This window comes from Punica granatum, chromosome 8 (genome assembly GCF_007655135.1).
Source record: "Punica granatum isolate Tunisia-2019 chromosome 8, ASM765513v2, whole genome shotgun sequence".
In the NCBI taxonomy this organism is placed as follows: domain Eukaryota; kingdom Viridiplantae; phylum Streptophyta; class Magnoliopsida; order Myrtales; family Lythraceae; genus Punica; species Punica granatum.
The window spans coordinates 21,098,618-21,170,706 of record NC_045134.1 but is presented as its reverse complement, the minus strand read 5'-3'; the positions used below and the strand labels follow the sequence as shown (position 1 = coordinate 21,170,706).

The 72,089-nt window shown below is 35.4% G+C and overlaps 3 protein-coding genes and 1 pseudogene across 4 annotated transcripts; 3 read left to right on the top strand and 1 right to left on the bottom strand.

Moving 5' to 3' along the window:
• Positions 1 to 5,679: 5,679 nt before the first annotated feature.
• Positions 5,680 to 9,434, top strand: LOC116187466 (S-type anion channel SLAH4-like). 2 transcript variants are annotated; one of them, XM_031516166.1, is made up of 3 exons: positions 5,680 to 6,073; positions 6,176 to 6,756; positions 8,967 to 9,434. In XM_031516166.1, exons 1-3 carry the CDS (start codon positions 5,824 to 5,826, stop codon positions 9,237 to 9,239), a joined length of 1,104 nt encoding a protein of 367 aa, XP_031372026.1. In that variant the 5' UTR covers positions 5,680 to 5,823; the 3' UTR covers positions 9,240 to 9,434. The 2 variants fall into 2 exon arrangements, with proteins under 2 accessions (XP_031372026.1, XP_031372024.1); XM_031516164.1 differs by having other exon boundaries at positions 5,680 to 6,756.
• Positions 9,435 to 21,306: 11,872 nt separating this feature from the next.
• LOC116188918 lies at positions 21,307 to 24,627 on the top strand (annotated as a pseudogene).
• A 16,238-nt stretch (positions 24,628 to 40,865) lies between these two features.
• Positions 40,866 to 44,652, bottom strand: LOC116189558 (protein tas-like). The gene is made up of 12 exons (XM_031519269.1): positions 44,462 to 44,652; positions 44,267 to 44,366; positions 44,023 to 44,131; positions 43,676 to 43,764; positions 43,432 to 43,488; positions 43,194 to 43,302; positions 42,994 to 43,095; positions 42,842 to 42,906; positions 42,355 to 42,458; positions 42,181 to 42,245; positions 41,901 to 41,955; positions 40,866 to 41,242 (listed from the first exon to the last, which is right to left on the bottom strand). Exons 1-12 carry the CDS (start codon positions 44,517 to 44,519, stop codon positions 41,082 to 41,084), a joined length of 1,074 nt encoding a protein of 357 aa, XP_031375129.1. The 5' UTR covers positions 44,520 to 44,652; the 3' UTR covers positions 40,866 to 41,081.
• A 23,317-nt stretch (positions 44,653 to 67,969) lies between these two features.
• On the top strand, positions 67,970 to 70,448 carry LOC116188586 (gibberellin receptor GID1B-like). Its single transcript, XM_031518035.1, has 2 exons — positions 67,970 to 68,598; positions 68,955 to 70,448. The coding sequence occupies exons 1-2, from the start codon at positions 68,560 to 68,562 to the stop codon at positions 69,969 to 69,971; spliced, it is 1,056 nt and encodes a 351-aa protein (XP_031373895.1). The 5' UTR covers positions 67,970 to 68,559; the 3' UTR covers positions 69,972 to 70,448.
• Positions 70,449 to 72,089: the final 1,641 nt, after the last annotated feature.

Genomic DNA, 72,089 nt, shown 5'->3' with positions numbered 1-72,089 from the left:
CATCACCTACATCAAAAGGAAGCAAATCAGCAACATTAAAAGTAGCACTTACATTGTACTCACCAGGTAAGTCTAGTTTGTAAGCGTTGTCATTGATGCGCTTCAGGACTTGAAAAGGACCATCTCTTCTTGGAAGCAATTTCGAACGTCTTTGCGCCGGAAATCTCCCTTTCCTCATATGCAACCAAACCCAATCTCCGGGTTCAAAAATCAGCTTATGACGGCCCTTGTTGGCGTGTTTTGTATACTGCTCTGTTCTTCGCTCAATGTTGAGTCTTGTTTTCTCATGAATCTGCTTGACAAATTCAGCTTTCCTTTTGCCATCTAAATTAACATGCTCAGTCAAAGGTAAAGGAGATAAATCCAATGGAGTTAATTGATTAAATCCATAAACAACTTCAAATGATGAAAATTTAGTAGCAGAATGAACAGATCTGTTATAAGCAAACTCAACATGTGGTAAACACTCTTCCCATGTTTTGATGTTCTTTTTTATGATTGCCCTAAACAAAGTGGACAAAGTTCTATTTACTACTTCCGTTTGTCCATCAATTTGTGAGTGACAAGTAGTAGAAAACAACAACTTAGTACCTAACTTACACCACAAAGTCTCCCAAAAATAGCTCAAGAACTTAGCATCTCTATCTAAAGCAATTGTTCTAGGCATGCCATATAACCTCACAATCTCCCTAAAAAACAAATAAGCAACATGCGAAACATCATCCGTTTTGTGACATGGAATAAAGTGTGTCATCTTAGAAAATCTATCCACAACCACAAAAATTGAATCTCTCCCACGTTTAGTCCTAGGTAATCCTAACACAAAGTCCATTGAAATATCAATCCAAGGCTCACTAGGAATTGGCAAAGGAGTATACAAACCGTATTTTGTTTTAAATATAGTTTTCCATTCATCTCCTTCTTTCATTCTAATCTGATGATAACCACTCTTTAAATCAATTTTAGAAAATACACAAGAACCATGTAGCTCATCTAACATATCATCTAAGCGAGGAATAGGATGACGATACTTTACCGTTATGTTGTTGATTGCTCGGCAATTAATGCGCATTCTCCACGTCTCATCCTTCTTAGGTACAAGTATTATTGGAACAGCGCATGGGCTCAAGCTCTCCCTCATATACCCTTTCTCTAACAACTCACTTATCTGCCGTTGAAACTCCTTTGTCTCCTTAGGATTGCTCCTATAGGCTGGTCAGTTTGGAATTGTCGCACCGGGAACAAAATCAATTTGATGTTCAATCCCTCGGATTGGAGGTAACCCATGTGGTGTTTCATCGGAAAAGACAGCCTCATACTCCTGCAAAAGAGAAACAACAGAACTAAGCAGAGTGAGATCAAATTCGTTAGTATTGAAAAATGTCTCTTTGTACAAAAGTACAATCATCGATTGATTTGAAAACATTGCTTGCCTAATTTCTCCTATTTTTGCATAAAAATTCTTTTGTTTTCTCTCTGATTTTCTCTCAATAGTCGAATTTTGATTTTCTTTTTCTCTCTCATTTTTCTCGACCTCTCTCTGATTTTCACTCGTTTTCCTATGTTCACTCTCTTTCTTTTGATCACTCTCTTTTTGCAATCTCACTTGATCCTCATATACTTGCTGCGGAGTCAATGGTACAAGAGTAATTGATCGTTGATTAAGTACAAAGGAGTATTTGTTCGTAAAGCCATCATGCTTCATACGCCTATCAAATTGCCATGGACGTCCTAGCAACAAATGTCCTGCTTGCATCGGTACTACATCACACAGCACTTAATCTTCGTATTTATTTATTCGAAATGCAACTAACACCTGCTTGTCCACCCTTATCTCACCACTATCATTTAACCATAGCAATTTGTATGGCTTGGGGTGCTTCAGCATGGGTAGTCCCAATTTTTCCACCATTGTTATGCTTGCGACATTAGTACAACTACCACCATCAATAATCACACTACATACCTTGTCTTTGATGTAGCACCTAGTGTGAAAGATGTTCTCCCGCTGTATTTCTTCAACTCCTTTTATTTGCAAGCTCAATGCTCTCCTTGCCACCAATGTTAATGCATCTGGAGCTAAATATTCCTCCTCGGGAACGTCCTCCAATGGAGGCATGTCATCGGGATCACTCTTTCTTTGGAACGATGAGAATTTCATCTTAATACTACCCAAGTAATTGTCTTTCCGATTCCTATCTTCTCTAAATCGCCCTCCATGTTTCCTATTACTAATAACTGAATCTCGATCATCTTCATCAAAACCAGCCCCATAAATCTCTTCATCTTCAACCCTCACTTCCCACGGTTGAACTCTTTCCCTCCTACGTGCATTAGGAGCGTTTCGTGGCTGCTCCACACCTTTATTCTCCATTAGATCTATCCGTTCATGAACCTGCTCAAACTCCAACCTCATCACACGCCTCATCTCACTCATCATGGCCTCTATAAGTATTTTTGAATCAGTCAATTCCGTAGCACCTTTGGGAATACTCTTAGAACTGTTGTGAGACATGATTGCTGCAAAATAAAGTTAGAAAGAAAGGACCTCACAATTCTCTCCCTTACGTGTTTAAACTCAAGAATGTGAATCACTCGACACTCGTGTTTTCACTCAAACAAACGTGGCTTTTAACCCTCTAATGTTCTCACCACTCCTGCATTTTTCCACTTAATAATTCTCTTTCAGATTTCTTTAAACTAAACGAACAATTCTCCAAAATTTCCAGCAGCAATTCACCAAGAACTTACTAAGGAAAATTAATGGTCGAAGGAAATTTAAGGAAGAAAGGAAACAAGAGAGAAGGTAACTACTATGAAGGATTAAATGAACCAGAATGATATATGAATTATGGGATCAGAATCAATGCAAATTACAAAGAACGAGAAATAACAACTTTAGAATGGTCTGATGTAAAGAATTTGGATCAAATTGACAATGATGTCTTATTTCTTTTCTTTCGATCCTTTTTTTTCAGCTCTGTATTTTTTTTGGCCGATTTTTTTTCAGCTCTTTTTTTTTTCAGCTCTGTATTTTTTTTGGCCAATTTTTTTTTCAGCTCTTTTTTTTTCTTGCTGCTAACAATCCACAAAGAACAAACTCGATGAAGCGAAACTCAGCAAATTGAAACAAAAAAGGATAGGATAAACCCGATTTGGAGCCCGATGCTCTGATACCAAATGATGCGATTCCCGCCAAGAATGACGAGACCTGACAACTAAAGGAACCCAAGATCGTTCCACTATCAGATTTGATTGACGAACCCTCAACCCGTTGTTTACAACATAAACAAAAACCTTGGTATAACTGACCTCAACCCGTTGTTTAATGCGAAACAAAAACCTCGGTATATAGGAAGACGCCACAAACGGTGATGGAAAGCCGTTTGATAAGTCGATGAAGACGCCACAAACGGTGGTGGAAAGTCGTTTGATAAGTCGATGATGAACGCCACGGAAACTTCCGATAAGTTCGAATTAGTTCTTCAAGAACCAAAGAGAATACTCTCATAATTTTCTGAATGTTCATTCTTATTAAAAATTGACTAAGATGAATTTATATAGACATATACTAATCATAATCTGGCCATATCTCCTCTAAAGATAAGGAAAATAAAACCTAAAATATCAATAGAGATATGACATAATCTATAAAGATATGAAATCTAAATATCCCTAGAATATCTCAATGAGATTTAAACTTTAAACAAATCTGATGATATCTTCTCTTGATCATCAAATATTCTAGAAGCTTCCTTAAACACTTGTTGAATTTAGTCTTATTCGGAATCTTCTATAACTTGAATAATGTTGATGGATCTTTGTGGATCACGTGATTCATGTCCAATGGGCCTCCACGAATTTGCTTGAGCCTAAACCTCTTGAATCAGGCCGTTGAGTTCATCTTTAAACTTCTTTGCTCGTGCTCGCGTAATCGGTCCAATTGGAACTTGAACTGGATCCCTTGAAGTCGTGCTACGATTTGCATCAGATACTGTTCTCCCTTGTATGGTGCCAAATATCCTAGAATACTGAGAAATCCTACATCGATTTTGAGAAACCCATAGAACCGGCTAGTTTTTAGGTGAACCATTGAACCCAAACAAACCGGACCAGTTCTATGGTTTTTCTTTTTTAGAAAAAATGAAATGAGCGGATGGTGACTTGATCACGCATCCCTCAACTGCAATCCTAATGCCATAAAACATTTATGCTAAACTTGATCCTTATTTGTTGTTGTTCATATTTTAACTTTTGTAGGGAGATATACAATTGACCAACCACTTACGGAGGAGAGAAAGGGACTTGGTGAACTTTTTTTATTAGATAAGAATATTTTTATTGTGTATTTTTTATTCATCGTATTTTTTAATAATTATGTATCATTTAATTTTTAATTAAACGTGCAGTCCTGACATATCGAATCCCCGGTTGGACCCGTAAATCCGTAAAATTCATACCTTGGCCGGTTCAGTGTCCGGTCCGATTTTAATAACACGGATTATTACCCTTATTAAAACATGTTTTGTACCACCGCGTAAAGGTAATTAGGTTTTCTTCATATGCAAATAATTTGTTTGGCTATTCTAAATGTCCATTAATATTCGTGATTAATTATCTTTCTTTTTATATCCTTAATATTCATGAGAAAAGTTGATTCATTTATTTGAGATAACACACAAATATAAAAATTAACTTTTTCGAATACATATTTGAAATAAAATGGTATTATTCATCATTTTTAAATTTGAAAATACTTATTTAATATTACAAATATAGTTTACTAAAAGTAAACTATATAATCTATGTTGAATAGTAAGCCAGAAACATTTGTTGTGTTATTAGTGATTGAATATATAAGTTAGCCGCAAAAACTAAATTTTTACCTACATATTACCATGTAAAATTGGTACTCTCATTTAGAAGAAGAGGTTTTGTGCCACACGAATAGATAATTACGCTCCGTTTGGTTTCGGAGTCGCGGTTTAAAATTTTAACTTTAACTTTAATTTTAACTCAATACACTATAGAACAAAACATATTTTTTCAAAGTCAAACTGGTGAGCCTCATATATTATTCAATATACAATCTCATACACTACCCAATACACTACACAACAAAACTGATGGGGTCCACAGGTCCTACATTTTTTTTTCTTTTTCGACAATTAAAATCAAAGTTACAAATTCAAAACTTTAACTCTGAAATCAAACGCACTGTAAATGTTGCAAGATTATAGTAGTATATTTTTGAAATATATATATATATATATATATTTAAAAGAGAAGGAGATCGAAAAATCACGTGTTCTTGGAAATTCTCAGTTTTCTCTCTCAAATTCAAAGCACGTACCCTTGAAGTCGTGCTACGTTTTTCCACATATATCTTTGTGTTCTTTCTTTACTCTTATTGGTCTAAATTCCTCGAATCGATACGTTTTCCCAACAAGTTATTTTTATTTTTTTCAAATTCTATTTTTAATGCTTTTTACCTTTTTACCCTTATTTTTTTCTTTCTCTTCCAAGTCAATCCATTCAATAAGCATATTGAAAGAAATAGCATAGTTGAAACACAATACGTGCGGGTTAGTATGTTATGCACGGCTAAAGTTTCAAATATATATATATATATATTAAGATAAATAACTTATAAAAAATATATATACACATTTACATTACTTACATAACCGAATCAAATTAAATGAAAAAACGAACATCGCTATTTGTCTCATCCGGGCTCTTCCCTATCTATGTATGCGAACCTGGTAATATGCTAAGCTATAACAAATAACGCCATAGGACAAAACTTTTGAGATATCTTCCATGGAATCTCTGCAAATCCCACATCAACCTCCCATGGCCATGAGACAAGTACCAGTAGATGCTTCTCAACCGGCTTCTAGGGTTCAACCGCACCACCACCGCAACCGTGCAAACCATCAGCAAACCGCTAGCCCGATAAGGCAATTCAAGCCTTCCATCCTGACAAGACTCCACGCCGGCTACTTTCGTATCAGCCTCTCCCTCGCAAGCCAGGCTTTGCTCCTGAAGATGCTCACCCAACCCGCAGCCGGTAATTCATCCTCAAACCCTCCACCTCTTGGTCACTTTCTCCGCTCGGATGGGCCCTTCCGTTCCATCTCCTTGCTCTTTTTCTGGCTTCTTGCTCTGGTAGCACAGGTGCTGCTCTCGGCTCTCTACGCTCTCCGATGCTGCTTCCACTTCCAACTGGTCAGGGCCGAGTTCTTCCACCATGTTGGTGTCAACTACCTCTTCGCCCCGTGGATCTCATGGCTTGTGCTTCTCCTGTCCTCCCCAACCGCCATATCAGAGATTAAAGCACCATACCTGGCACTATGGTGGGCCTTTGCCATCCCGGTGGTCTTGCTCGACGTGAAGATCTATGGCCAGTGGTTCACCACCGAGAAGCGGTTCTTGTCGATGGTGGCAAACCCCACCAGCCTGATCTCGGTGATCGGGAACCTGGTGGGCTCCAGGGCAGCCTCTAGAGTGGGATGGAAGGAGAGTGCAGTTTGCCTGTTCTCTCTCGGGATGGCACATTACCTGGTGCTCTTCGTCACACTCTACCAGCGGCTGTCCGGGGGAGACCGACTCCCCGCAATGCTGCGGCCCGTGTTCTTCCTCTTCTTTGCCGCACCGAGCATGGCGAGCCTTGCCTGGAACTCCATCTCGGGCACTTTCGATACTGGGTCGAAGATGCTTTTCTTCCTCTCCCTATTCCTCTTCGCATCTCTGGTAAGTATGACTTCCTTCTAATGCGTCCCGTGTTAGAATTAATTAAAGTCAATCACGACTCTGGTATAGAGGATAAATATAATGTAAAACGTACTATAATAATTCAAACCAACAGCAGCCCACCCCCCCCACCCACCAAAAAAAAAAAAAAAGGTACTATAGTTATAAACAAGTGGGGCATATGGAAAAATTAAAACCAATGTCTCCAATACTTAGTTCATTCATCAAATAATAATAATAATAATAATAGATTATAGAAGTTAATTTAATTAAGCATAGAAAAATCTGGCAATGTACTCCAGCTAGCCAGCTATACACACACACACATGTATATATATTATATCAAATCTAACGACAAGCCAGTCCAGTTCGTCTTTTCTTCTCGTTGAAAGGAACAGCTACACTCTTTTCTTGCTCGGAAAGGTCAAGGCCTTCTATTTTAATCGTTGTTTTTTGGAAGGCTAAAGCGAAATCTCGTCCCATTTATTGAATTTTTTAAATCCTGTATGAGCTTATGTCGCTATAAAAGTTATAACGTATGATAAACTCGTCTCAATTTACTAAGTTAGTGTCAATATCATCACGTTGCATCGATTTGATCTCGTGGTCCCTTAGAGCCTGGAGCAGAAATTCTTACGTACCTTTGCTGGTATGAAGGGGAAAAAAATGGTTTCAGAGGCTCATAATAATAATTTTGATACTTAGATTCCTTTTTTATGATTTATGTAATTTAGTATTACATATGAAATATGAGAACTATAAAGAAAGTATCGGGTAGATGTCACTTACTTATATATTAGTTATAACTCTCGTTCTAAATAAGGTGCAATATTATTAAATTTATATATTTCAATTACACCATAGTATATGGGCATAGAGAGGATAAAATAAGAAAAAATATAAGAGATACAAGAAGTCCTAATTATGAGAAAATATTATATGTAACCGTTTTAATATTATGAGAAAATATTATATGTAACTGTTTTAATTGCAATTCTGCAACAAGTGCTGCTGTACTGAACCGCTTTTGTTTATATGGTAAATAACTTTTTTTCGGTAATTAATATGGTAATTGCAATATATACTATCCTAATGAGTTACCGTGACCAAATAGTTGCTTAAAATCAATTATTATTTATACATTTTCATCAAATAATTTTGCCGCTAAAGTCTGCACGATTTAAATGACTGAGAGATGATATGTTATCTATGATAATTTAAAAATATGAATCTCAAATATATATCTCTTTTTATCTTTCCCTTTCCTTTTACCTTGATGATGCATGTAGACGTATATATTTTAATTTAGTTTCTTTCAATATAACTAAATTTTTTTTTATGTGAACTCTGGTATCCAAAAACTCAATTAAGTGTCGACTAATCCAGTTGAGCTGGGTCGGCCCATTAAGGGATAAAGTTATTCAAACGTGGATTTTCTACATTCACAAAGACTCGAACCCGAAACCTTGCTTAAGCGAAATAAGTATCGAACCGCTTGAATCAACTCATGTTGGTTAACTAATAAACATTTTATTTTACATATAATGTAAACTTTAAACTTTTTCTTTTTTTTTTCATAATACTGCGTTATCATTGAGAATCTTGATTAATTTTAATTATAGTTTCACCCTAATTATTTCTGTTACGTACGTCTTCTTTTTCTTTTTCTTTTTTTACTGTGGGCTCCCAAGTTTTTGTCAACTCCTACAGTTTACAAGAAAATGATTGCCCTTTCAAAGATTACCACATCCGACATGCATTACGATTCGTTGATTTTTTTTTTCTTTAATTTGTCTGAGGTTTCCGTTGAATGTGAAAAAGATGTTTTACGAACCAGTATGGGATTCGGCAATTTGAGGATGAAAAGGAAAACAAAAGAAATATTGCTTGTCATGCATTATAATATACGAATATGTTTCTGCTAGCTACCACCTATATATATATTAAACCAGACAGATAACGAAATAGATGTCTAGGTCCGGCAGTATCTGATTCCTAACCAAGTTAATGTTTGTCGTATATAGCATGACTCGAAAATGCGTTAGAATGACTCCTATATTATATATCAGAAAAAGAGTTCAATGTGACGACACATATATTTTAAGAATTACAATCAATTCTTATTAATGAAATTCCCTTACGTATATTATTTCCTCTTCTTTTAGTTATCTTTGTTTTTTCTTTTCTCATTTGTTGTGGTGTCTTAACAGGCTTGCAGGCCAGCACTATTCAAGAAATCAATGAGGAAGTTCAATGTGGCATGGTGGGCGTACTCGTTCCCCCTCACCTTTCTTGCCCTGGCCTCGGCCGAGTACGCGCAGGAGGTTAAAGGAACCATGGCGTCCGTGCTGATGCTTGTGCTGTCGGCCCTGTCCTTCCTCGTCTTCCTCGGGTTGATGCTTCTCACCGTCCTCAATACACATAGGATTCTTCGGGAAGATGATCCAATTCTACGCTTCGATAAAGATAGATCTAGGAATTAATAACTTAGAAAGAGAGGGCATCATATATACATATATACATATATATAGTATGGTGTATGGATTATATATATAGCTAATGAGTCGTCAATGACGTAAGTATGTTCTCGCAGTTTCTAGATGTTTCTTCTATCTATTTTAATAAAATACAGGGCAATGTATATTGCCTTGGCCAATGGCTAGTAAGCAGATACGAAATTCAACACTTAATATCATCTAGCTAAGTGGTGAATATTAATATCATCTGCAAGTATTACACAAATTTTTTGGCTGTATTGCTCATGATTTTCTAGCTTAAAGTAGGGTCTATTTTAATCATTTAACAAATCGGTCCAGCGGGTGTAGGAACCCTCGCTTGGTAATTTGAAGTTTTTTCATATTTGATTCTCGAGTGGTGAAATTACCTATACTTCATATTAAAATTTTTTATTTCCTCATACTATACTTATCGATTTCCCTTGTAATCAGGAGAAAAAAAAATCCACCCAAGCTGGGCTAGCGCGTTCAAAATAAAATATTTCGCATTCTTTTTAGGTGAACAAGGGGTCTGAGGCCAAATTAAGCTAAATTACACAATAAAGAGCAAGCAAGCCCCAATAGTATCTCCTGCTAGAAGGTCATGAATGCCTTCAAGTGGTGAATCCCTCGATGCAGCTCCAACGACTTCCGGACAAGCCAATCTGTACAAGGATTGTCCTCTCAATTGCAGTTTATTTAGGCGCTTCTGATCTGGCCATTATGGTACATGATATACCACACCATGCTCTTATAAAATGTCACACGACATAGACAAATCTAATATTCCCAAAACTATGAGTATCCACTCAATCAATATTGTTTATAGGACCGATATAGCAACTGGATCTTGCTAAGGATCGGCAATTGAGAATAAAGGAGAATATAGAAGAGAATTGAGTGAGGCCTATATGATTTAGTGTAATGATACAAATTATGAATCATAATAAAAAAATTTTATATACAATACTTATCATTTAAACTTCCTATCAGTAACAGAATCTTGAAAGTACCAAAAGGGGCAAACTTACTTTCTAGGATGCCTTGGACATATTACGGGCAACAAAAAAAAACTGAAAAAAAAAAGAAAAGAAAAGAAAGGCCTTGGAGACATTGGGGAAAATGTACTCCACCAATTTTGCAACTTGATTTTGAGAGAAAAAGATGTTCGCAAGTTGAGTTGAGATTTGTAGGAAAGTCGTAGGTAAAAGAAGTCATAATCAAATGCTTCAGCAAAATGACAATAATCTCCATTTCTTGGTGACTTCATTGCCATTATTTGTTTATTCATTAATTATATTTAAGATGAGACGGAGTATTCATTACGTGCTCGCCTAAATAAATTCGAAAACTTTTAAGTTGCTTTTCAGCATGGTTCAATTACCCTAATTGACTTTTACAGTTGGTTGATTATTTCAATACCTCAAAAGCGTTCAAAGGAATTATGCATGAGCTAAGATGCAGTTGCCAAATCTCATTGTCTACGAACTTAATTAAATGCAAATATTCTAAATTTATTAAAAATATCTTGTAGTCTGAACAAGTCAACGCCCAATTGAAAAGTAGCCTCAACTAATAAGTTAGGAATACCTTTATAATAATTATAGATATCCAAGCATGCATAACTCAAATCTAGCATGAGGGATGAATGCTTACTCAAATAAAACAATTATCTTGCGGGGTCAAAAAAAGAAATTCAAAAAATTATAGTTTGTTTGGTTCAGAGTTGAGTTGAGTTGAATTTTAATTTTAATTAATTGGTAATGATTGTGATGTTGAATTATGAGAAAAAAAATGTGAAAAAATAATGAATAGTTGATCGAATTTATTATTAAAAATCGAATTGAATGGTTAAAAAATTTAAAGAAAAATAGAAAAGTAATAATTATATTATTGACTTTTGTTGTGTAGTGAGTAGAGTTAAAGTTAGAGTTAAAATCTTAAAATCAGATTATGAAATCAAACGGGCTGTAAGGTTTTTTATTTAAATAAAAGATTTTATTTCAATTAGGATAAATGATGACATATTGAACATTTAGTTCATGATTTAGCACACATCTTTCATTATTTTATTTTATTTTAAATGCATTTTTTTTTCTTGTTTGACTATTTTAAAATAACGCCCTTTAATATTTATGACTAATTCTCTTTCCTTTTATTAAGGATAAAATACAAATATAAAAATTGATTTTTCTGATACGCGTTTAAAAATTTAAAATAATGTTACTATTCTTTTTTTAATTGAAAAACACTTTAACATTACTTATATAGTTCAATAAAAACAAAAGAATTATTTATAATAGGAAAAATTCATCGTATTATTATCATTGAAAATAAGTTACGCAAAAAATTAAAAAAAACTTAATTTTTACCCAAAATAATGCCATGACACATCAAAATTCTTATTCAAAACAACTTTTTCAATCAAAAGGGATGTAGCATAGTGACACATGCCATAGCCTGGTAATAAAGATGTTCTGAATTCCATACTCAGTGGGACTACCTGTACCTCTTTATTAGTTATTAGGATTTCTATTTTATTATACTACACCTAAGGACCTCTATTGTGATCGAAAAACAGCTTTTTTCACCACCACAACAAAGATAATTTGATTTTGTCATATGTATATATAAGAAATGGTCGATAAATTGCAACAAGTTGTACATTTTTTGGCAATAATTTAGTACAAAACTTTCATAATTTAATTATCAAAATTTTATATTTCATAGAAAATAAAAATAAAAATGAATCAGTGATGAAGTGCAAGACCTTCCACTAGTTTTTTTTTTTTGGTGTTCACCCTGGTATTTGGAAATCGAATGGGCGCTTGACTAATCCAATCGAGCTAGGTCGGCTCATTAAGAGATAAAACCTATCGGCATTGATTTTCTCCATTCATAAGACTCGAACCCGAGATTTTGTTCAAAGAAAATAAGTGTTGAACCGTTTGAATGAACTTGCGTCGGATCCACTAGTTTATTTTAAATAAGTGGATATATTTCTAATAGCAGAATATATGTTAAGATATTTTATTTTATTTTATTTTATTTTATTGTGTGTAGAGATGTTTTGAGTTTTTTATTTTATTTTTGGTAAAACACGGCAGAGATGCTATAAGTTTTAGTTTATACTTAGTCTTTTACTACATGTGCGTTGCACGTGTTCTTTTTTTTTCTCAATTAGTGTGCAATTGTATATCTATTTAATTGTTTGTATATAGACATATTTATTATAAATATATATACACAAACTCGATTATACATTTTTTTAAATATAAAAGTCATGACATATTTATTCAAATATTTAATTTTTATTTTACATTATTACAATTTTATATATTATAATGATTCTAATCTTATAATAGAAATTACGCTAATATTTTATCCTATTAAAAGATTATTTTAATAATTTTTTTATGATGGATCATTTATTACTACAAGAGTCAATTTTACTTATATATAATTGAAAAAAAAAAGCATATAACAGGACACGGACAAAAATGCAAAATACAGAGGGCGGCGGAGGATGTGGCAGCGAGGTGGTTGAGAATTGCAAGTTTGATGAAGAGTTGAGGGTATATTGGTACTTTGAGTTTCTATTACGTATGCGTAATTCCAATTACATATTTTGTAGTAGAGTATGGGAATCAGTCATCTATTATAAATACATAATCGCGATTACAGATACCGACCAAAAGTAAACTAATCGATATTATGTATGTATTGCATTCTTAATGTGATCGCAATTGCAGCAAATTAAACACTAACACTAACCGCGGAATCTTCTTTCTATTTTCTTGCCTTACCTATTCGAGAAAATATTTTGTGAGTAATATATAGTCAAGTGACTGTATAAAATTCTATCTCTGAAAGACAAAGAATTATCAAGTGTGACCCTTGTCATTCGAAGGTAAAATTTTACACAGTTACTTGATTGTACATTACTCACCCAATATTTTCTCATCATCTCTTAGCTAGCCACTGTGCCACTTGCAAAGTGGCAAGATCAAATGTGGGGAGGCAATTGCTTTCACACCCAATTACACTACTCTCTACAAATATTGCCAAATAACTAATCCCTCATTTTTCTTTCTTTCGGGCCATGTAAATGTAAGTTACTATATGATTTATAGCAATTTTCTTTTTTCCACTGCAGTCAAGTCATCAACTGTTCTTCCATCAGAATAGATCAGTTTGCACTTTTGGTTTAATTTCTAATTTATCGACCAGTTCGCGCTATTTAGCACAATCCTGTGGTTGATTTACTTTTTCCGTTCGAGAGTGGGTTTGTGAAATCTCCTATCCATATTTTTTCAACATGCAGGAAAGTGGCTCAAGCATTATATCCATCTTTCTCCGATGCTATTTCGTGTTTCACGTGTTCAATTTCCCTGTTGATTATAAGTTTTCTCTTGTCTCTTTCCAGTAACAAAATAGAAAACCTGCGCTTCATAGCAGGATAACAACTTTAATTAGATATTATTTGAATCAATTATATACTGTTCAATATATGAATAAACTCATTTGTTTATTTAATATTAGAAAGTAATGTTATCGTTACACTTTACATGATTATATATTCATTTTTGTATTGACGAGTATTATGATTATTATTATTATTTAAGATCTATGTTCGATATTGATTTATTAAGACCATTACTATTAAGACATTTCCTATTATACCCATTTATTAGGGTGGATTCAACTTTATATTATGTATTTTTTTATTTGCACTAATTATTATTATTTAATTTCTATATCATATATTAATTTATTAAGACATTTACTATTAGATATATTTATTTCTTTTTAGAATAATAATAATTATTTAATTTATGTGATGCATGTTAATTTTATTAACACATTTACTATTGGATATATTTATCTCTTTATAATAATAGTTATTATTATTTTGATTTAAAATTTTATGTTGAGTATTAATTTCTAAAAGACATTTACTATTCTACCCCTATTTACTAGAGCAATACAACTCATTATATATATATATATATATATATATATATAGATTTTGTTTTAGTTATTTTTTAGATTACAAGGGAGGCCCGTGTGTTTAGTATAATAATATAGAAATCATAATAATTAATAGGGTAAAATGTACTAATCTCCCTTGAAGTTTGAAACACTTAACCATATTTGTTGAGAAAATATGTACTTAACTGCATTTGACTTAATTGACCACATTATTTTTTTTGGAAGAATACTAATTAGGGTCATAACTCTTAATTTTTCGTTTTTAGTCCATACATTTGTTTTTTCACTGAATAAGGTTAACATTATATAAAATGTTCATGTACGGTCTTTATCATTTTATTTCTTATTTTTTATTTAACAAGTAAAAATTAAAAATAAATAACAAATAATAAAAATAGTTGAAAGCTTTGATCAGAGAGGACAAATAAAGAGAGAGAAGGGGGTGGCATGTTGCCAGGCACTAAGGATGAAAGTGGAAAGCCGAAAACGGAGACCCATTTCGATCCAAAAAACCGAATATTGCATTTCACTTTCGAACGGTTTCACACTTTAATTCGGTTCTCGAGTTTTTGGAAAAAATAATAATAAAAAAGCTGATAGGGACCCGACTCTACTCACATTTAAATTCCAACATCAATTTACGGTTTCCAAATATCTAAATTTATTTTACGTGAATTTGAATTTGTATTTGAAGTTGGTTTTTGTTATGACGAGTATAACGTTCAGGGTTATTTGAGTTTGTTTTATTTAATGACCCCCACCCCATGAAACATTTTTGGAGGCATTTCTCTTCCCTCTTTAAAAAGAAAAAATCCATAAGTTATGAACCCAATAGATATTTTCTCTAAAAATAATAGCTTTGTCAAATTGGTTAAATGGGGCTAAGTGTCTTTTTCAACAAATGAGGGTTAGGTGTCATTTGCCCAAATCTCAAAGGAGGTTACTGCATTGCATCGTAACTAATAAAGAAGTACGAATATTCCTACTAAGTACCAGAATTTGAACTTCTTGGTTACTAGGCAGTGTGCACACCCTCATTTGGTTGTTTGAGTATTTTAATTGTCCTTTAATATTCATGACTAATTATCTTTCCTTTTATATCCTTAATACTAGTTTATTAAACTTGTGCATTGTATGGATTTTATAAAAAGTTTATTATAAAAGTTTAAATATGAAAACAATAATTAGTTTGAATTTATAATTTATATTAGCATGTAAAAAGTTATGTATAAATTCAAATTTGTAATAGAATAATATATATTAAATATATGGGGTAATTGCAACGGTGGTCCAAAAGTTTCATGAATGTTACAGGTTAGTCCAAAATGTTTTTTTTTGTAACTTGTTGGTCTATTAAGTTTCAAAACCGTTTCAATGTAGTATAATTTGTCATCTCGCACTTGACGTCGTCAGCTATTGCTGACGTGGTAGATATTATATGTCATGCAAAATCAATCATAGTGCGCCACATCATTTAAGATGATATAAAATCTGAAAAAAGTCCAATAAAAATACAGAAAAATAGTAAAAATATAGAAAAATAATAAAAAAATTATTTAAAAAATTTTAAAATTAAAATAAATTGAATGAAATAGAAAAAAAATAAAAAAATCTCCCTCTCTCTCTCTTCTGAAAAAAGGATAAAAATTAAAAAATTTAAAAAATAAAAGAAAACCCTAAGATCGAGTATGAGGAGGAAGGAGAAGGGAAGCAGCGATGCCATCGCTCCGACTCCGACTCCGGCGGATTCCTTGGAAGCTCGTCGACTCCCTCTCAGCTCCTTCTCCTATCTTTTTTCCACTTTTTAATTGTCGACTCCCTCCCCTTATTTGGTTTGGTTTTGTTTTGTTTTGTTTCAACTGCAGAAAGAAAGGAAGGCAGGAAAAGTTCGTTCCTTTTTACGATTTAAGGATTAAAAATTCAATCTTTAGTTTAAGACAGAACAGAAACAAGGAATTGGGAGAGGAGAGAGGAGAGAATCGAGATGAAGGAGTTATGGACGTCAGTGGCATCGGTGCTGGCCTTCTGTCAATCCTTGCTCCAACTGGTCTTCCCACTGGAGCTCCGATTCTCCGTCCTCAAGTTCCTCAACCACCTCTTCCACTGCTTCTCCGCCTGCTGCTACTCCCTCTGAGCTCCTTCTCCCTTCTCCTTCCTTCTTCCCCTTCTCCTTCCTCCCCATACTCCATCTTAGGGTTTTCTTTTCTTTTCTTTTCTTTTTTAATTTTTTTAAATTTTTATCCTTTTTTCAGAAGAGAAACAGGGAGATTTTTTATTTTGTATTTCATTCAATTTATTTAATTTTAAAAATTTTAATAATAATTTTTTATTATTTTTCTATATTTTTACTATTTTTCTGTATTTTTATTATTTTCTGTATTTTTATTAGACTTCTTCAGATTTTATAGCATCTTAAATGATGTGGCGCACTATGATTGATTTCACGTGACACATAATATCTGCCATGTCAAGCAATAGCTGACAGCGTCAAGCGCGAAATGACAAATTGTACTACATTGAAACAGTTTTGAAACTTAATAGACCAACAAGTTACAAAAAAAAACATTTTGGACCAACCCGTAACATTCATGAAACTTTTGGACCACCGTTGCAATTAACCCTAAATATATATCAAAAGTTCTTAAGTAAGGAATTCATGTAATATCTAAATCATTGCAATTATCAAATTAATTTCTAAGTAAAATTAAATTAAACCATGAATACTTTTAGGGATTAATAACCAAAAAAATCACTAACTTTTCACATTTTAACGATTTTAGCCTGAACATTATTCTTTTACACAAAAAATCACAAATTGTCGATTCGATAACAATGTTAGCACGGTGTCAATATCTCCATTAATTTTAACCAGAATTGCTGACATGTACTTGACGTTGTCACGTGGCTCACGGTGATTGACCGAATGGAACATAAATGTTTTTTAAAAATAAAATTTATTCTAAAAAACAAAAAAGAAAAAGAAAGGGCCCAAACCCAGTTATTGAGGAAGGGGGAGGTGGGCGGTAGTGGGGCCCTCGACGCCGGCCACCAACCCCCAAATTGGGGTCGTTGGTGACCTCTAATGGGGGGTCGATGGCCGGCGTCGAGGCCCCCTTCGTCGGCCACCTCCCCCCTTCCTACCCTAGTTTTTTTTTTTTCATTTTTCATTTTTCTTTTATTTTTAGAATAATATTTATTTAAAATATATTTGGGACTCACTCAGTAATCACCAAGAGCCACGTGACACCATCAAGTATACATCGGCAATTCCCATTAAAATTAATGGAGATATTGACGTGTTGACATTATTATCAAATGGAAAATTTGTGATTTTTTTTGCAAAAGAAAAAATTCGTGCTAAAATTGTTAAAATGTGAAATTTTTGAAATTTTTTTTTTGGTTATTAACTCTACTTTTAGATAATATTTTTAGCATAGTTTTTAAAACTGCACTGGGCTGGGGAAGAGATGGGTAAAGTGGGTAGGAAAGCAAAAGGACAGTAGACCTTTCACTTTCGGATTCAGTCCACTATTTTTTTTATTATTTTTTTTAAATTTCAAAATTTGCTTCCATATAAACTTTAATGCAAATTATATAATACAATTATTTTATATTATATATCATATAAAAATTTTATTAAATGCCTCATTTTCCTATTTTATTATACTCAATATAATTTTTATAAATTGTTTAATTAATTTTTAAAACCCAAATGAACCCATTGAATCCCGATTGAACCCGTAAACCCAAACGCTAACCAATTCGATGTCCGGTCCGGTTCGGTTTTAAAAACTATGATCTTTAGTTTTATTTTATGAAAGAATAAGAACCTTTAACGTTTGGATTCAAAGAAATTTGATTTTAACTTTAACTTTAACTTTAACTCAACACACTACACAACAGAAACACACGTTTCCCAAGTCAAATTTATAATCACATCTCATTTGTCCTTTTCCACAATCAAAATCAAAATCAAAATCAAAGTAACTTTAACTCTGAATCCAAACAGCCCTAGATATCAAGAGTTTTAAACTTCATTATTTGCTTGTGTGCCTTATTATACGAAGTTGATATTCGATATATTAAATTTTATAAATTGGAATACATTTACATAAAATGACCCAATCACTTGGATGAGAGTTTTACTTAATTTAGCTTTTATAAGATTAGCTCTAATGCTTAAATATTTTTAACTAATTTTAAGTTATATAAGTATAAACGATTTTTTATTTTCTTAAAATGATTAATGTGTTTTTTTGTTAATCATATGATAATAAGTGATTGAAATACTTTTTATACAGTTTTAATATTTTCTTTATAATATATATAGTATATTAACCTGAGAATTAATAAGGATTTTACCACTTTATCCTTATATTATTTTCATAATTTTTTCTACCTCTATTTAATGCATTGGTTACAACTTTAATATATATGGATTCATGAAAACAATTGATGATTCATTTATTAGGAATAAAACACAGATATAAAAGTAAATTATTCTAATACATTTTATAATAAAATGTTATCATTAATTATTTTTCTTGTTTGCAAACACTTATTTAATATCACATATATAATTTAATTAAATACAACATATTATCTGTATCAATTAGTAGGTCATGGACAGGTTTGGTGTTATTATTGATTGAAAATAAGTTAGGTGAAAAAACCTAATTTTTACCTAAATTGTGCCACGATATGTTAATGTTCTTTTTCAAAAACATGTTTTATACCGCCACAAAGAAATGTTGTTGTGCAGCCGGAGATTCAAAATAGTCGAAAGTGGTATCCATTCTTTGAGGTAGTTGTTATACAAATTAGTAAAATTACATTCGACTTCTTTATATTATAATTTCATAATTTTGAATTACTCCTCAGAATTGCATCGGAGTTATAGACGAAACCCATGTGGCTGCTTGTGTCCCTAAGGAAAAGAGAGTCGCTTATCGCGATCGGAATACTGAGATTACACAAAATGTACTCGCTGCTTGTTCACACAATATGATATTTACATATGTCATAACGAGTTGGGAGGGTTCGACACATGACTCGAGAATTTTTTCTTGAGGCTACAACGCTGGAGTTATTTCCCGATCTTGTAGGTGGTTAGTACAGACTAATCAATTTCGGCATATCCTAACAAGTTTTAAAATTATTACGTAATTAGTTCTTCTTCTTTTTTTGCATAAAAATTTTATGTAGTCGGTGCAGGATTTCTCAGTATTCCCGGATATATGGCACTATACATGGAGGAAAGGTATCACCGAAATGATTTCGGTCTCAAAAATCCTCCAACAACAAAGAATGAGCTATTCAATCACCGGCACTCATCCGTTCATAATGTTATTGAATGACGTTTTGGGGTTTTAAAGAAGAGCTTTGCAATATTGATTGATGCCAAATTTTCGCATATGGAAGCAAGGACGAATTGCCCTTGTTTGCTTTGTCTTGCATAATTTTATTCGACTTAATTTTTACCACGATAGATTGTTTGAAGAGTACGGAGATGCTTCGGTAGAGCATTATGAAGGACAAAATCCTCCTCAACAACTAGGAATACGAATAAAAGTTTATATGAACAATGCTTAAATGAATGAAGTACGAGACCGTATTGCAAATCGGTTATGGCGAGCCAAAACAAGACATTGGTGAGCTGGACTTTGTATTCGTATTATGTATTTCTATTTGTATTTGGAATTTGTATTAGAAATTTATATTAAAGCACATGCAAATTAATGTACACATCCATTCCTCTAATTAACCTTGAGCTAACCGATATTTCATTTTTTTTTAATCGAACGTGCCCTTAAATTAATGGAACGGGTGCAATCCTTGCCCGAATAATGAATGAACGTGGGGTGAAGTAAAAGAAAATGAAATGGCAAACACAATTTCAGTAGTCAAAACGTGGGACAAAACGGGACCACCACTTTGACTCCAAAATAATAAAGAGAAGGTGCAAAGAGAGTTATTTGTCTTTGGTTGCAGTGGGAATAGAGTGTAATTTTTTGAATTTCACTCTAATGCTTAGTGAAATTCATATATGGCTAATCCGAGCAGTGTAAATTTCCTACCAAGGCTGTAGAATTTTTTTTTTTCTATATGGTTTGCTTTTGACCAATCCATAAAGTGAATTAATCAAGTTGCGTATAACTGTTGTGGAAAACAGCCTTTTTTTTCGATGAGTTATTATCTTCTTCGGGGAATGTGGAAAACAGCTTTTAAAATATGCATCAGTTGGGAAGTATCACGACAGAATTAGCTGAAAGACTTAATTCCATTAATCGCCTAAAGAGATACACATAAATATGTATTAGGTGGAAGTATCAAGCTTTTGCATGGTATAAGATATTGAGGATATTAATCTCACATGAAGGAATATTTGTTGGTTTATATGAGATTTGAGTACAGTCATTTATTAACTTGAATTTTTAAGTGGAAATTGGCCTGAATCCGTATAAGCTCAATGGAAATTCAAGATCAAGTTACTCTTATGAGCGCTCATATGGGTTCACACCACACCAAGTCTAATGTTTCTTTGTCGAGGGCAGCTAAAAGTGCGCCCGTGTTGGCCCGAGCGAGGCTTGTTTGTTTGGTTTAAGTCCAAGTGTGGAACTTGTGGTTAGTGTGTGTCCCCCCTTATTCGAGCATGGAAGATACATGCCTGGCTCGTAGCTAGTTCTTGAAGGCGGGTCTTCAAGTTCACATGGCACATAAAGGTGAAGAGTCAAAGTCACACGTTACCACGTGAGGGAGGGTATTGAGAATAAGAATTTCACACGGAAAAATTAAAAAGAATCTAATAGGTTTATAAGATATTTGGTACCACGGTCTATCAGTTTGAGATTTTGAGTTGGAAATGGGTCCAATCACTTATAAGTCCTCTGAAAATTTTACAGGGAGTCTTTAAAAAGAAGAAGAAGTTTATGTGAATGTATCGGTTGCAAATAATTTTAGGAATGAATAGCCATAGATGTGGTTGAAAATCTTCCATCCCCATCGTGAAAACCACTTTTGTCAAGGGAAAGTTTGAGTTAACAATTGTCTGTGGTTGCAGAACGAAGATGGGGGTTGGGGATTTCACATAGAGGGATAGTACTATGTTTGGTACAACTCTGAGTTACATATGCATGCGCATCCTTGGAGAAGGGCCTGATGGGGGCCAAGACAATGCTTGTGCTAGAGCACGTAAGTGGATCCTTGACCACGGCGGGGCCACCTACATTCCCTCATGGGGCAAGATTTGGCTATCTGTATGTTATTTTTCCACTCATTTCAATAATTGAAGCGCTAAAAAGTTAAATAAGAGCTAATAGTAAAGAAGAAGAAAGACCAACTAAGGGATGATGGTTAGATAAGTTTAACAAATTAAGTTGTAAATTAAATGCCTATAAATAAAAACTTCAAAATAAGTAGATTGAAGACAAATCATTTTCCTAATGCCACGTTATTCATTGGTTTGTTTTTTGTCTACATCTAATTGTGATGGAGATATTGGGAGTTTTTGATTGGTCATTGATATACTTTCTTGAACTTCAAAAACATTTTCTTTGTCCTAATCCGAAAACTTGCAGCGAAAATATGGTGCTATTGTCGGCTGGCTTACCATCCCATATCTTACTTGTATGGGAAGAAGTTTGTGGGACCAATCACATCTCTTGTTCAAGAGCTAAGGGAAGAGCTTCACACTCAAATCTTATGAAGCCATCAATTGGCGAAAAGCCCGCCATCTTTGTGCCAAGGTGAGTTTTCTACATTATCAACTTCCAATACCTACCATAGGACTGAGAAGAAAAAACAATTGATTTGAGATGGCTTTTTACAGGAAGATCTCTATTATCCCCATCCTTTAATTCAAGACCTGCTTTGGGACAGTTTATACATATTCGCTGAGCCATTCCTTAATTGTTGGCCCTTAAACAAGTTGAGAGACAAGGCACTTCAAGTTACCATGAAGCATATTCATTATGAAGATGAGAACAGTCAATATCTTGACATCGGATGTGTCGAGAAGGTGAAGGAATAGTTTTGTGAGAAACAAACCCTTCATGAGCAATGCCAAAGAACTTGGCTGAAATTCTTATTAGTTTAAATTGTTTCAAACAGGTACTCTGCATGCTTGCTTGTTGGGTGGATGACCCAGATGGGGATTATTTCAAGAAGCATCTTGCAAGGATCCCAGATTATCTTTGGATTGCTGAAGATGGAATGAAAATGCTTGTCCGTGATTCCCAAAATGGATTCAATTTGAACTATTGGAATTTATATGTCAATCTTGATTGTTTTCTTTCTCATATGATATATCTGTAGAGTATTGGAAGCCAACTGTGGGACACAGCCTTTGCGATCCAAGCATTGCTTGCTAGCGGTCTTACATATGAGATGGGACCCGTACTCGCGAGAGGACATGATTTCATAAAAAAGTCTCAAGTAATTTGCTTGGTTCCTCCGTTGCGAAACACAACTCTGCCACTCTCATCTTGTTCATTTAAAGGCTCCATGCTAACAACTGAATTGATGTTGCTATCATTTTGAATATTTAAGGTCAAGGATAATCCTTTTGGGGACTTCAGAAGCATGTACCGCCATATTTCTAAAGGCTCATGGACTTTTGCTGATCGAGATCACGGCTGGCAAGTCTCAGATTGCACAGCTGAAGGTTTAAAGGTAACCGTTATTTCCTTTTCTTTTTAACCTTTTTAAATAGGATCCATTTCATCTAATATACTTTCATGTGCAGTGTTGCCTGCTTTTGTCGCTATTGCCCCCAGAAATTGTTGGGGAAAAGATGGAACCTGAGCGACTCTATGATGCTATCAACATCATTTTGAATCTACAGGTTTGAATGAGACCCACATGGAATGCTATCTCATGAACTTTAATGTTAATAGAATTTTGCTAAGTTCAATAAAATTGGTTGTTGAATCCACAAACTCGAGTCCACCACTTGTTACAGAGTAAAAATGGCGGGGTGACAGGTTGGGAACCTGCAGGGTCTAAGAACTGGTTAGAAGTAAGTATCCTACACAATTGATGAAAGAGTATACATATTGACTTCTTAATCTTAGTCATAATGCTTTCGCCACTCTACATTTTTCTTCCTTCTAAAGTAAGTTTTTTCTCCTACTAGTAGCTTTTCAATCCAACTGAAGTATCCGCTGACATTATAATTGAGTACGAAGGTGTAGAGTGCACTTCAGCAACACTCCAAGCTTTAGTGCTGTTCAAGAAGTTTTACCTGGAACATAGGACGAAAGAGATTGATGATTTCATGTCAAATGCTACAAAATATCTCGAGAGCATACAGTTACCTGATGGTTCATGGTTTGTGTAACTTATTCTCCAAACTCTCTCTCTCTCTCCCCTATGAAATATTCATAGCAGATATTCAACTTATCTCAAAGGCCTAGCATAATTGTAGTACGTTCTGTAGGTATGGGAACTGGGGAGTTTGTTTCACATATGGTACATGGTTTGCTTTAGGAGGACTAGCAGCTGCAGGCAAAACCTACGACAATTGTGTAGCTATTCGTAAAGCTGTGGAGTTTCTGCTTGAAAACCAGTTGGAAGATGGCGGGTGGGGAGAGAGCTACCTTAGTTGCCCCAAAAAGGTAATCTTTATGCGAGTTCAAGATTCTTGTGGCGACTTTATCCAGCTTATTGACATTGACTATTTAAATATGAGCTCTCTGCAACTAAATTATGTCCCAGGAGTATGTACCTTTGGAAGGAAATACATCAAATTTGGTACAAACTGCGTGGGCTTTGATGGGTCTGATTTACTCTGAACAGGTCAGCTTCTAACGTTTTCTTCTTCATATGATACATAATTGATTGTGTTTTGTACGCAAGCTTTTTTTTTTTTGGGTGAATTGTGTGTAAGCTTTTGACACTTTGGAATTCCCCTTCACCAAGCTGCGAAGCTGCTAATAAACTCTCAGTTGCATGATGGTGATTATCCCCAGCAGGTTTGTACATAATCCAATGCAAATCTTTCGGCATTTTCTAATGGACAACATTTATGGTTAGTAAAAATCGTTCAAAATTTCCAGAAAATTATTATTCTTTTTTTCGGTGGAAAAAAATTATTATTGTTTGAGAGGCCCTTCTGAGCACTTGCCAAACAAAATGTGTTGTATTTGCAAAGATTTCCCCGTGATAAAGCAAAAAAGAAAAAAAAAACATAACGATGTGTATGATATTACCATTTTCACATGGTTGTACATTATTGTTAAAACCAATAATTCCGTTGCAGGAACTTTTGGGAGTGTTCATGAGGAACTGTATGCAACACTGTGCAGCTTACAGGAACATATTCCCATTGTGGGCCCTTGCTGAATATCGAAAAAGGATAACATTACCAAGCAACAATCAAATTTAAACACAAATGATAATGTGCATAACATATTATGTGAGGCATTGCCATCAAATTAGTGAAAGTTTCTAATATTATATGTGCTCGAGAAATTGATATGTATAATTTGGAAACGCAATTGTAGCTCGACTATGTCTCTTGGACAAAAAATGGTATTAATAAAATAAGCTCGTCAAATTTCATATCTTTATGCCAGTTAAATGCTTAATATGTGGATAATTAATAAGTAGAACGAATGATTTAGTCTAGAAGCTGGCCCACATTAATTGTTGATTTGTTCGAATTTCCTACAAGAATTAGAGCCGAAATATTAGCTGGTTATTTTCATAATTTGGTGTGAAATATGAAGAGTTAATTTGCATAAGGGTAGAAATGAGGAGTGGGGAGTTGCGGGCTCAACTAAGAAAGGGCAAAATGAACCAATTAAGCTCAGGAATGGAAGTTCCATTTCTATAGATAGCCGAAGAAAAATTAAAGGTCAACGGGTGCACAATAAAGACAACTTATTGAAGAAAATAAATCAAGATTGAATGAGTCATTCATCTAATGTCATCTTTTCTCCATTGCAAATGAGACCCATCAGCTTGGAAGGGAATACATGAGGGAAGGTACATAGGATCATGGGGAGTCCTAGGGTGAGAATCAAATAAAGAATTTATCAGTCCCAATTCTAGGGCAATACTGACTAGACCAAGCCGCTTCTTAGCTTATGGTCATACTAAATTTACCTATAAATAGTGACCTGGGTTCACGCTCTGAATACAAGCAAATACTCTGAAGTGTTCTAAACCAATTTCATAACTTACAGGGCTTGTTGAATTTTCTTGTTCATAAATTGTACACTCACGGTATGTCTTCCAAACTCTAATAGAACTATTGGGAAATTAATTACAGAATAACTTTTTGAGATGCCCGATGGGGCAAAACAATGCAATCTTGAATAAAATGTCGCTAAAACACCAACAGCTCATGATCGTCATGGCGATCGCTAATAATGTTGCGACTAAAAACATGCTGCAAATGCTCAGGCTAGCATAAATGCCAATAACCCTAGATTACATGCAGGTACTGCATATACTTTTTTAAGAGTACTAGTGTAATAGCATGTACATTATACATGCAACGTACTGTCTGATTGATTTAATGAAATAAGAAAGCACGATAAAAAGCACTCTCACTGAAAATAATAATTTAAAACAAAAATGTAAATTACCTGTTGATTTCTGTAGATGCATATCTGTTATTGTAGTTTCAACTCAGACCTTGATACATTAAAACATTATACAAAAAAATATTTGCAAATATGCACCAGTTCACCATCTTATGAGATTTGTTGCAGCTGCATGGGATTATTGAATGTGAGAATCGCCAGTGCTTTTGATAGCTCTATCGTAGACATCAAGTATCCTATCACCATGCCTGAAATTACACAAGACAGTTCTCTCAAACAATTTACTAAACAATTTATGCAAGCTAAACATTCGCCACGATAAACTAATTGAAAACCAACATAGAATTGAGAATCAGAGCAAAGAAAAAGTAATAACATACCCAAGTCAAAATTTATACAGCTTCATCACGAATACAGCCAAGAATGGAACATGGCACCAGGCGGAAGCCAAGGGAGCCGTTGATGCTGAAAAGGCGCGATCGTTTGAAGTCGTGACCTTTGGTGATGTTGCTGCCCGCAGCCGGTGGCATATTCGTGGCGTGGACTGGCTGGAGCGAGAAAGTAGAGGCATCAAGCCCTTCTGCCGGAAAAGACAGCGGCGGATGTGCATCGACAAGATCCATTAGCACACCGATCGTCTGGGGAAAGGGGGGGATGGCAGGGCGGGTTGCTGGGCACCAGGGGCCAGAGGAAGATTGCAAGTCAACGGTGCGGAGGCAGATGGGCCGATAATGACGGGTCTCAAACGGGGTTTTGAACTGAGAAGAAGGCCGGGACACAACTGGGGTCCTCAGATGGGGCAGAATGGAGGTGCCCAGACGGGCGGAAGAAGCAGAGGCAGCGTGCGGGAGCGTATGAAAGAGGAGCGAAGGGAAGCGTTGGTTTGCAGCGAAACGACGGAAAAAGAAAAAAAGCAACCGTTGGTGAACAAGCGAGAGTACAGCGGCAATTTTGACAATATGAAAATATCGGACGCACCCCACCATTTTTAATATAGAGTGACACACAAACTTAAAGTTTGAAAAAAAAAATATCTACTCTAATAATAAAACTTAAGAAATGAAGTTTCGAATTTCACATAGAATCAAGTAATATTTTTGAAGTTAGAACCCGGTAATGTAAGGGAATTTATTCAGTCCCGAGGCGGAACCGCTCCAGAATAACATAGTCGACTGAAAATATAATATAATCGACTGCACTTTACTCCAGTCAACTATCTTATCATTGATCTATTCTACCCTTGAACAGAATAAGCTCCCGTAATATAATTTCATACTTGACAAAGTTTGACTTTTGTTTCCAACGCTAACACTTTAAATGAAAAATGTTGTTTTATTTTTATATAATATTTCAAAAAAATAAAAAAAATAAATATTCACAATTACTTTCTTTTAGCTTAAAGATATTGCATTGCATAGATTATCTTAAGAAAGATTGTTTTTAAATATGATATAATATAATAAAATATATTATTCGCTTTTTCAAAATAAATAGATTAATAAGTCATTAGTTATCATATATAAATTTTAATTGGCGCAATGAGAAATTTAATTTGATAATGCTCATTTCTCAAAATTGTATGGATTATTTCTTTATTTTGGTATTGGCAAAATAATGTCATTATAATTACATTGAAAATTGTGATTAAAATATCAGAATAGGGTTGGATTTATGGGCAATGGAGGAAGGGATCTTGCATGACGCGCTAATATATGGCGTGAACTTGAAAATACCAAATTATTTATCTTTTTCTCCCAGCATTTCAGTCGCATTCAAGACTCAAGAAATTCCTGGAGCAACTGATGTATCATATCGCCCACAAAACATGGATATATGCGAAAACTATAAGATTGCTAAAATCTGAATATTGTCTTGCAACATAGTCTCTATCAAAGTGTTTCCCTACATAATTTTTTTTCTTCTTTCCTGCTAGGCCATAAAGAAGTATAGGATTAAGTAGGGTTGGCAAAATGCGAAAATCATGAGATTGTTTTGGCTGTAATGGGTAGTAAAGGTAATGTGTGAATTTGCGGTTGTAGCCTTAATTTTTTTTTCTCATCTGATACCACTCAATTAACTATGTTTTTTTTTTCGGTGTGTATCATGGTATCCGAAAGTCCATCGGGTCCCGGCTAATCCAATTTGAGCGAGTCTGTCCACTAAGGTAGTAAAGTTCTCCCAACATTGATTTTTCTATTTACAATACTCGAATCCGAGACTTGCTTAAGGGGAACAAGTGCCGAACCGTTTAAACCACATATTAGTATAAACTGTGTTATTTTAATATGGGCAAATTTGGGATGAAAGTGTTACACCAACTACCAGACTACTCTCATGTAGCATTTTTGTGTGGTCTTCTACGAATAAGTCATCCAAAACGACCACACAAGACAGTTAAGAGAGACTTCGTCCCAAAGTCTTGAACTGGGGGGCAAGTGATGGGTACGGCCCCCAAAAAGAGAAGACCATAATTGGAAGTAAGGAAAGAAAGATGTGCCATGCTCAGCCTTCTGGATTAAAGCCCAAGAAAATGGTAGTTAAAAACTTGAAAGCCAGTTTTCTTTTTTTATTTATTAAAAGTTAACAGACAGTTACTTATCAATGTGGATTGGTCTAAGTGGTTCAACACTAGGTTGGCTTAAGCAAGGTCTCAGGTAAGAGTTCTTGTAAATACAGAAAATTCACTGCTCACAAAAGAGGATTTCGGTCCATTTTTTATTCAGTTTCCAGCCGCATTCTAATTCATGGTAATTTGCACGAACCATTATCATATCATTGAGATGGCATCGGTTGATATTACTGTAAACTTTACATTCACAAAAATTGCCGAACAATTATGATTTTTTTTTTTCGTGTTCTTGGTTCTACACATTAGAGGGCTTGGGATAGCCGAGGGGAGGGTTCACCAGTATGGATGGAACACGAAGGACAACTACAAATGTCCGCACTACGTGAAGAAACTCCACATCAAAATTAACGGCCATCGGTCGGGGCCACAATTTCAGGTCAGCAATATGTAGCAATTCATTGGCATGGGCATTTTGAGATTATTTTAATTATTTTAATCACCTTAAAAAAACTATTAAAATTTTCAAAATGTTTTGCAGGTTTTCCGTTACTCTTTGAGGAAAATGTTTTTTTACTTTTTTTCATGGGCTTGGTTGCAGATTGGGATGCTGCGTAGCGATGGAACAGAGGGTCACACAGAACTCAATTCTTCCCAATGACGCCATATTTTAAGTTGCAGTAAGTGCATATTTGAATCTGTTAAAGTATGCAACTACTTACAAAAAAAAAAAAATCGTCACAGACAGAGGTATAGACTGAATTGATTTTTTCCAATGATCATTGCAATTGGTTGAACAACTTAAAGTAGTGGTTCGTTAGTAATTTGACTCCCAGTTTTGGATTCTAGGACAATATATTCATTCGCAGCCAATAAAGTATTTGTCCAATAGACTATGATAGTCTTAATGTGGAAAATAAATATGGCTTGATTATGTTTATCTTTTTGTTTCCTTTTTAATTCTGGAGGCAAGGACATACATATACAATGCCCATTATAGGATACAAAGATGCGACGGGATGATGGATCCTCCATTTTTCTCACCCCGTAGGATTCTTGGACCCGTATAGTAAGACGCTTCTGTAAATTATTTTTTTGAGAGAAAACTTGATTGCTACTTGGCTGCGTTATTACTTTTCCCACAATTCAAAAAATACAATCGTTATTTTCTTTCAACTATTCATTATTTTTTCACACTTTATCCCATAATTCAACAACACAATCATTACAAACTAATTAAAACCAAAACTCTACTCTACTCAACTTTAAAACCAATATGTTTCTGCTCATCCTCGTGATGGTACTTTCAAATCCATTGTATTACTCGATATCTCCTTTCAGCTTCGAATTTTTCTGGACAGTGTCGAAGTAGTCATGGGTAGATCACCTGAGCTTGTCAGCTTGACCATTCTTTTGATATATTATATCAATTTAGTGCTACGACGCTAATTTTGAATGATTGCTTGATTTCCAGAATGGAAGGCGACTGTTACTACAGCTACTGCACTTGAATTTTTCACATTATCTCGATCCTGATAATCTTGCTTCTCTCAATCCATTTATTGCTTCTCTAAGTTCCAATGTAAAAATCAAGTCCTTAACTTTCTGTCCGAATTACTACAATGAGATCTACAAGCATTGTTAGTGGCTTCTACTTTTTTGTTTCGTCCCTGCCAGAACGCAGCTAAGTCCCGATCTCCTTCTCCTCTTTCTAGCTCGATCTGCCTGTCTCTCTCTCTGTTCACAGTCACTAGAACTCCAGCAACCTCTTCCTCCCCAGCTCAGTTCCAATGGCAACTCCACCCCCGACCGCCACCACAGCAGTAGCAGCTCGGTCCCCTCCTCTTCTTCCTCACAGCTTCCCCCACCACATGCAGCTCCACCTCGCTGTTGTCACTCCACGAAACCTAAGGCACAACTTGAGCTCCCCATTGCAGCGGCCCTACCTCTGTCCTGATGAGTCTTAGTTCCTTCCTGGCAAGAAGCTCGAGCCTCAGCTCATCTTTCCTCTCCACCTACCAGCAGCACTGACCTGACTATCGGTAAGGCACGGTGAGATTTCGAAATCCCGAATTTAACTGTTTATGCGTGGCTGAGATGATTGATGATCCTTCAATTGATCCGTGCTTGTTTTCTTCGATTTTGATAAGTAGAGGTCGTGTGTCTTTGTGCTAACTGAGTTGCATGACGATTCTTTGTCAGATTCATGATAGTTTGACATGAATTTGAGGGCTTGAAGTGGTGTTCAAGTAAGTGGCTGAGTTGTGGAATGTTGCTTCAATGATTGAATGTTGCATTACAAATCTTGGCTTAAGGTCACAGGTAAACTGCCCAGGTTCGATGTTCGAGGAAGTTGAAACTCATATATCACCGAATGAAAGAAATAGGTTGTTTGGAATAATTTCAAAGGAACACATTTTTGTTAAGCACTTAGAAGACAAGTCGATTGTCATCTTCTTTTATATTTTATTTAAGATCAAAGAGTATTTTCTATCCTTGGCCTTCTTAATGGAATACATATATAAGGATTGGAACAATATAACGATGAGTATCTTTGATCAAGACGGTTATGGATTTGTCTGTGGGTGTGAGTACAACTATCTCCTCATTATTTTGACCTGATGAGAATTGCAGAGGATTTGTCGAGGAAACTGCGGAAGCTTTCAACTTGGTATGGCAGAAAGTCTCTGTTTCCCTATAATTTTAAGTCTCATTTTTCTTCGAAATAAAAAATATATATATGGAGAGATGATTTCATGCTTCATTGAAAGAATTCATCTCTTAAGCATAATTTCCTTCTTATTTCCTTACGCTTTTCGTATATGAATATGTTATACTTGGACCAATATCTAGATAACACTATTCATAAATTAAGCCTCATGAACTTCGATTTTCTTTCAAGAACATCACCTAGAAAATAAATGCCTAAAATTTCCAAAAAAAATTTCCTCTGTAGCCAGATATTCTTAATATATAGTATAACAAATGTTAAAAATATATGTTGCAAAAAATGAATCTGGAGAATAGAATGAAGTTTATACTAAGAGTGTTTCCCATGATTTGGAATATAGTTATTTAGACATGTTCAATTCTCCACTTCCAAATTTACTCATACAAATAGCGAGTCATAACAATACATATTTTAACTTTTGTTAGCTCGACATTATAACCACCATTCTTTTTATATCTCAAACTCTACTTCTCTTAATATTGAAACTTATTGTGCAGAATTTCATGGAGAAAGATCTCCTAGGGTTTAAAATGTGCTCCCGAATTTCTAATGCTATTACTATTGAAGATAAGTCATTATTGTCAGCACTCCGCTTAGTTAATACAATATTTAAGCCATTTTATGCCATTAGCATGTAATCTACACCTTCCTATGTTGATTCAACTAGATATACACAATAATGTATAATATTTTTGAAGATTTATACATGGATTTTATTCTCGTCTTTTTCTAGAAAAATAAATTATTAAAAACTTTGGTTGTAATATTTATATTCATTGACATTTGTTTATATTGGCTATTTGTATATATAATTAATTGGTTTATTTAGCATTTGAAATTAAATTCAAAATTACGAAAACAAAGAAGTAAGGTTACACCTATCATTTGGTGACAGGTATATGACAGAGAAGCTATGCATAAGCACATTTGGCTAAATATTCAGGGCATTATACATTTTCCGCAAAAAAAAAAAAATTTTGACAAAGCAAGGGATGCAAATAAGGTTGTGAAAAGGATTAGAGTGTGTAATATATGTCATTGAAAACTGTCTACATAATAATATAGAAGTGTTAAGGATCAAATGTCCGTTTTGTTGTAATCTTCATTTTACAATTTTGTCTGGGTACATCATGGTTGACTTTAAATTAAAACTAATCTTTTATGCAAGAGATACAAGCTCGTATCGGACCAATACAAAGTTATTTGATAAGTTAATTTTATGTATGGATAATATTTCAGTTTAAAATACGTGATACCTTAGTAGTAAAATAAATACGATCAATGCACATGCGTCTATTGAAAGGATACAATGGTGTTATTTCACTAATTATAAGTACCCTTTCTCTCATTATGAAAACACTACTAAGAATCTCTCTCATATATCCCAAAATTCCTTCAAAATACTAAGAAATTTCAAAACCTCCTCATTTTTTTTTGTTTCCAGAATTCTTTCGAGAGCATTCGAGAGATTTTCAAATTCTTTTGATTTTCTATTTAAGTGCACATTAGAAGATCCCAAGTGGTTCATTATATCTTGTAGTAGAACGTCATCACGCCATTGCATCAAGGTAGCGGCAGAAATTTACCCAAAGTCGACATTGCGATAGCATGCCTCGAGCCAGTTCTACCATTCGAAACTCTTTCTACTTATTCTTTTTATTTATTGATTGATTGCTTGTTCTTCTTGTTTAATTTTCGTGTATAGAGATTCCAAACACAACTAATCGCTACCAACCCCCCAGCTGATATCTAACTTGATGGAGTTTTTTATGGATTTACTCTTTTTTATGGATTTACTCTTCGAAAGTACTTCCAGCAGTTTCAGCCAGATATTCTTAATATATGGCATAACAAATGTTAAAAATATATGTTGCAAAAAAAATGAATCTGGAGAATAGAATGAAGTTTATATTAAGAGTGTTTTCCACGATTTGGAATATATTTATTTAGACATGTTCAATTCTCCACTTCCAAATTTACTCATATAAATAGTGAGTCATAACAATAAGTATTTTACCTTTTGTTAGTGCGACCTTATGATCCCCATATATTTCTTTTTATATCTCGAACTCTACTTCTCTTAGAATTGAAACTTATTGTGCAGAATTTCATGGAGAAAGATCTCCTAGGGTTTAAAATGTGCTCCCGAATTCTTACAGCTAAAGGGAAAGGGAATCTAGAGCGCATCCTAATTCTCTAATGCTATTACTATTGAAGATAAGTCATTATTGTCAGCGCTCAGCTTAGTTAATACAATATTTAAGCCATTTTATGCCATTAGCACGTAATCTACTTCTTCCTATGTTGATTCAACTAGATATACACAATAATGTATAACATTTTGAAGATCTATACATGTATTTTATTCTCGTCTTTTTCTAGCAAAATAAATTATTGAAAAATTTGGTTGTAATATTTATATTCATTGACATTTGTATATATTGGTCTATTTGTATATATAGTTAATTAGTTTATTTAGCATTTGAAATTAAATTCAAAATTACAAAAACAAAGAAATAAGATTACACCTATCATTTGGTGACAGGTATATTACAGAGAATATGCATAAGCACATTTGGCTAAACATTCAGGGCACTATACATTTTCCTCAAAAAAAAAATGACAAAGCAATGGATGCAAATCAGGTTGTGAAAAGGATTAGAGCGTGTAATATATGTCATTGAAAACTCTCTACATAATAATATAGAAGTTTTAAGGATCAAATGTCCGTTTTGTTGTAATCTTCATTTTACAATTTTGTCTGGGTACATCATGGTTGACTTTAAATTAAAACTAATCTTTTATGCAAGAGATACAAGCTCGTATCGGACCAATACAAAGTTATTTGATAAGTTAATTTTATGTATGGATAATATTTCAGTTTAAAATACGTGATACCTTAGTAGTAAAATAAATACGATCAATGCACGTGCGTCTATTGAAAGGATACAATGGTGTTATTTCACTAATTATAAGTACCCTTTCTCTCATTATGAAAACACTACTAAGAATCTCTCTCATATATCCCAAAATTCCTTCAAAATACTAAGAAATTTCAAAACCTCCTCTATTTTTTTTTTTTTGTTTCCAGAATTCTTTCAAGAGCATTCGAGAGTTTTTCAAATTCTTTTGATTTTCTGTTTAAGTGCACATTAGAAGATCCCGAGTGGTTCATTACTTCTTGTAGTAGAACGTCATCATGACATTGCATCAAGGTAGCGGCAGAAATTTACCCAAAGTCGACGTTGCGTAGCATGCCTCGAGCCGGTTCTACCATTCGAAACTCTTTTTATTTATTGATTGAGTGCTTGTTCTTCTTGTTTAATTTTCGTATAGAGATTCCAAACACAACTAATCTCTACCAACCCCCCAGCTGATATCTAACTTGATGTCGTTTTTTATGGATTTACTCCTTTTCCGATAGATATTGGATAGTCGGGGTCGGGTTTTGCATTGAGTCGAACTAAAATGTGTGTATACATGCTGTGGCTCTCTCTCTCCCTCTCTCTCTCTCTCGCGCGCGCGCAAGAGTACTACTGCAACTTTTGCATTTATTGTTTCCACTTCAATCTCTATTATTACCAGAAAAGGATGAATAAAACCACCTAGGAATGCAATTCCTTATTCCATTACAGACGTCCACGGATCTATTAAAGGATAAGAGACTAGAAATAAAGAACACAATAAGTTCTAATGGCGAGAATTGAATCTAAAACATCGTGATCTCACGCTATGACATGTCAATTTTTTTTTTGTGTGTACCTTGATATCCGAAAGCCCACTAGATCCCCAACTAATTCAATCGAGATGAGTCGGCCGCTAAAGGAGTAAAACACTTCCAGCGTGAATTTTCTTCAATCACAAGACTCGAAATAAAGATCTTGCTTAAGAAAAATAAGCGTCAAACCGCTTTAACTAACCCACGTTGGTGGGGTATAGCTTTTTTTTTCTAGTCATCTTCTAGACATGCAAGACCACGAATGACAATGGAAAAGGAAATAATAAAGCGCATATAATACCCTGCCATCATTTTATTTTTCTTTTATGGTACGGTGCATTTAATAATCAGTTATCCGTCAAGGATCCGACTCGCCAATTCCGATTTTTCTATGCGTTTATTCTTTTCGGTTGAAAATTCCGTGATAGTTCAGTTTTAAGTGTATATATGGTACATATATTTATTTACTTAAAATTTTGAAATAATTTACCTATATAACTTGAGTTATAAGTTACTCAGCTCAAACAATTTATTTGAAATACTAGTAATTTACTTGCATGCGTCATATGTGTATTTTCAATTCTATGTATTTAGACTAACCCTCTTCCGATGCAATATGAGTAAATTAATTAGATAATTATTTGTCAAAAAGGACCTTTTTTTTCGGTGAACGAAAAGGACAATTATTAATTTGTTATCAGTTGAGGGATCAACCAGAATTCCATGGGCCCCCTCCCAGGCATAACGTTTTGCTCATGTGTGAATAACATTTCTATGGTTCTAGGGAGTGTCCCCTCCCCTATAGACAGTCTCAACTGGAACATTTCCAATCACTTTTAAATGACAAATAACTATTGCCTTTCTTTTCTGGAAGTTTATTCAGTCCTAGACAGGACCGTCCAGGTGTTCTACATAAACACAGTGGACTAAAAAATACAACCCAGTTCACTTTATTGCACTTACAGTCAACTGTATTCATTTAAAGCCTGATCGGACAGTTCTGTCCAAACAGAATAATTTTCCTTCTTTTTATGTACTCTTCATATAAATAAACAATGATTAATGAATTAGGTACACTGTCTGCTCTACTTTTAAATAAACAGAAACAATGATTAATGAATTAGGTGCATTGTCGCATCTACTTTTTTAAATATGAAAATTGATTGTGTTTAGTCCTTTTTGTAAACATCATATGATGAATCTGAATATTGTCAAGTACTTTATCTATGTGATTCAAATTTCATATACTAACATGGACAAAATATTGATGTTCTAACAGAATTTCAATTTATAGAACAATTTTTCTCCTATAATATTTTTCTTAATTTAACAATATTTTTTTTATTATAAAACATCAATAGGGAAGAGTACACAAAGACACTATAAGCTCAATTAACAAAATTTGAACTCCAAAGGATTTGATCTAGTGGTTAAGGATGAGCTTTAATATCCATCTGATCCCAGGTTCGAAACCTTTTGGAGCCACCAAAGCGCCTTTGGCGTGATTACTCGCTTTGTGCGTCGCCAGGGGTTCACGGAACCCCAGGGATTAGTGAGGCGAAGCCTAGACATCCCGAGTTAGCAAAAAAAACAAAACAAAATTTGAATCCAAAAATATTGGTCTTGGTGATGCGGCACTAAAACAGTTTCCTTCCAAAGTAATTAACAGTTTCCTTCGAAAGTACTTCCAGCAGTATCAACACTTCCCAACATTACTTTGCGAAAGAGTTTTACTACTAACAAAAATCATCACTTCCAGTGATCGGGTCAGCAATTTTTCATCAGCTTCAAGTGCCATGGCCACATACGTGGATCTAGTGCTGTGATTATATGGAAAAATTCTATGACATAATCATCGAAAGTGGTCATATCGTGCATTCAAATTTTTTTATTAAAGTTTGAAATTTCCTCAAAATTTATGTAATTTACTAAAAATGTAAGTGAAGAAATCTTAAAATTATTCCGTGCAATTTACTTTAAATGTAACTAATTTACTAAGACCTAAATGATTTAGGCCAACTAATTACTCAAAAGTCAAAATACGCACAACTGACTCGCAATATATGTAATTTACTTAATATTGAGCAATTTTACTATAATTATAACTAATTTATTTGCATGTATATTGCAATCACTTTAACTTCCGCCTTCCAAGTTATATTAAGAATTAGAGAGAAGATTTGCAGATCAATCTGGTGAGTTACAATAGACATTTATTGGATTAGTAAAGAATATAGTATGCTAATTACCGTAGTATGCTTACCGACAAAATCAAATCCATTATGTGATACTTAGATGGAAACGTGTGGATATGAGATAAGATATGATCAATAAATGAAGAAAAAAGTGATATATTATGCTCGTCAAAAAAAATAAAAAACTGAGCGCGATATATATATATATATATATATAGGTAAAATTGACTATTGTATCAATGAATAACCTATCATTAATGAAATAAATTATTAAAATAATTCAGTATAAAGATTAAAAGAGTTGATTTAATCATGTTAAAATCATTTTATAAAAATATAATAGCTTAACGACTTATTAGAAAAAGCCCAACTTTATTAAATAAGTGAGAAATAAATACACTAACCATAAGTATTTATTTGAATATTAACCTAATTTGTATTATAAGATTGTTATTATCATTTATGAACTTATAATAATTATAAAAAATAAAAAAACTAAGTACTTGAAATAAAACTTTATATTAAGAAAATGTATCATCAAGTTTGTGTGAGTATTTACAAAAATTTATAGCTAATACAAGCAATTAAATAAAAATATACCGTGCTTACTAATTGAGACCATTGCAAAATATTTATTGAATAATTAATAATTAGAGTAATTTTATTATTTAATATTGTATAAAACTTAACGCTATTCACTGAAAATATTTTATGGTGTTAAGAAGCTTATATGTGCCCAAAAAATTAGAATAATTGCTATAAGAAGCGATATATAATCGTGTTAAAATGGACATACAAGGCAAAGGATACAAACTACAAAAAAAAATCTTATAAAGAACTCACAGGAAAAATTATGATCTTATAAAAGCAAAATTTTTTATGATATAACAATACGAACTTAAAATATATGATGCATATATTATTGGAAAAAGGAAAAGAAACTGTCTAATTACTGAACTTGATATATGTAACAAATTTAATTAATAATTACTTGAACGCGTGACTGCCTTTAAAGACTAACAAATATATTATTGCTTCATAGCCCGACGTGCTGATGGAATTTCTCCACCTATGGTCGGATGACTCTACTCAGAAGAATGGAACAGTGAGGCCATGAGAGAGTCGTCTTCTTCCCGATTGGATTGAAAGGATGACAACCTTGTCTTTCATCCAACCTTTCAGATTTACTATTTTTGGCCAAACTTTTCAGATTTATTTCATTTTTCTTTGGCTGAAGGGCTGAAATCTTTTGGGCCTTCTTTTCTGTGAAAGACATGTGTACTCAAATTGACAGAAAAATCAAATGAAAATAAACACAGTAAGAGTTGCCCAAAAAAAAATTTTAATGTAAGTTTCTTTGAAGAAATATCAACTTATATAATTTTTGATACTTGAACAAAGATAAATATCATGAGGCTTATATATTCCATTCATTTATACATATGTTTACAAAGTCAGGGGTATATTATTAAATTTATAGAAAATTTTACGATTATGATTCGATTTTACATTTCAATTCTCAGATCCCTTCACTTTTTTCTACTTAGAAGCTCAATTTGGACTACAGTACACCCGTATATGTGCATCTGCATGTTTCATCCTCCTAGAACTAATAATTGTGAATGAAGTTCCCATTATTTGGAAAAGGAAATATATATATATATATATATATATATATTATGAGCCGCCTATGTATTATTATTTGAAGCTTCTTTTATATATATAAGTGGTGTTATTATATGAGCTCACATTGGAACTTAATTCCCATCGAAACCATAAAAACTGCACTCCTAAAATAGATATATTTAAAATTAGAGAGAAGATTTGTAAAAATCAATCTTTTTTTGTCACAGGAGACTTATTGGATTAGTAAGGAATTAAGAGAAAAAGAAAGTTTACAGTAATAGTGATTAACACTGGCAGCTCAAGTAATCCATTTTGTTCAAAGACATGACATCCACAATCAGGGATCCCTAGGGATTCCGACAGCCAAATTCAAGGAGATTCAATAATGTAATCGTAAATTGATTCAATATCTTATAAGGTTACATTTGATACACCGGAATCGGAAGAAATGAAATGGAATGGAATGGCTATCATATCCTCCATTTCTTGCTTTAGTCTCTTTTATAAGTTGAAAAGAGCATTTCATTAGTTAGAATGGTCGTTTTTCTCCAATTTGATGGGTTGATTTTTCCTTTAAAAAACTTAAGTAATATTCATTCCAATCATTTTCATTTCTTTTCAGCGTATTAAATATGACATAATACTCAAGCAGACATTATCAAAATACATTGTAGCGGATCAATTTCACAATAAAAATTATTATCTCATGCAAAAAAAGATATAAACGAAAAACTAATAGAAAAAAATTGTGTTGTACTACCCGTAGATCTTGTTAGGGGTGTAAACGAGCCAAGACATTCGCTAATGGTTCGACCTTGATGAAAGCTCGAATTCAGCTTTCTCTCATAAAGCTCGAATACGGCTTGGCTCAAGATCGCCAGTTAAACAAGAGAGCCAAGCTCAATGGCATTTAGCTCGTGAAGCTCGCAAGACTAAATGAGCCTTTTATTTATATATATATATATATATATATATAAGTTATATACATATATATATTATGAGTTATTATAGTAGTTCAATCCAAGTCCATGCGAGCTCGAGCTCACAAGCCTTATATGAGTCAAGCTCTGCTAGCGATTAGGGGTGTAAGTAAAAGTACTAAAACCCGAAAAAAGAAAAATTCGAACCTAATCGAATCGAAAATCCTGAAACTGAAAAAATCAAAGAGAGCTTTTAGGCAGATTGTAGAGGCAAAAAAACCCACCCAAAAAAATATTGGGGACCGACCGATGAAAACCGACGGTATCCGTACCCTCCCGAATAATATTATATATATATTTATTTAAAATGTATATTTCCTTCCAAAAAACGAATATTTCCATATAATTTTTAATTTAAAAACTAAAAATCAACAATCACTCTTTCCTTTCCCACCGTCATTCTGAATCCTCACTCACAGGGACACTTTCCTTTCCCTCCCATCTCCTCTCAAACCCTAAAAATTAAAAGCGTTGATCGGTTTTGGAGTTGTTAAGTTCATATTAGTATGGGTTAAACTTGTATTGGAGTATGTTCTTATCAATTTACCTATCAAAAAAATGTTCTTATCAATACAGTATTTAGACTTATTATTTGCTTTGTAGTTGTTTTAGATCTTTGTGTTGAATAGTAATGAATTATGTTCATTAAACTTAAATATATATTCTCTTTATTTTCAGTCTACAAAAAACCATTGGAAAAACCGAACTTATGGGTGACCGGTTTTTTATACCATCAAATGGTCTTTGAGTTTTTTTTTGGTATTGAAAAAACTGGTCCGAACTAAACGGGGACCAAAATTTTTCAGAAAAACCCACCCGTAACACACCCCCCCCCCCCCCCATTTACACCCCTAACATGACAAGCCCATACAAGCCATGTCGAGCCTTCACTAAATACAACGAGCCGAGCCCAAACTCGAAGAGTTAGGCTCGCGCAAGCTCGAGCTCAGGCCCAGAACTAATAAACGAGCCGAGCCCGAGCCTAGCATATTTGGCCCAATTCATGTGCACATAGCCGCTCGCATGCTCTAATGCTTCATTATCATAGCTACAAATTAACCAATCCCCTGATATGATATGTATGTCATATGATATGTGTTTGTCATAAAAATAGAATGCGACCACTCCCCGTTAAGTTGGTTAAATCGTTAACCCCCCGACAAACCTTCCAAATGCAGATATAACGCATCGTCTGTAACATAAGCAAACTTCAAGGGTGAACCTGAATCTGCTCACATACGATACTCGGTGGTCGACTTTTCAATGGAAAAGGCATTACTGTTTGTAAATTACACCACATGAAACAAGAATCAGCAGAAGCCTTTCCATCGACAAGGCCTGTACTAAATCCTGTGATTAAACACGAATTAGTAATCATTGGTAATGAAAGACACAGCTTGGCTGTGACACTAGTTCGACAAGACTCATTTCACATTGAGACAACAAAGAAATCAATGGAGAATCAATTCGCTGTCAAGGACATGGGTCAGGGAATCTAGCATGAATATGATTAATTTCCAAGATTAATTCGGGGCAGAGCTTAGTATTGCAAGTGTTAACAACCTCCTGAAGCTGCCAAGGCTTGGTGGCTCCAAACACGGCACTTGCTACCAGAGGATGTCTCAACACGAAGCCTGAACAAAATGTACTAGAAAGTAAGTAAAGATCATACACATATATACAAGGTAAAGTGATTCACGAGTCAAATATTACACACAGTGCAAAACTTCATTCACGATTAAGCTATCCTATCCGTCAGTTGTAACAACAAACATGTCTCCTAAATTAAATACTGATGTTTACCGAATGGCATATCAAGAAGTCAGAGCATAGAAGGACCATAATATGACGGATGATAGCTCCTCATAGACACAGAAAATTGATATCCATATTTCACCTTTTACCAAAAAGACATAACATGTGCAGTGTCCCAGCCATATCCCGACTACTTAGAGGCTTAGCACTGGACATTGGGTTATGTTCCACATGATGAGGCCTGTAACATGAAAATCAAGCTCCCATTTTGTTTGAAGCATCTGGATATATAGTTGATTCATAGATACCATTGATATGTCCATTTTGAAGTCTTCTCACTTACTAATGCATAATCGAGTTTGCTCACTCATAATAGTATAGGGTACATCATTCAGCTCTCTCATAATTCTGTATAGACAACAGATTTAAAGGCTAGTGGCCCATTTGGTAAGAAACATGACCAGAGAACAGGACAGAACAACACACAAATTACTACGGCATGCATAAAGCAAGCAGACATGGAGAGAGGTGTAATACCAATTGCAAGAGCTATGGGATGAACACCGTATTTTTCTGCAATAGTAAGGTAACCCTGCAAGTAATAAGACGCAAACAATAGTCAGTTATTGCTCGCAACAGAAAAAAAGGACCAGCAATTTACTTGCAACACAAATATAGCTTATACACTTTTATATATGTATATTTAGGATTGAGCAAAGAAGTAAAATGATATTCCAACAGCAGCATTCAAAAGTATACTATACATCTTCAGATGGGCAAACATCATAGAAAGTATCACCATTAGGTTTCTACTTACCATGATTGCTGCTTTTATGGTGCTATTACATAAATTATATCTTGATTCCCCTTCAGCATACCTCCCTGTATGAAAATATATACACAAAATGGAATCATTGTACCAATTTAATTTAATGATCGAAAGGCAACATTGACGAGTTCTCGGAGCTAAAACTGATAATGTAGCAGTCACCTTTAAAGAGATTCAACCGAGAATCTAGTGGGCCACCATCAGGTGAGAAGTATTTTCCGGAAAGAATTCCCATAGCAAGAGGGCTATAGGCCAATAAGCTGATCCTGTTGAGATAAATAAATGATATGGAGGTGGAGAAAAAAAAGGACACTACCAAAGGACACATGGATAAACCTACTTTAACGACTTATCTGACAGACAGAACGTGGCCCAAAACAAAATGCATCCTGTAAGCTCATTGCATTATATAAAACATTTTTTAACCAGCAAAAGTGTTGCATCTGCTCACATTTTGAGGCAGAAAATTAAGATTAACATAAAATATCCACTGCTGAATCCATAATAATACAGTATTTTGTTTTGTAGGCAATCAAGTCAGAACCACGATTGTAGCATATCTACTGCATCGCAGCTGACAAAATTCTGTTCCTTCGATGTGGCATGAAAAAAAAAAAAGGCCACATCTTAAATAGTTGCAAATAGATACCTCTCATGATGACAGCATTCTGCCAACCCTAAGTCGAACGTTCGACAAAGCAAGTTGTAAGAGTTCTGACATAAAAGATCACAAACTAAGAATCAGGATAATAATTCAAGGGAAAAGGACAGGGACCTTTCAACAAAAGAGGCTCATACAACCTGCACCGAGACTATCTTAGGATAGGAAGCCACTCTTTCAGAAGCATGCAGGAATTTCATAACACCATAAGGTGTTTCATTGCTGAGCCCCACATATCTGATCTACAGAAACATGTTCCCGTTCGTAGATTTGGGTTATGTTATCTTATACAAATGAAAGATGATAAAGCTAAGAAACTCAAAAGTGCCATTATACCAACCTTACCAGCAGCAACAGCTCTACCAAGTGCATGAAGTTGCTCCTCTACACCAATTGAGCTGAACTGACGAGTGGGGTCATACTCTAACTCTCCAAACATTGGTACATATCTATAGAAACGATGCAATGAGCTCAAGACTCCACGAGAATTTGACTTTGGCAAATATTCAGCTATTGACATGTACTTCCATCAATCAACATAATTCACAGTAAACTAAAGACAGCAATGACATACAAACCGATCAGGCCAGTGGATTTGATAAAGATCAATATAATCCGTCTGCAGTCGCAACAGACTGCAAAATCACAGACGAGCCATCAGGAAACATGCATAGAAGGAATTAACACGACAGGTTATATAAGTGGTGAATGCAGTTATATGCATAGTGTCTACACAAGTCAAACATCGGATTGGGTGAACCATGATCATTCTGGCCCGATCAATAAAACAGAAGTTGCTGATCGGTGCTGAAATCAACTAACCTATTGTCAATGGCCTCGGATATGTTTCTCGAATTCAAACAATTCGGTCCTCCTCTAATCCATGTCATTCGCCCAGACGGGCCGGTCACCTTCATGGAAAACATAGACAGGGTTACTCATCTGATCCACCTTCAGAAAACAAACTCCCAGTTTACAACGGAAAATTCTGATGAATGAAACACTCTGAGACTAATAAATGCTGCCATAAGAATGAATAATGTTGTCACCAACAGAAAACATGTCCAAAATTATGAAATGCGCCTTCTTTTTCTAAATTTCCTCCCGTTTATTTATCGATACGAGAAAAGGAGAATGAAAAGGCTGCAACTCTAGAAGAAATGACAGACCTTTGTGGCCAAGACGATGCGGTCCCGAGGGATTTTCCGATCCGTAATCCAGCGGCCGAGACACTCCTCGCTTCGGCCCTGAGTCTCCTGCCGCTGAGGGACCGGGTACCTGCGAAACGAAGAAGCAAATCAGATACCATTCCACCCATTACCCGAATTTGGCTGAGAATGAAATAGTAAAAACAAAATGTAATGAGATGATAAGGTGAGGGAGGGAAGGAACGGGAAAGGGAGTCTGACAGACATCTCAGCGGAGTCGAAGAAGTTGATGCCGGAATCGAGGGCCTGGTCGAGGAGGTGGAAGGACTGGGGGAGGGAGTTCTGCTCCCCGAAGGTCATCGTGCCTGCGGGTGAGAAGGAAGAGTTGAGTAGAAGAACAGACCATGTCCATGTGAAGCGGAAAGAAAGCAGAGCAGAGAGATGGGTAAAGATCGAGTACCTAAGCAGAGCCTGGAGACGGAGAGATTGGGAGCGAGGTTGAAGAGAGGAACGGACATCGGACCGCCGGAGCTGGTGAAGACAGAGTAGGAGCGGCAGCGTGTTTGATTGACGGGATAGGGGGAGAGAGTGAAGTGAAGCGCCAAAAAGAAATAAAAATTCACGGTCTGCCGCGTACCTTATCGGCTTATTTGGATCGCGAGTTAAAAAGGATTATTATACAAATTTGTATTAGAAGAAAACATTAATTAGAAAAAATAAAAACTTGGAAAATATTTGACTGTCGCATCGGCCAACGAGCTCCATGGGCCATATGGACATGATTTATACTTTCAAATATAATGAATGGCGAACTTGCCAACTTAATAAGTTTATCTAAACTTGAAATACTATTCATACTAAGTGTTGTTAAGCCCATGTCGAATAATTCATTGAGTCGGCCCTTGGTAGACGACGATTAGGGTTGTGTCGCTTCTCTCGTTTATAACCCGATTAGTATATTATTCGTTTCTTCATCCCAATAAAATCCATTCCATAATTCTGAATCATTCTAGATGCTTTCAATTTTCAATCTCTTTTCCTTATGATATATATTTTCAACCACCGGCTCGAGGATTAATCTAGTGCAGGGGCCTGGGCCTGAGCCTGGGCCTGGAACTGGCCCGTTTCGATTATATGTTATTAATGATTGGGCCGGGTCTCAACGGCCCAATATGTCCTTTACTTCAACAGAAAATGAATCATTCCTACAGCTTTGATAACTCTCTTATCTCTAGTTTTAAGTTGCTTATTAGTATATATGAAATGCAGACGTTATTCATTATGAGTGTAATTTTAATTCTTATAATTTTACTCGTTTCAACTCTAATATCAGATATTAGTAATAATAAAATAACTGTTTTTCGCCTAAAAATTCTCCTCTTTCACATTAATTATATCGGATACAGTAATCTGCGCAATCATTGTTAGAGACAGATCCAATATTTAGGAAGTTGCCAATCTGAATAAAATCTTATCGAGGAAATTAGGTAGTTATATTTTAAGCATAATATGTTATTTGATATGATTTATATGAGTGTACTTATTTTTTGTTTGAGTCGTTTCATTAAGCCTATAAATAAGCGATTTGTATAATGTAATATCTTGTTAAAGTTGTTTACTCTTATGGTATTTATTTTATGATCTTTTTCAGTATCTCAACTCTCTTCTTCTTATATTAGATTTTGTACCCGTATACATTTTTTCAAAGTGCAATGCGCATATCAAACAAAAATAATTTCTTATCACACTGCATATTTGGAAATCCATATCTCAATTCGCATTTTCAGGTATCTTTATATTCCCCATAATGTAACAATACCTAAACCAAACGCTTCTTAGATGCGATTTTCGGTCCGTACCTCCGTACTGGCAAAACAGGAACAGTGAAACATTTCTCCTAGGATAAAATTTCTCGGTGAGATTACTCCGTTTGGTTTCGCAATCGAATTTTAAAATTTTAACTCTAACTTTAATTATACTCACTACAAAACAAAAATAAATTCTTCAAAGTAAAAAAGGTGGAACTCATACATAAATCCACATACACCTCTATTATACTCAATTTAATTTTTAATATTAAATTCTCTCAATTATTAATTATTTTTTCACATTTTTTCTCATAATTCAACAAAACAATCATTTCAATTCAATTAAAATCAAAACTCAACTCAACTCAACTTTAAAATCAAACACACCAGAAAACAAATACATGACTAATTTGAACAGCATAAAACCCATTTAAAGGGAGGGGTGGAGGACAAAAAAAAAACCCCGGAATTAGATATAATCATTTGTCCCTATATAATCGTGGCCTGCTGATAACGACCGTTCTAGAGAAGATTATGACTTCTATAATTAGCTTTAGTGGGTTGAGTTTCATCTTTGTCACAATTCCATCAATGAAAGAATCTCCTTCTTTTTAGCATATTTTATTTAATTTCCTACATGAAAGGACTGTCAGTATAAAATTTTGCTGTCGAAGAAGGGAACCGCAGCAAAATAGAACTCCCACCACATAGAAATGGTGCTTTTTTCATATTTAACTCTTCCATATTTCATGTCATCATCCATCACTTTCTTTATAATCACTCACAAGTTAGGCGAAAGAGTTTCTTCTCATTTGATGGAAAAAGAATTAATGTCACTTCTCTAACCTGACCAATCATTCCTCCATCAACACGGTTGCGATCTATTGTAATAGTCGCTCATGATTTTCACAAACAGTACATGGAAAAGGTGAAAGTTTTGAACATTTTATCTCTCTGGTCATTTTGTTTCTTATAAAATTATTACCATGAAAAAGAAATGGAAAAATAAAACAAACAAAGGGGTCATCTATTTTGCTTAAAAATGCTTTCTTATGAAAAAAAAATTGCGTAAGATTTAGTATATTACAAGTTAAGATAAATTACTTAGAAAATTACGAACTTTTAAGTTTGTCTCCAAGATATTACGAACTATATTTTTGTAATCTAAAATCAAAAAATTTGTATTGTTGTTTCGAACTTATCAATACTCTTTTTTTGTCCAATTTCTGCCTAATTCGTTAACATAGCATGCCATACCTACTAAAATACTTAATTTTTAATAATAAAACTCACAAACCGTCGGCATGGCCAGAGGTGGGCCAATGTTAGAAGTGGTGGCCTCACTAGCAGCTACCATCCCACAATTATTTTAATATATAATTTAACTCCATAATCTAAAACTTCTGTCATTTTTAATGAATAAATGGCATTTTATAGAAAATTTTACAAAGTCACAATCAAGATTTGACAGCCATACTTATGAGCGTGAATAATGGTATTCATCATTCAGCCAAAAAAAAAATCGTTCATCCTACTGAATTCAGATTACGTTTTACAATAATGTTTGTTCAAGTGGAAAATTCTATGATCCAATTAATAAAACTTTGGAGATATGCAGAATATCGAAATCAGTGTAATTACCTCGTTTAAAGTATTTATTATGAACTCAAGCAATTTACCTAGTATATTTGTAATATACTAAGAAATATGCATTTACTTGATATTGTGGCGTCTTAATTTACTAAAAATTGAAATAATTTACTTTGATCACATGGTATTTTTATTTAATAGTGATTGTACCTAGATCTTGACTTTCTCAATTAGATGAAATCAAAATGTCGGGAAGAATGTTGAATTAGAAATATTTAATCAAGAAGAGAGAATAAGAAACACTTGCAGATGTACTCACAGACAAAGTAGAGAGATTTCACTGAATCGATAAATGAAATATTACAAACTCGACATCATAATCGCGTTTCCTAACCCCTTACAAGACAAGCCAACACAAGAAAGCGTGATAATTCTCTCAATTTTGATCACTCAGTCACTCTAATAATCTTAGAGAATATCAAAGAGCATAAACTCAAAAATATCCCGGAGAATTACATGTGATTCCCTAATCTCACAATTATTTTTGTCAGGGCTTACCCCTATTGTGTAGATATAAATACAAGCTCAACATAATCCTCAGAATATGTCGAGAATTTCTTAACATAATTGATGTGGCAAACTGCCCCGCTGCCATGGCAGATCGCCTTGTGCCATGGCAAAACTTAGCTCTGGCTCAATCTTCGTGCTCCAGTAGGATCTCATCCTCGTTTCCAATTCTTCGGGGTATTTCGGGCTTCCCACTGAATATGAGACACACCTCAACATAAAATCAATTGCATCGCTCCAAATACAAGAAAATAATGTAATTTCGTTGAGTTTATTCCATAAATGGTTTCAATTTAAGAAAAAAAATATGAAACTTTATGAGAAAAAAGACCAGATATGGATGCGAACCTTCCCATATGCAACATATTCCTGCTTATAAATTTTTTTTTTTAAAAAAAAGTAAAAATAAGAAAACATGGATTGCATCGCATGTGACAGGAATGGACAAATATTAGTAGTCAACCAAAAGTCTTCTGTTCATTTCACTAGATTTTTATGGGGTAATCGTTTAATTTTAATTCAAAAAAAGAATCTAATCATTCAGGCATTTCACATTCATTGTACATGCAATGGAATATTTCTCCATTAGTGGGGGTAAAAGGGCATGGCTGCTAATGTTAAAGCCAGAGGAATAATCAATCATCTGCATATTAGTCAAATGCCTACATAAAACTCCCAAGCTTTAGCATATCCTATATATTTTCATCCCTTTACTTTAATTTGGTCTATTTTAATCCCTGTAATTAATAATTTTAGAAACTTGGAATTTCGTCATTTGATTAAACATTTCTTAAACTGGGTTGTGACATGCATCAATCGCTCTAGCAATGGTCACCAACCCAGGACCTTCCAGTTCCTCTAGCAGCTGCCACTTCCGGCCAAGCCCTCACCGCCGCTCAGACTAGTAACATCAGCCAGTAACATCCAGAAATAGGCCTGGATGCATGTTTTTCTCGCAACTGAACAACAGAGGACGAGTAATGAGACGACAGAGAAGTCAAAAACTGCAAATCGTCAAACTGGCGATAAAATAAGCCTCATCTGCTCAAAAGATGCTATACTGATGGACGATTACTTTCCTTTGTATTCTTTTTCCTTTCTTTCCCCTCTTTATTGTGTACTGAGATGATGAATTTTGAAAGATCTCATCATGAGAGATTTACAAAATCACGCAATCAACTGTGACCGAATAAGGGCAACAAATTGGAAACTAAATGCTACATTTGATGTCATTGTTCTTTTCATTTGGGCCAAGTCTTTCAGTTGTTGAGGCTCATATATTGACCTCTGCTATGATAAATAATGGGATTTCCGGCGGGGCCGTTAATTGTGTTAGAGCCGACATCTACACATAGCAGGTGACAACCAAGCCTTTGTGCTTCTATTAAAGGCCTTCAAGCTGTTGTCAAATGTTAATGGCTGGCTTTTGAAGCGCAGCCACTAGTATTAATTATACGAGTGAATGGCAGTAAGAGATCTGGGCAATCATAGCAATATAGTCAGGGATGGACCCAAGATTTGACTTAAAGGGAGCGAGATCCTTAAAGCGACTAATGGGAAGATAATTTCTCCGAGTTAGGGACAGCGAGTATAAGGAATTTCATCAAAATTTGAATAACTATATATAAATTTCTTTAAAATGAGAAAATTTTAAGAGGAGTAGCTGCTCTCCTCGGTCCCCTCTGGATCCATCCCTGAAGACAGTACAATGATGGATAACTACGATTTGTGATCTGAAAGTCCTTTTTTCTTTTTTTGTCGAGCTGCTATTACCCATTACATTGTGTAATAGATTCACTTGATTTCTCGAGGCTAGGTAAGAGATGACATATTATTTCGAGTTTGACAAAATTTTAATTGGATGGACAAAATTCAACTTTTCTCCAAAGTGAAGCGATTAAAATCAATTAACTTAGAGTAGAAGGACTAAATTGACCAGATTGAAGTAGAGGAACAAAAATTAAAAACCCAATAGTTCTGGGCCAGTTATGGCGTTTGACTCTGTATATTCTTCTCTAAGTATCAAGATTAATATTATTAATGTAAAAGACACTAAAGCCAATGATAGAAAAGATTTATTTTAATACAATATTGGCACACCACTACAGAACTCGGCATTTCCAACGGGATTTTCCGACGGATCTGTCCCGTCGGAAAAATTCTATTGAAAACCTGTCAGAAAACCGTCGAAAAAGTTGTCTGGCAATTTTCAAATAGAATTGTTCTGTCGCTATTTTCTGAGGGCGGTTTCCGTTGAAAACCCATCGGAAGCCAAAAAAAAAAATCGATGGTCAACATTTGACTGTTGACAGACATGTCAACTTTTCCTCTACATGCAGAAGGGCTCGATCCCAGGTTTCTCCTTTTTCTCTCTTAGACTCGATCTCTCTCTCTCTGTGGCTCGATCTCTATCTCTCATACTCAATCTCTGTCTCTCTTGGCTTTGTCCACTATGCATTGCCCGCGGTCTGGCCGAAGATCAATGACGTGAAACGGTGCATGCAGCAGCTTCGTCTTGGCGTCAACGACGTAGTTCTCACTGAGCTACCTGTTGCTCCTCCAGCCATCCTCTTCGCCCTGGTCTAGCGACGATAGAGCAGCAACAACCGCCTGCAACGGACAGCTCCAGCGCCCCGCTCCCTATGCTCTCCCCCTATGCCCCGCCGCCCTTCTCTCTCTCGAAAAGACACAACAAGCTGGTCACAGCAGCCCCAGCCTAGCAACAGCTAGCTCCGCCGCTAGTTCTGCCACCCAGATCTGCCTTCGAATGCCCGATGGTTATTATTCCAATCTTTCCAGATGTGTTGACACATCAAAAGGAAGTTTCGTGGGTGGAAGAGTCACGATTGTCATGTTTTCATGGAACAATTGCTTCCATCGCTTTTAAAAAGTTGCGCGATCACGTCTGGAAGCCATTGGCCGAGATTAGTAAGTTTTTCAAATGTTTGTGCTCCACAACGTTAAGAGATGATGACTTGGCAAAAATGGAGTCGAATATCCCTACAATCTTGTGCAAGCTCGAACGGATTTTTTGACCCGCTTTATTCGATGGAATGGAGCATCTACCTCTTCCTTTGATAGATGAGGCTCGCAATAGTGGCTCGGGCCAATATAGATGGATGTACCCATTTGAGAGGTAATATATATTGTACGTATATACTTTGTCTTAGAAGATGTTCATGTTCTCATATGGAATGAATTATACTATTACTAAATGAGTCTACTTTGTTTGTTCAATTGCACTAACAAATATCTCCATAAAATTAAGAGAACTGGATATGTCGGCCGGCCCTACTTTTTTCAACAAACTCGATCTAGTAGCCGGAATATATATGTGGAGGTGGTTGAGTGATGAAAAAAGGAATGTCGCTCACTAGCATGTTTTGCTCAACCGTGAGAAGGTTGCTTCATATATCGAGTAAGGAAATCTATTATTAAATTAAATAATTGGTTCATTTTACGCTTTCAATTACTAATTAATTATCTGACTTGCATTATGAAATAGTTATTTTGCGGCATCGGCTAGTATCCCTTAACATCGAGTTTCAAGTGAATTTCCAATTTGGTTGAGGAATTACGTAAGTATACATATTAATCATGAGGATTTTAATTGAAGTATGAATATGAGTTATATCAATCTGATTTGTTCTTAGTTGAAATCAACAATCATAATTATCCATGACAAGTTACAAATTCGAGTAATATTGTCATGGACCCAGATTTGGTATCCTTGACTTTATTTCCCAATAAGAAGGCCGAAACGTAAGAAACATACTTTGTTAATGGGTTTAAGTTTCAAACAGACGAATATACAAAGAATAAGATGACATATAATTGTGACATTTGGGTCAAGAGGAATATTAACGAAGGAGCAACTCATCGTGACTATTATGGGATATTGAAAATGGTCGTTAAACTACAATACCCTAAAAATCTTACAAAGACGATAGTTTTATTTAATTGCCATTGGTTTGATTCTAACTCTCCCCATGAAACCTGCTGACTCTATCCTGAGTATAGCATTGTTGAAGTGAATAATAAGGGTTAGTATCGGACTTACAATTCATTTATTATTCCAAAGAAATGTCGACAAGTTTACTATGTACCGTACCCCGAGAAGATCAAAAGTAATAGGCAACGGTGGCAGTTATTCGCACAAAAGCGATTGGACGTGTCAAAATTGCTGATTCCTTAGAAGTGACATTCCAAAATGATGAGTGCTCACGAGTACGTATAATTGGCAATGACATCATTGAGCCATAGCTTGTTGATGATGACGATGCTTTTGAGTATGTGGAGATTCCACATAGAAAGAGTAATGAAGCTAGACCAAGTAGGACGTTTGATGACTTTATTGTGGACAATTAGGATGAAGAGGAAATTGATGAATATGAAGAAGACGAAAAAGAGCAGGTTGACACGATAGAATTTACCTTAAGTGGCATATTTTTCTTGAATTCCGACGAAAAATTGTTAAATAGCATCAGAAGCATTGTAAATTGCTATAGATCTTGTTTGACTATTTTGAAATGAAATGATGTGGTTTCGGGTGGAATTCTTAAGCTGGCTTTGAAGTTGGAAAAAAAATGTTGGATTGAAAATCACCGAATTTTTCTCTTCCATATCTTGGACTTTTGCATCTTTATTTTTGAACTACATGTTGGATTTCTTAGATCTTTTCCCTTCAAAGTCTTGTGTAAGTATCTTGTATTTACCATGAGAGACATACACGATGTCAGTAGTAGTATTTAATGGTTTTTCTAATGATAGTTGGTTTTTCTAATGCCATTGGTAGTGTTTAATGGTTTTTTTAATGGTATTTACTATGATCTTCTCCCTTCATGCAGATTCATAGAAGATGACTGATTCGAAGCTAAATGTATTTAGGAAAAAAATCAAGAATGAATGCCAATGCCCCTCTACCAGGTGAGCCATGCACAGATGCTCCGGCACCTGATTATGTCATCCCTTCCTTGAGATTCACATCTACAGCTCGAGCCAAGACCTCTTCACAGAAGCAGTCAACTCCTCCGGTCAACTCTTCAGTTGCTCAGGTCCCCGATCCGAATCAGCCACCTATCCTCCTTTCGAATCAGCCATTAATCCCTCAACAACCGATGCTGGAAGATCGACTATCGCTTATGGTCACCCCAAAAGCGCAACAAGGGGTTGAATGCCAATAAGGGGCCTAAGCACAATGGGTTCTTACCGGCTGATTGTCTATAGGATCTGGTGGGGGAATGCTCGTGGACTAGAGGCCCAAATTGCACAAAGAGTTACCTGACGGGTGAATCATTGCAACTAAGCGCCCGTTTGGCATTAGAAATTTTTTAAATTTTACTTCACTTATCTTTAATTAAACAGCATAATTATTATTTTTTCATTTTTCTTCAATTTTTTTAACCATTCAATTCAATTTTTAATACTAGATTCTCTCAATTATTCGTTACTTTTTCTACAATTCAACAACATAATTATTCTCTCAACTATTTATTACTTTTTTCAGAATTCAACAATACAATTATTACTTTCTTTCAACTATTCATTATCTTTTCACACTTTTTCTCATAATTCAATAACACAATTATTACAAACCAATTAAAACTAAACTCAACTCAACTCTAAAACCAAATACAAACCAAATATCTGAAAGAAGTCCGTTTGATTTTACAATTCATTTTTAACTCTACTCTATTCTACTCTATTTAACTCCACTTATCTTCAATTCAACAACACAATTATTATTTTTCCATTTTTCTTCAATTTTTTTAACCATTTAATTCAATTTTTAATACTAAATTCTTCGAACTATTCATTACTTTTTCCACAATTCAATAACATAATCATTACTTTCTCTCAATTATTTATTACTTTTTCCACAATTCAACAACACAATCATTACTTTTTCTCAACTATTCATTAGTTTTTCACACTTTTTCTTATAATTCAATAACACAATCATTACAAATTAATTAAAATTAAAACTCAACTATATTCAACTCTAAAACCAAACACAACATTGATACTAGTGGTTGATCAAATAACTTGTGGTTGATTATTGATATGAATATGCAGATTTTGAACATCGAAAATTGGCATTGACCCAATCATGGACATGTTGACTCAGAGGTTTTACGGTCCTTGGCCTAAATGGCCTAATATCCCTAATGCAACCTTGGATTTGTGGTTTGAAATGTTGAAGGTATTATCCAAAATAATATTTTGTCTATTGTAAATCCTTGTCTTTGTTATGATTGATTTTAGTTCAAATGTGGAGGTATTATCCTAACTAATTTTTGTCAATTGTAAATCCTTGTCTTTGTTATGATTGATTTTAATAAACTTCCTTCTCGTATCTCTGTGGAATAGAACCATGTTTATTGGCACCCGTCACTAGAGGACCATATGAAGAATGCCTTCCACACTCAAGGGTCGAAGCGTATGAGGCAGCTAATGGCCAAACCACGTGCCTCCGAAAATAGACTAGACTGGATCTAAGAGGAACACTTGACAAAGATGATGTAATTCTGTCAAAGGGAGTAGTATAAAAGGTTCTGTGCACAAAATAAGTTGAAACCGAGCTTTGGCCAAGGGGGTCTCTACATACGGGAGGATGCATTTCTCCCGCTACCTGACGAGATAAGATGATAATTTAGTCATGATTGTACAGTTAAAATTCATTATTTCATAGCATATAATTATCATGTCTTATCATTTTTTTTTTCATTGTAGGAGAAGACAGAGAAACGATCGATTGGGCAGGTGGAGCTACTCTCGAGACTCCACAAGAGAAGGAAGAATGGTACCTGCGTGTGCCCACGGGCAGCAAAGGCTCTGGTAAGTAATTGTCTTGTCTGTTTTTAATATTTTGCTGTTGCTTCTACTGCTACCCTGCAGCTGCTATTGTTTTAGTATTTTGTTGATTTTTTTCTTTTTGCTGTTTATTTTGTGTTCTATTACTCGGGCTATTGCAGTTTGGTTCGTCTTGTCTGATGTTCTCCTCTTCTTCTGTTGTTACTGCCCTGCTACTACTTGTTGGGAATTAAAATCTCACATTGAAAAAATAAAAGAATAACCATGAGTTTATATAAGGCTTAGATACCAACACTTATTAGTTTGAGCTTTTAAATGGATATGGGCTCATGTCCATATAAGCCAATGCGAAGTGGCCAGGTCGATTGCAGATATAGCACCTAGAGGATTTGAACTTCTTTCTAAACCTCCGCTTCTTCCTCAGGTACTTCCATTTCTTTTCAGAATATCTTCTGGACTTTGCTTTCGACATTTTCCACTTTCTTGTAGTGTTTCTTCTTCTTGGTTGGGTAGCTGCGGGTCTTGTCCTTAGAGGAGCACTTGATGTATAACTTAGGCCGCTTGCAGGCCTTCTCCATTGAATTTTCTCCCTTTAGGACTTCCTTGATGGCTTGCTTCTTCATGCAGGCATCTTTGAAGGCCACGTGAATCTCCTGCTGGATTTCACCAACAGTGCAGTCAATGACTCGTTTGCCTCTTGCCTGAAGCAACCTTTCCGCTGCTCCTGCCAGTGATGCAGGAATAGAGGAGATGAAAACTTGCTTCAGAGAAATGTCTGCCCTGAGCTCATAGAATAGCCGAACCATGTGCTTGAAGTGCAAGTCCAAATGCTTTCTCTTGTAGGAACAACACTTCCTTTCAAAGAACTCTTTTCTTTTGAGCTCTCTGAGATCTTCAAGATGTCCTATAAAATGCACGTGCAGAATATGGATGACTTCTACAGGGTTTCTTATGAGGAACTGGATTCGGTCCTGCTCAGTTAATCTTGTCCACCAATTTCTTAATGTCCCAGTAAATCGGGATACAAACTCAGACACGAGTTCCTGATTGTTCGGAATGGTGATTGTTCGGGTGGTTAAGTAAGCCAAAAACTCCTGGAGCCTATCTGACCACTTAGAGTAAGGGATATCGTCTAAGGTGAAGACGAAATTCATGGTATTAGAGCGGGTTACACTTTCGCGTATCCACGTGGCCTCACACTACGCCGATCCAATATCGAGAAAAGCCAAAAGCCCGTGCTCGAGGTCAGTTGTTGAGGGTAGGTGTTTAAGGGCACGTGACAACGTGTAAGCAGAAATAAACCACATGTTACATGTGAGGGCAAGTGTTACGAATTAAAATCCCACATAGGAAAAATGAAAGAATAACCATGAGCTTATATGAGATTTGGATACCAACACTTATCAGCTTGAGTTTTTAAGTGCATATAGGTTCATGTCCGTATAAGTCGAATGAAAATTCAATACTACTATTTCTTTTAACTTTTTTGCTGTTGTTTTTTCTTTACTTTATTTATTTTCTATTTTTTGTTATGTTGTTCTTTTATTTACGCTGCTACTGATCTTCTTAGTATTTTGCTCTTACTTTTCTTGTCTTCCGTTTTGGGCTCCATTTTTTTATATATAGATATTTTGGTTTATTCTCTTATTGTAGTCGGACTTCAAGGAGTTAAAAAAAGTTTTTCAAGATCTGATGGAGAGGGTGATAGCGGCGTCACTGAGGCTGAAATTTGGGTGAAGGCAGTGGGATGTCCTGACAAAGGGCGAGTGTATGGGTTGAAGCACCTCAACTTCGCCGATATCCCCAGCTCATTGCGTGCAATGGAGAAAGGCGTGGAGCAAATGAGGAAGCACACCTTTTTTTAGGATGAAGAGATTAGAGTGGCCGTGGATGAGAGATATTCCGTCATTGGGAAGGAGTTACAGGGCTTTCTGCTAGAGGAGAGATCCCGATAAGATAAGATCAAGAAATTGGAGAAGAAGATAATGAAACAAGGTAAGGCTGACGACAAGAGGTTTAAGTCCATGGAGCGCAAGATGGACTGAGGCATGATGTGGTGCCAGATAAACTTGAGAACATGCATAAGAGGTTAAAGATTGATGATGGAAGCTCCTCGCTAGTTGATCACACTGCCCCTCACGAGGGTAAGGGCAATCAGGGGAAGGGTTCCCAAGAAGACGATGAAGACGACTCCTCTTCCTCTTCCAATGACGACGATGACGATGCAGTTCTTCCATACCTCGACCATGAAGCAGATGAGGCCTAGTCGTTTCTTATTTAGTTCACTCTTTACATTTTTTTGGTAAAACTGTATAATGGACTTCGAGTAAACTTGGACTTATGTTTAGAGCTTGGGTTGTATCAGTATGAACTGTGGATTGCATTTTGGATATTGATATTAATGTATGCAAGTGATTTTTTATAATTTTTGAGCAATTTTTTTTTTATTGTACAAATGGATTATAGTCAGAGTCAAACGTCTATATGAACGTAGACAGCTAACCATGGCTATCTCAAATCCGTCTAAAAACTATTACAGACGGAATATAGACGAAATGATCTGCCTGTATATGGATGGAAGATTCGTCTCAAATTTCGTCTGTAACATTTTCAGATGAAATTTAAACGAGAAGATTCGACCATATACTAGACGGATTATAGATGGAAAAGTCCGTCTCTAACAAGAGAAGGATTTTGAGATGGGAGAGTCCGTCTCTTGGTAGAGACGGATTTTAAGTTGGAAGGATCCGTCTCTTGGTAGAGACGAATTTATAGACGGACATTTCCGTCTCTACTTAGTATAGATGGATTAGAGACAAATAATATTTTGCAACGCCTTAATGAGCAGACATGGATTTGTCTGTAATATGTCTCTAACGCCAAGTTAGATATAGATTATAGTCGAATCCTCCGGTTCGTAATTGACTGTTTTCTAGTAACACTGCCAGCCGCAGTGCATCTCACACCAATTTTGGTATAAAATTCATCCTTATAATTTGTTCAAACAAATTGGAGAAATTAGCTGCTCTTGCAACCTTCTACTTGCATGGGTATTCCCACGTTATAACCAAAAGATTAATGTCTTCAGCAAGTAAACTACTCAGAAAAACCGAAAACTTTGGTATTCATGTAACTTATATAGTAACAACAAAAAAATGTAACGACTTATTAGCATGAATATATACTAAGGAACCAACAAAAGTGTTGGTTGAGTGGTAAGTATCTAACCCTCATAAGGAGGATAATGCTAGTTTCGCGGGGCTTACGGAAGCGAAAAAGGAACAGAAATTCAAAAAATTTTCTATCCGTGAAACTAATCCCAAGACCTACTAGAAAAATAAGAGTAAATAAAAGCGCACCTGTAATTTTAAAACTATCGACCAAGCGTCCCACGCATGACGTCTCTACCAGTATCCACACCGACTTTGTCGACGAGTCTTCGAGATCGGCGATACTAGCGGCCAACACTCGAAAAAAACACCGATGCGACACCTGAAATTTTCAGACTAATGGACCTAATTTGAGTTGAACAATTAAACCTAAATTATATATATATATACACGCATATATACTTACATACATATATATATATATATATATTTATAAGCATATATACTTACATACATTATATGCATGCTCTGTGCCCCTTTTATAAACAACAGGGGGAGGAAAATTTGAAACCCACCAATGTGGGACAAAGAAAATTAAGAGTCTCAAATTGCCATGTGTCCTCACATGGATCATGTAATAATTTGGTCCATTTAATCTAATAAATCGAGTCTAATTAATCGATAAATTTAATCTCATTATATATCTGATTAATCGGTCGCACCATAAATCATCTAATCTCTATTAGACGATTTTATTATTTCAGAATATCTCGTCAATTTAGTCGTAGTGTGTGACCATATAGGTTCCCAATTACATTGATAGTAATATCGAAATCTCTATTTCAATATTACAAACAGTGAGCGGTATCTAGCAATGCATCACTGTTACTCAAATAATCGGAAAGTCAATTTCTCGACGAACCTCGTGACCTATATTACCATGTAATATAATCCATTGTCCTCTATATCTCTATTGAGCCCAAAGCATGGTCGATGACATCCTTGTATGACTCAATATCTCTTTTTCTTGGTTTACCAAGTAAGTCTATCAGAACAAATGAGCTCGATATCGCTATATCGACTCATTTGGATATGCATACACTTTTAGACTTAACCACCAAGTGGTCGTGAGATATCACTCTCGTTTTGTAGAAGGGACAAATTCTATTTTGGTCACTCACATTCCTCTCCATACTCTGTGATATACCCAATAACTGTCTTTATAACCAACCTGTTATGGTGGCGTTTGACAGTATCAAAGTATATGACATTACATGTATGAATCCATGGTGACCTCAAGTCAAAGGACCATTACACTATAGTCACTTTGAGATATGCTAATGACAGTCACGTAACAACCCATGTAGCAATCTCATGGCGGGTCAATCCAATACACATTACTCTTAATGTATACATGTGGTGTGACTTGATATCTCCATATCCATGACCTGTGAGACTTGGTCATCAATCAACACCCATACTAGTCTAACCGTATTATCGTTGTCCTAATTAACGATAATACTTTGACTAGGGACATTTAGGAATAATGTTCAGTAATTATAAGATCTCACAATCAAGTCACACTTGATGCCTATTGAACCTACTATTCCAAGGACATTATTGTGTAAAATCATATTTAGCGCAATCTACACAATAACAGAAATGCCTCGTAATATAATGAAATACATGTCATATTACGGAACTGATGATAGGTTGCCTCTAGGGCATACACCAATTCCTAACAGATAACACAAGTTTCAAATCCGGGAAGCGCACTTGTTGAGAGGGAGAATAACCTTTAATACTCGATCTCCCGACTAGATTAGTCAGATCCCATTGAACTCTGGATATCAGGGTACACACCGAAAATATATATATATATATATATATAATGACTTTATGCTTTAAGTCTTTTACAACTAAGAATCCAGTTTTGTATGTTTTATCTTCAGTTTTTACTCCTACTTCTGCAACTTTGTATGAGATTTGCAGTTTATCATTACTTGCAGACCGTAATGATTCATGGATTTTTTCGCAGTATTTTAAGGGGATTAATCCCTCCCTCACACAATTCGCGTCTGCACCTGTATCCAACAAGGCGGTTGCTTTCATTTGGAAGTCGTGTACGCTATATATATATATATATATATATTTTGTGGTAGGGCAATATTTTTAGTTGACTAGTATAATAATTTACTGATATGACTCAATTGCTCATAACCTCAGTATGACTTATGAAAAAAATGGTCATTTAAAATTTTCCCTAGAATAAAAAAAGGGTAATGTAATTGTTGAAAATTATAATCACATATGAAAAAAATGAAAGAATAATCATAATTTATATGAGATTTGGATACCAACATTTATCAGTTTGAATTTTTAAGTGGAAATGAACTTAAATCCGTATAAGCACAATGAAAATTCAATATGGTATCGGAGCGGGTTACACTTCCATGTATTCACGTGGGGCTCACACTACGCCGACACAATATCGAGAGTAGCAAAAAAGAGTGCCTCATATTAGTTCCCCCTTGCTCGAGCACAAAAAATGAGCTTAGCTCAAGGTCAGTTGCTGAGAGCGGGTGTTTAAGGACACGTGACAATATATAGACAGAAATAGACTACACGTTGCACATGAGGCCGGATAAAGTTATACTCCCACATGAAAAAAATGAAAAAATAATCATGATTTATATGAGACTTGATACTAATACTTATCAGTTCTCACGTGCAATGTGTGGTATAATTTCCAACAGTAACTATGAGTAATGCAAAAGTTACTCGTGGTCCCTTGGTCTAGCCATTTGTAAGATTTTCCCTGACCATTATGTGTATAAACGGATTTATTCAATGCATCTCGAACCCTCAAGCCTCTGCCCGGGCTGAAAATTGAAAACCGTAAAGTTAGATATCAATTAAGACTTTCTCGTCATGAATTCTCACAATGCCACGCGGCTACGCAACAACCTTTTTCATTACATATGACTTGCTATGTCCGTGCCACGCATGCCAAGAGTGTTGTCCCAAAGGTAAGATCTTTCCCTTAGTACACCACCATTATATATTCAATCCATCATGCTCGCATGGGCCTAATTCGTACCGCCTTGCGAAGTAAAATCCATATTAAGGTTGCATATCGATTTAGACTCATGGGGAACATCCTAATAAAGTTCACCATATTCCTGCACGGTTGAGTTAGCGTTGCTTTGATACTACTTGTGATATTAGAGGTCGAACAAATTATAAAATCTTGTTAAAAAATTACTTTTTATTTACCTGATCATATCATATATAAGATTATTTGCACAAACATATAATGGTATATACGAAACATTAGACTTAGGCCTCTTGTTAAAAAATTACTTTTAATTTACAGGATCATATCATATATAAGATTTCTATTTGCACAAACATATAAAATGGTATATGCGAAACATTAGACTTAGGCCTCCTTATCTACCGAAAAAATAATATATATAAAACAAGACAATAAGCGAAGTGAAGTTTAAAAATGATATAGAAAGACTTGATGAGGGAAGTTTCCAATGTGCCCTTTTTTCTTTCCGTTTCCTCCTCCAGTTTTGAGTAATCACTTGACACTTTGACGAAGTGTACACGACATGACCGATTCCAGGATTGAAAATTCAAAATAAAATTAAATATCCACTTCGATAAAGTCAGAAAATCAGACAATAAATTAATTGAGGTTGGTTGAAATTAGCTCCTCGAATTAATAATAAGAACATGATGGAATTTACGTTTATTTTGTTCAGAGTTTGACAAAATAATGCAAGGATAGGACGACTCTTATCAACCTTGGAAGCTTGTATAAACTAATGTCAATGTCGGGGTTGGCAATAAAATGACAAAATATTTACAGCTATGTGTCTTGTCCCGACTGGGCTTAACCCCATTCTCATTCAATGAGATTAATTAATTAAGTTATAATTTAATATTAATCAATTGGATTGACAATATACTTGAAATTGAAACACAAAGAAGGTTATTATCCTAATGTATTTATTTACAAACCCTTTACTCTGTCCACGACGAAAAATGCGACTCAGAAATCCAACATCACATTTAGATATGACGTGCTAATAATAGGTATTGCCACCAGATAACAAAAACAAATGCCGGAAACCCAAAAATAGCAGCACGTAATCGAGTCGTAATCATGAATCGGATGCCATCTTTCTCTTTGGCATTTTTTCGAACTTCCTTCCAAAGACCTGATTAATCGATTTCACATGACAAGGACAAATATGAATAATTTATCCAAGTAAGGACAAAACGGCACAGCATGAGGGGAGACAGATTCAAACAGACAATTGCATCCAAGCACGCAATCTTCTTCTCCACCTCCTGGTCGCATTTACTGCTCGAGAAAATTGAAGCATAAAAGATTATCTTTGCTTTTTTTTTTTTTATGGAGATCATGAGTTGTTATCAATTTATTAGTCTGAACTAATTTTTATTTATATTGACTTGATCTTGATTACATGATACTTTTAGTGAGTTTTAAATTTCTGTAAAGCATATATACGCTCACGAAAACTCAATTTATCACCAACGATGATTAGTTCAAATGATTCGGCGTTATCTAGTTTAAATAAAAGTTTTGGATTTGAATTTTGTGAATAGAGAAAATTTTTGATTGAAAATCAAAATTTTCATATCCTTGGGTTATTTCCTTTTTTTTTTGGGAGGATAAATCATGAATAGAGTTTTTAATAATAACAAAAAAAACATAAATATTTCATATTTTAATAATTTTAGCATAAATTTTTTCTTAACTTAAAAATATAAAAACTTTCGATTTGATAATAATTCTAACACGGCGTCAAAATTTTCATTAATTTAAACGAAATCGAGGCCATAGAGGGCGCTAGCAATTTCAAGCAGGAGGGTGATGGCCGGAGTCATGACTCCACCAACCAGAATCGAGAGAATCCTCAATTTGAGAGTTCTCCTGATTTCGATTACCCTCCCGATTGAGATTATCGGCGCTCTCCCCTCCGATTGGGTTGTTCGCACTCTTTGTGACCTCTATCCGTCCAAATTATTGAAAAATTTGACGTCGTACTAAAATTATTATTAAATTATATGTTTGTGCATTTTTAAATTAAAAATTATGATTGGAATTGTTAAAAGAAATTCTGATTTTTTTTTATCATTACTAATAAAAAAAAGGTAATAAAGACACAGGACCAAAAGACTCTTGGCATTGACCCCAAAACGGCACAAGAGGCCAAAAGCTGTTCCTAGTCGTTGACCCAACTCAGTACAAGCCAAAAATTCCTAACGTGGGGCCCTCTCTCTCCACCCCTCACCCTCATGACTCACCCAAGAAATTAAATTACAGAAACAAACAAACAAAAATCTCGATTTCTAGTGTAAATTCGTTGCATTTCACGTAATGTTTGATGATGATCCAGGCTCCTCCGTTGAAAGAAAAAGTGCTACAGTCGTCGAATCGTTTATCACGATTCCTTTCGTAAGTGATAATCTCGTATAAATACAAAAATAGGGACACTTTTTCGAGAAAGAGATATTTGGAGGTCATTCATTTTCCCTTATTTCCTTTCTGATGACAATCACAAGTATATCCGAGAAAAGTATAAGAAAAGATGTACTGTTATGTGTCAATTTTCGATTTCGGTCGTAATTTGACTTTTGTACCTTCTATGAACAAATCTAGTGTAAGTTCCCATGGATTGTCTAGAAAATGCATTGGTGCGAGTACATGGACCGGGTTCAGTTTCTTTTCATTTAGAAAAATGATAAAGAAAAAAAGTAAAATGGATATTACATATGTTTATGTGTATATTTTGTTGCATACATGATGAATGTACGTGAATGGGGGCTCATAAGGTGTAAGAATCAAAGCAAAAATGTGTTTGGTATGCTCTCGTGTGGGGCACATGCCTCCCCACCTTCATATAGGACAAGGGTTGCATTCAAAGATACAAAAGCGATACATACGGTGATGTTCTCTTTTTTTATTAATTTTATTTACAATATATAATTAATTTCTCTATGCTTTTATGTTTTTGGGGCTGCCCATATATTTTGTTTGTTTTCAAATCAAATTTTATTTCACCCAACTCAATTTTACTCTTTCATCGATCGAAAATCACAATCATTATCTTTTTATCCAATTTAAGAATTATATATATTTTTTCTTAAGCATTATTATAACTAATTATTTAATATTAAATTCTCTCAACTATTCATTATATTTTTTTTTATCTTTTTTTATAATTTTATAATAATTTATCCCACATATTTTTTTAATAATTATCACAACTAAATTTTTTAATAATGATTTTTCTCACCTATTTTGTATTCGTTTTCTTAAAATGGAGTAAAGTTAAATAGAGTAATAACTCTACTATGAAATCAAACGCAAACTTATATCTCTTTTGGTTGGAGTTTTAATTTTTATATTATTTTAATTTATTTATTTACTTTTGTGAAGCCTCCACATCGGCTGTTTTTCGAAAGAAAATGAGGTCTATAGTATAGAAAAGAATAGATAGGACAAAAAAATATAAGAACGTATAAAATTTCAGTGATGAAAAGTGAATTGGGAATTTATTAATCTCAAGTCAAGAAGTGATATTATTGCAGTGGTCTCTTTTTTGCTGGTCTACTTTTCGTTTTAAATTTCTTTCCACCTCAAATATGTGTGTGTGAACGCATTTTTCTGAACATTGACTTTTATATACACATGTAAAAGGAAAGCAAAAATTAACTGAAAACCTTGACTTATATCTCCCATCGGCTTTCCCGTTAAACGCTTTCCTTGCATATTAAAAACTGGTTCTTCAAAAACCAGTTGGTTTACTAATAATGTTCACTTTAGTTCATTTACAATTTCAAATTTGTTGCATTATAATTGGTGCAATTGTAAGTGTGTTGGATAATCCAAATTGTCTGTAACAAGGCTAGTTAATTATCACACGCCCCGCATTAATAATTACAAATTTTTAGTTGTGACTTTTTCTTTTCTTTTCTTGTATTTCTTATATTTCTTTCTTTACATTATCCCACCTAGTTTATAGGTCTATGCACCTTCAATGTAAAGCATGTTTGGACGTATACAGATGTCTATTATATAATCGGTAATTTAATATGTGGCAGAATTATTATTTTGAACCCCTTTTGTTGACTATGGAACGAAGTCATTCCCATGAGCTATGCAAAATCGCCTTTGGATAGGATGACAGGGTTAAATAAATTGGCTATTTTTCTCATAGTTAATCAATGAGTAATATGATATGATTTATACTGTATAATTTTTTATTTTTCTCATAGTTAATGAGTAATATGATTTATATTGTATATTTGTATCGTATAATTATGGAAACTAAAATATTAGACCCATAAGCCATAAGGCAAGGTGCTCATAAATATTATATTTATTGGTATTATTTTAATACGAAAGGGCATTTGTTTAGAGAATGTTGTGACAATTCAACGTTTCCATATTTGATTAAAAAAAGATTTTACTGAGAAGAAATTATTTATTGTTCAGCTTAACAAAGAGAAAATTAGTTCAACCCGAATTCCTCATTTTTAACCCTCACACAATTTTTTGAAGATTCGGACTTGCTTGAATTTGCATAATTATTACGTTGATAACATGCCAAACTATATATTTCATTATACAAATTCACAGCTCACTATCAATGTAATAAAAAGTTTATTTATTTGTTTGTTGCAATTTAATTAGTGTTTTCTCATATCACATGACGAGTAAGATCTCCGAACATTTTCTTGAGAATACGAGATATTTTTAATCTATTAATTGAAACAAATTTATGTTTGGATAACAATTTGACCTGATTACAATTTTTCTTTTCGGCCAATGATACGGAGCAAAAGCTCAAAAGGAAAAGACATTAAAACAAAAAAAATTTACAGAAACTCTTTTAACTTTCTAAAAATCGGAATGAGAAGCCGGGAATATTGAAAATCAATCAACCCAACCATTTTTGGCCTAGAAGAAACCAACCCATCCATTTCAGAAAAATCAGCTGACGTACACGTGGCAATATATTCAAAACTGGGCCGACACGAGTGGGCCCAAGATGAGTCTTTGATCATCGAATCAGCTCGCTTAAGAATATGATGACTTTTCTAGAGGAGACGTCTCATCAAGGGGAGGGGCGGCGGGACCCACTCCAAATAATATTGGCTTATTCCCTGCCGCCACGTGTTCTCGTACCCGACGTTAGATGTGGAACACGCTCGTCGAATACGACAAAACCAAAAGCTCTCAAAAAAGAAAAATAAAAATAAAAAAAAATTAAAGGGGAAAAAAAGAAAAGAAGAGAAAATGAACTTGAGGCACCGATAAAAAGACGAGAGACGTGCCGTCACGCGCCCCCCGCTAGGGGACAAAAGAGCCCGTCCCACTCAGCCGTGGCATTCCCGTCATTCGAGGGGAGCGGCGAGGGCAAGTTTGGGATTTCATCGGTCGGTTTGGCCGAACGAAGGAACTCGAGACTCAACCTTTGTCGCCACGTGCCTTGGCGTCGGCCGCACGCAGGAAACTTTTGTCCCCTTCTTTTCGTTTTGTTTTTACTTTGTAACCAAAATTATGCAGACGTACCCCTAAGGATTGTGTAAATTATCCTTGCGACCCCTTCTTTGAAAGAAAGTTAATAAAAGCGCCCTCTAACAGAGCTGGCTTTCATTTTCTTTTTCGGTCTGCACCATAATCCAGAAGCTCAATGGACCATAACTGAATCGAGTTTGTCTTTGGTCTGCTGAGTAAGGGCTAAAATTTTCCCAATTATAAATTTTTTACATTTGCAATATTCGAACTCGTGATTTTATTTAAATATGATAGACGTCGAGTTATCTGAACCAACTCATGTTATTAACTCAATTGGCTTCTTGATTATCACACTAATTGTTACTTATATGTGAAACCAAACAAGTGGAAATGAAGGGATGAGAGCTTATATATGATAATCCTGATTTTGCTAAATTATCTTGATTATATCCTATTTAACGTCCTCCAAATGTCTCATGATAACATGAGTTGTAAATTCATATGCATCTATGGGCTACTTATAATTTATGTGTGAGCATTAAAATGAATAATACATATTTTTATGAGGATTTAGCTTCTTTTTTTTTTAATGACGATAGTATGAGCATTTGGCAACGTAGTAGACATCAATCTTGATAAGTGAGTGGATGAGCGAGTGAAGTGAATTTTGAATGAAAGGTATTGATACCGTGACTAATCCCAATGTATTTGATAATGGTATTTGAAAAAAAAAAAGACAATTCTTTTTTGTTGCCAAAAGAATTGGAAGGGTGCCCATTGATTTAATGAACATTGTGTAGTCTGTTATCTAGTTGGCTAGGGTTATTAAAACCTTAAAGACAAATGAGAGAGAACGTACTTTTTTTTTCTCATTTACAACATATGCATGTACACTAGGTGGATGCATGATAAACATAAGGCAACTTGCAAGAAAGGAAGCGATGCATCAAAGAGGAAGTCCTCATTGAACCAAGTCCTCTCTTTTTTTTTAGGTTACATCCAAGTCTTATCTATTAACTAGTAAACATAGTACATTGCACCTAACTATCTAACACTTTCGTACTTGTCTTAAATATATAAAATTCATTTATTGTGATTAACTTCAAGCGCGTACTCACACTCAATATAATCACGGATCCGAATTAATGCTTTTCCTAGAAAGGAAAATGATGAGATATCTTGTCCTGAAACCATGTCCTGCTATGATCCAATGGGAAAACGGGGAGAAGAAAGAGAGAAAATAAAGAAACATAAAGGGCAAAAGAATCGCCTCCCCACAAGCAGAAAAATAAATGCCAAGTTGGAGAAAAAGTGGAATTAATCAAAAGTCTTGGACTTGTTAGGGTGAAAAGTTAAGAACCCGGGTAAAAAATAAGAAAAAGAAAACTAAATATCCAAACAATTAAATTTTTAAGAAAAAAGAAAAAGAAAAAAAAGGAGAAGTGGGTCCCAGTCGCCACGCCTTTAACCCCGGCCGCCCCCTTTTGTCGTCTCTCTCGTCCCCGTCCCCTGCCCCTCTCCCCCTCCTCTGCTCTCTCTCTCTCTCTCTCTCCCCCCTCCGCCATTGTCGTTCCTGTGCGTATTTGACTCATCATCTCTCTTCTCCTCTGTACTATCCCACACTTCAATCTCTCTCCCCCTCTCTCTCTCTCTGCCTTTCATATCTTTGAAGTATCTTTGATCCATCTCGTCGACTCTGAGCTTCTCGTGTCCGTTCTGTTAATAAATCAGATAGAAGCAGCAAGAAGTAGCCCCCTCCTCTCTCTCTCTCTCTCCCTCCCAACTTTCTTTAACTCCAACTAGGAATCTCATCTCATCCCCAACCCCCAGAAAATAAAAAAAATTCGTACTTTCTGAGACAAGACAGAGACACCCAACATCAAATTTAATCCGTCCCCCCCCCCCCCCCCCCCCCCCCCCCCCCCCCCCCCAAGCCGAAAAAAAAGCGCCCACCGTCCCGACCCAACTGTTGTCTCAGTTGGGTTCATGTCTATTTAGGTATTCGGGAATGCTTCGCTGAGTATCTGCCTTGTGTTTCTTTCTGTCCCCCTACGTTGTCTTCTGGATTACTGCTCGGATCTACGCATCCTCTGCTTCAGGCGCCATGGCCGGTAGTAATGAAGTCAACGTCAATGAATCAAAGGTAATTTCCTTTTTCCTTTCACCCCCAACTCACCCTTTTTCCTTGATCGATCAAACCCCACTTGATCTAATCCTTCAAATTTGTCCTTTTGGGCATTTCTGGTAAATTTAGAGATGATTGATGCGCGGCACGCTTCCGGGTTTTCTCAATTTCGGGGCTTCCTTCCATTGCTGATGTTTATCTGATCGTTTTTCATTTCCGGGATAAGCAAATTGGGGAAATTCAATGTGAAACTCGAAAAAGAAAAATGTGGTTTTTTAGTCAATTCTGGTTTGGTTCCTTCCGAGCGGAAGCAATTGTTGCAGCCAACAAATTTTTTTGATTTTATTCTTGTTTTTTTTTATTTCTTTTTTTAGAGAGTTGTTCCTTTAAACACGTGGGTCCTCATCTCCAACTTCAAGCTGGCTTACAACATTCTCCGGCGGCCGGACGGGACATTCAACCGGGACCTCGCCGAGTTCCTCGACCGGAAAGTCACAGCGAATACGATTCCCGTCGACGGGGTCCTGTCCTTCGACCACGTGGACCGGGCCACTGGCCTCCTGAACCGGGTCTACCTTCCGGCCCCTGAGGCCGTCGCCGAGGGCCGGGTGCAGTGGGGGTTCGACGAGCTCGAGAAGCCCCTCAGCTCCACTGAGGTTGTCCCCGTGATCATCTTCTTCCATGGTGGGAGCTTCACCCACTCCTCCGCCAACAGCGCCATCTACGACACCCTCTGCCGCCGCCTAGTCAACATCTGCAGGGTCGCAGTGGTGTCCGTCAATTACCGCCGGTCGCCTGAGCACCGGTACCCCTGCGCATATGATGATGGGTGGGCTGCCGTTAAATGGGTCAAGTCACGGACTTGGCTTCGGAGTGGGAAGGGGAAGGACTCGATGGTCCATGTCTACTTGGCTGGCGATAGCTCGGGTGGGAATATCTGCCACCACGTGGCGGTCCGGGCAGCTGAGGCGGAGGTCGAGGTGCTAGGCAACATCCTACTCCAGCCCATGTTTGGTGGGCAGGAGAGGACAGAATCCGAGAGTAGACTCGACGGGAAGTACTTTGTCACGATCCGGGACCGGGACTGGTACTGGCGGGCCTACCTCCCAGAAGGGGAGGATAGGGACCATCCCGCCTGCAATCCATTCGGGCCCCGGGGAAAGAGCCTGGACGGGCTCAAGTTCCCAAAGAGCCTCGTGGTAGTCCCGGGGCTGGACCTCGTCCAAGACTGGCAACTGGCCTATGTCGAAGGGCTGAGGAAGTCCGGTCAGGAAGTGAAGCTGCTCTACCTGAAGGAGGCGACGATCGGGTTCTACTTCTTGCCGAACAACAATCACTTCTACACCCTAATGGAGGAGATCAAGAGCTTTGTCAATCCTTCCCAATGTTAACTGTCAATAAAGAAGACCCTACCCTCTCTTTACTTCTCCATTAACCATATACATGACACAAGCTTGATGACCAAAATCTCATCACAGGGTTGAATTTTCCTCTCTTTTTTATCCTCCTCCTTCTGGTGGAATTGTGTAGGTATAAATATATGTGTAGCATTTTACTTTGGGGATTGCTCGACTACCCATTCTCCATGGCGGTATGAGAGTTCCATTGGGTCGGTGTCTCGAAGGCGGATCGGCTCTCCTTCTGGGAACCGAACAGTAGGAGAAAAAAGAACTAACTTCTTGGGGGATGATTTGATTGATCTTGTTCTCAGTAGGTGAATTGTTAGTAGAAGCATTAATTTCAGGATCAATTGGAGTGGGGGGGGCCTACATTACTTGCCCACCAAGCATGTTGTGAACCTGTTGTAATTCATACATTGTGTACTTAGAAGAGTAAATCCATATGAAAGATTTTTGTTTGCATTCTCAGGACTCCTTTTTTTTTCCCCCCCTTTTTGTCTACTCTTTCATTCTCTTAATCTTCAGAAGAGCTGACCCAAACTGAGTGTTCTGTTTCTTTGTTTTGTTGTATGTTTTCTTGTCTCTCTTTCTCACTCCTTCTTAGTCAATTTCTTTTGTTTTGCCAACACCATAACAAGGAAAGCTATGAAGAGGAAAGTGATAGGGAGGCATTTCTTGAAAAGGGGTTTGGAGGAGAATATGGTGAAAAGTCTTTGCTTGTGATGTGAGGATCATGATGTTGGTCTTCAAGACATTTCAGGCAAAATTCACTACGCTTTTGCAAGGTCCCACACTCGCCGGAGGATCCTGTTCCCGGCTAATTCGATGGAACTGAATATGTGAACTAAACTCGACCGATTATCATCTGATGATATTTCTCCACGTGGACCACTTTGATGGATATGTACTTACATATCAAAGCAGGAGGATCCCATCCGTGGACCTTCTCGTATATAAAACGGTCGTTTCAATTTCACGTCGGGCCCCTCGAACTGATAGCTTGAATCTGTAAACATAACTCGACTGATGATCATGTCATGATATATTTCCACGAGGACTAGCAAGCTTCGAAAAAGGGTTCCACTTTGATGGAATGGCAAGCTTCAAAAAGGGTTCCACTTTGATGGATATTTCCATTTTCTGATATGCATCATTTATGGCATGCTTGCTATTATTCTACAAAATGGTTCAGAATGGGATCATCCCAGGAAATGATTCAATCAAGTGAAGGGTTCGTTGGCCTTGTCATATTTAGAAAAAATATTTGATGATAAATATCATATCCAATGCTTTCCATGGATGAAAAGCCTAATGAGCTTTTCAGCAAGATCTTCAAGACACAAGTGGAGAAGTTAGTGTGGAACAAATAATCCTCGGTTGTTCATGTAACAGGCAATCAGATCCTTATAGATGTGAAATTATGTGATGAGACTCATGCATTGAATTGGTATTGCAAATTCCAATTATGTCGGGAGAAAAATATCAAAGAGATGCGTGATGAATCTATTAAATGTTGAAAAGATGTTACATAATACAATAAATGTATTAGTTTCATACAATTTAGCTGGAGGAACAGGTACCTCACAAAACCGAATCAAATCCCATTAAAGTTCCTATGGCACATTCCAAGAATTTGAACAAGATCTAAGATTGCTCCCACCAAAAAAGAAAAAAAAAAAAAGGAATTTTGGAACCAAAGTCAAGAAATTAGTAAAAAATTTTGTTTCCCTTAATTATCTGCTAAAAATTGGCAAAAGCGTGGAGGGGGATGGACCATCTTTCATTATTCTCCGTTGTCCACATTCTTCTATCTTCTTCTATTCCCCAAAAGCCAAAAGAGCAAACAAACCATCCACCAAAAGAAGAGAGGAATAGAAGATTTTCTCCAAAAGTGAAAACAGAAAAACAAAATCAAAAAAGGAAAATTGGAATTAGTGGGATGGGAGAGTCAAAAATCATTGGATTTCGCTATCTTTCCACATCAATTTTCTATCCTTTTTTTTTCCTTTCTTTCCTTTGTTTTTCTTTATTGAAATTCTTTGTCAGCATCTAATTGGCAAATTCTAGATGTGCTGTTTGGAGTTTGGGAAAACGGCAAATAGAGGAGGA

Coding starts and splice junctions, on each gene's coding strand:
- LOC116187466 (XM_031516164.1), top strand. CDS start 5,824: ATGGAATCTCTGCAAATCCCACATCAACCTCCCATGGCCATGAGACAA. Junction 6,757..8,966: donor TATTCCTCTTCGCATCTCTG/GTAAGTATGACT, acceptor GTGTCTTAACAG/GCTTGCAGGCCAGCACTATT.
- LOC116189558 (XM_031519269.1), bottom strand. CDS start 44,519: ATGTCCGTTCCTCTCTTCAACCTCGCTCCCAATCTCTCCGTCTCCAGG. Junction 44,367..44,461: donor CGTCTCCAGGCTCTGCTTAG/GTACTCGATCTT, acceptor TCTCACCCGCAG/GCACGATGACCTTCGGGGAG. Junction 41,243..41,900: donor TCCCATAGCTCTTGCAATTG/GTATTACACCTC, acceptor CATTTTGTTCAG/GCTTCGTGTTGAGACATCCT.
- LOC116188586 (XM_031518035.1), top strand. CDS start 68,560: ATGGCCGGTAGTAATGAAGTCAACGTCAATGAATCAAAG. Junction 68,599..68,954: donor TCAACGTCAATGAATCAAAG/GTAATTTCCTTT, acceptor TTCTTTTTTTAG/AGAGTTGTTCCTTTAAACAC.